The 71901-nt window shown below is 43.0% G+C and overlaps 4 protein-coding genes across 4 annotated transcripts in view; 1 reads left to right on the forward strand and 3 right to left on the reverse strand.

Moving 5' to 3' along the window:
* The window catches only part of necab2 (N-terminal EF-hand calcium binding protein 2), a 75809-nt gene extending 64911 nt beyond the window's left edge, over nt 1-10898 (forward strand). Inside the window, exons 10-13 of the mRNA XM_084016763.1 lie at nt 6862-6974; nt 8992-9069; nt 9881-9972; nt 10812-10898. Of these exons, the coding sequence (XP_083872889.1) occupies nt 6862-6974; nt 8992-9069; nt 9881-9972; nt 10812-10840 (312 nt within the window). The 3' untranslated portion in view covers nt 10841-10898. The remainder of the gene's footprint in view (nt 1-6861; nt 6975-8991; nt 9070-9880; nt 9973-10811) is intronic.
* Nucleotides 10899-15678: 4780 nt separating this feature from the next.
* slc38a8a (solute carrier family 38 member 8a) lies at nt 15679-23562 on the reverse strand. Its single transcript, XM_084017339.1, has 10 exons — nt 23322-23562; nt 21093-21291; nt 20431-20587; nt 20101-20205; nt 19194-19251; nt 17539-17653; nt 17311-17458; nt 16897-17099; nt 16764-16815; nt 15679-16123 (listed from the first exon to the last, which is right to left on the reverse strand). Exons 1-10 carry the CDS (start codon nt 23523-23525, stop codon nt 16021-16023), a joined length of 1344 nt encoding a protein of 447 aa, XP_083873465.1. The 5' UTR covers nt 23526-23562; the 3' UTR covers nt 15679-16020.
* Nucleotides 23563-26989: 3427 nt separating this feature from the next.
* mbtps1 (membrane-bound transcription factor peptidase, site 1) lies at nt 26990-42687 on the reverse strand. Its single transcript, XM_084017771.1, has 23 exons — nt 42547-42687; nt 37980-38541; nt 37214-37477; nt 35634-35840; nt 35160-35270; nt 34294-34403; nt 33967-34083; nt 33594-33661; nt 33369-33471; nt 32914-33065; nt 31873-32034; nt 31207-31351; nt 30867-31055; nt 30175-30347; nt 29983-30098; nt 29743-29899; nt 29384-29508; nt 29224-29301; nt 28968-29108; nt 28719-28850; nt 28511-28637; nt 28298-28428; nt 26990-27836 (listed from the first exon to the last, which is right to left on the reverse strand). The coding sequence occupies exons 2-23, from the start codon at nt 38209-38211 to the stop codon at nt 27604-27606; spliced, it is 3273 nt and encodes a 1090-aa protein (XP_083873897.1). The 5' UTR covers nt 38212-38541; nt 42547-42687; the 3' UTR covers nt 26990-27603.
* Nucleotides 42688-43729: 1042 nt separating this feature from the next.
* On the reverse strand, nt 43730-53376 carry pskh1 (protein serine kinase H1). The gene is made up of 4 exons (XM_084016596.1): nt 53092-53376; nt 51831-52511; nt 50060-50971; nt 43730-46949 (listed from the first exon to the last, which is right to left on the reverse strand). Exons 2-4 carry the CDS (start codon nt 51897-51899, stop codon nt 46632-46634), a joined length of 1299 nt encoding a protein of 432 aa, XP_083872722.1. The 5' UTR covers nt 51900-52511; nt 53092-53376; the 3' UTR covers nt 43730-46631.
* Between the last annotated feature and the right edge of the window lie 18525 nt (nt 53377-71901).

Consider the following 71901-nt stretch of genomic DNA (forward strand, 5'->3'; position numbering starts at 1 on the left):
TCGGACACTTCCTCCTCAATGATTCACGTACTCCGTCATAAATATAGACATAAATGCTGCCCAAGCATCGCCCTCTGCAATATCTTTGATATTGAAACATCAATCTGAGTTTAATAAGAAATCTTTTGCATCTTTTCATTCTACCTTTTCTGATATAACTTTAAAATAATGACAGGAGTCACATTAAAAACTCATAGTGGTCGATAACTGACAGACAGCTGAGAAATGCCCGATACCTGTTTTTTCCTTCTATTTTTGTGAATCATTGCAGTTTCATCTTTGGAACTGAGGGACGTTACATAAACATGATGATGTAATTTAGTTTGAGTAAATCCTGACACATTCTCACTTAAACACCCAATTCAATTACTCATCTACTCTAATTCTATCTGGTTGATTAACATGAGATCTCTGGACGATACGGAAAATCAAGAACAAGAAAGCTGCACTCAGTTGAGTTTGATTGAATGAATAGAACCTAACCCCCCTTCTAGACCAGCAGTATTCTGAAAAGTAAAGCCAAAGCGGAAGTGCCTTAAACTGTCGTTCTCCCTGCTGGCCACCAGGGGGCGACTCCTCTCTGCTTGTATAGAAGTCTATGAGAAAATGGTCCTACTTCTCTCTGCTGGCCACCAGGGGGCGACTCCTCTCTGCTTGTATAGAAGTCTATGAGAAAATGGTCCTACTTCTCTCTGCTGGCCACCAGGGGGCGACTCCTCTCTGCTTGTATAGAAGTCTATGAGAAAATGGTCCTACTTCTCTCTGCTGGCCACCAGGGGGCGACTCCTCTCTGGTTGTATAGAAGTCTATGAGAAAATGGTCCTACTTCCAGCATGAGGGTCATTGAGGGGTCTTCTTTCCGTGATGAAGTGTTACTTGAACCTCCGATGACAGCGCTAATAGAGCCAGACTGTGGTCGTGGTGTGCAGCTCCCCGATGTTATCGCACGTGCTATTAAAACTCTCCGAGAGCGTTGCTGTAATCATTGACTTGGCTGTTGGAATTAAGAGTGAATGGCTGCTCTGAACACTTTGTGGTTTCATAATGTACGGGCACGGCGGGACTGCCGGCTCGCTCATTCATTTTTATTTATTTTGCCTGATAACACAACAACAAATCTCTTCAGACACACAGCTATTTATAGAGCAATTACAGAGACGGGTTGTTTGCACAAATCGGCTGCGTACGAAACGAACCTCCGTAAAGCTGTAAAAGAATCCCGGCGCCCTCGTTTACTCGTACCTGTGTGTATTGACATCATCAGCGCTAATTCATTCTGACTTGATGGTTCATGACGGCGTCTCGCAGTGAGTTTGTGAGCTGCAAACCTCACAGAGACGAAGACGTCACTGAAATGACGATGCAACAGCATCTGAAATATTTCTAAAGATGAATCCTTTTCATCCGTCTCCGCCTCACTAACGCTCTTCATTCCCCACCATTCTCTACGTGTCGGCTCCCTTTGAGCTCCCATGATGCAACCTGTTTTTGTAGCCGTTCACCGGAGGCATCGCCGCGCTGTAATACTCTGCTATATAACTCTTCAAATGAGTTGTTTTCTGTTCAGTGATGACCTCTAAGTAGACGACATCATGAGGCATTAAAACAAAAATAAAAATGTCATGCATACGACAGCAGAATTAAAGCTGGAGTGTGGTAGATTTGTCTCCCCCCTCAGGCAGCGAGAGTAATTACCATAGGGAGAGTTCATCAGCATCCCCAAAATGATTTGATCCCAAACTTGTTTTCTTCAAAAGATACACCTGAACATGAAGACAACCTACAGTATAATACCCACCGGGTCTCTGTAGGCCTTTGGGGTCCCTCCACCAGGTCTCGCTAAGCCTTTGGGGTCCCTCCACCAGGTCTCTGTAGGCCTTGGGGGTCCCTCCGCTGGGTCTCTGTAGGCCTTTGGGGTCCCTCCACCAGGTCTCGCTAAGCCTTTGGGGTCCCTCCACCAGGTCTCTGTAGACCTTGGGGGTCCCTCCACTGGGTCTCTGTAGGCCTTGGGGATCCCTCCACCGGGTCTCTGTAGGCCTTGGGGGTCCCTCCACCAGGTCTCTGTAGGCCTTTGGGGTCCCTCCACCAGGTCTCGCTAAGCCTTTGGGGTCCCTCCACCAGGTCTCTGTAGGCCTTGGGGGTCCCTCCGCTGGGTCTCTGTAGGCCTTGGGGATCCTTGGCCTGGAAACCTTGAAGACTCTCCCTCCATGTGAGTACTTCATGTCTAAAAGGCAAACCTATAAACAACAACACAGATAAAAAAACGTTGATCAATATTCCAACTTCATGCTGATCGCAGTAATTTCCTTCGTGATTTTAAATGATGACTTACTCACGATGATGTCTGATCTGCATTCAGTGTAATTATTCCATTAAGTTCCGTCTCTGAGGATCTATAACCAGCCGACTCTCTTTCAGGCTCTATTGTCCAAAATACCTCAGTTCTATTGATTCTGCCCGACACACAGTGGAATAATGCTGTGCTGACGCCCGGAGATAATTAAAGGCAGGAGAGACTCCAACCAGAGAGAGGGAAATAGCTGACACTGTACTGTGTGTGTGTGTGTGTGTGTGTGTGTGTGTGTGTGTGTGTGTGTGTGTGTGTGTGTGTGTGTGTGTGTGTGTGTGTGTGTGTGTGTGTGTGTGTGTGTGTGTGTGTCAATAATATAATGTACCACTTTGAACCCACCTACCAGTAGGCTTCTACTTATTTTAGGTATCCAGTCAATTAGCCAGAAAAAACAACATAGATCTCCTTCTCCTTCTTCTTCTTCTTCTTCTCCTTCTCCTTCTCCTTCTTCTCCTTCTTCTTCTCCTTCTTCTTCTTCTTCTTCTTCTTCTTCTTCTTCTTCTTCTTCTTCTTCTCCTTCTTCACTGTAAACCACACTGTAGTCATCCATCTATTATTGTAGCTCAAGGACAAATGTGCAAATTCTCCCTGAATTAATGAAGCGGTTCTTTTTTTCTTTTCTTTATTTCTAACGCTTGAATAAATGGGATTCCTTGAGCACAGGAAGGAGGGAGGAGAGAGGAGGATGGTGAAAAGAGACGGGGGAGGAGGAAGAGTGAGGAGGAGGAAGAGTGAGGATGTATGAAACGATAGTGGGAGATTTTGTTCAATAACTGGGGCATTGAAGAGAAGTGGAAGGACGGCCTCGGTGGGTCGGGAGAAGGTGTGGGAAGACCTGAACGTGGTATTTCCCAGTTCCCATGGTAACATCCCCCCTCCTCCCCCTCCTCCCCCTCCAACAACACACATCTTTCTGCTGCTCCCATTTTCAAACCCAGTGGGAGAACGTTCCACCCTCCAGCATGTTAAACACTCACATATGGAAACCTTTCTATAATGAGCTACATATTTAATTTCAGATAATTATTGTCACTTTACCTAAATGTGTATGTAATTAAGGTACTCTTAAAGATCATCATGTTTAATGGAATGAAAAATGTTTCCTAAATTTGTGTTGTGGAATTACAGAATGTCTACATAAATATAAAAGAAAATGTACCTTAAAACCAAAGAAAAATGTTAAACTATTAGTATGGACATAAACCTTTATATAATGAGCTACATATGTAATTACAGGTCATTATTTTCATTTTACATACATGTATATGTAATTAAAGAAAGCAGAAACATACTATATAAATATTATAGTAAATTTACTGTACAAAAATGAGAAACAAATGTAATTTTCTATTATTAGCATAATTCTTAAAATAAAAGTTGGTTCGTTAATTTACAGATAATGGAGTTTTGTATGGAGAGAGAGGGAGCAATATTCAGAGAAAAAAAATCGCAAGTTTGCTACTTTGTTACGATGCTAACAACTGGCATCTATGCTAGCTAACTTTCCATGAATGTACGCATTTATTTTTCTAATTAATACATCATTGTCATCTTATGGGTGTTTATTGATCGGAGCAGTTGGGCTAAGATGCTAGCGGTAGCTTTCACTTGTTGTCATAGCAACGGCAAACATCTGGTCAAGCAACTTGTTTACGCCCTCTATGACTGTGAAAGCTACCGCTAGCATCTTAGCCCAACCGCCTGAGACGGATTCATTAGAAAAATAAATGTTCGTACATTCATGGGACGTTAGCTAGCATAAATACCGGTTGTTAGCATCGTAATAAAGCTGCAAATCTGCTACTTTATAAATGTCCGAATATTGCCCCCTCTCTTGGCTCAGTTTTTGAGGTTTTTTTTCCTACAAATGCCCAAATACGGCGCCGTACGGATGCATACTCGATTAGCGAGACATTTCTAAGTGACGTGACCTCACCGGCCACGCTCAACCGTCCCAAAATGCATTGCTGCTCTCCATGGCGTGTGACACAACAATTAAATATAAACGGCACTAATACCATCGCTGTGGTGGATTTAAACGTCATGATGGTGGATTCATGGGCTGCTAACACTACGACATGCAGCACTTCATTTTATTTATGTTCAATCAGAGGCACGTTACGATTTATTTGACAAACTCTTTGTCGCTGACTGTCGATTAGATTGATGCACAGCGACGAAGCAGCCAATCAGAGATTGGAGGTCAAATTGTTGACGCTCCGCTCTCATCAACTGCAACAGCCTTTTTTTTAAATAGGAAATAAAAACAGGGTTAAAGAATGCTGATGGAGCCTAAAAAAAGAAATCAATAATATGTATACGCCCTTATGTACAAGGCCCCACAAATCTTTACGACGCCATGAAAGTCGTTTGTCCAATCAAACGACTTATAGAGTCGACGATGTCCAATAAACACACACACACACACACACACACATGCATCATATTCCAGCTCGATCGGTGCATGAAGTGAAACACTGCAGACCTCCGAGAACCTTCATGTTTCACATCAGGGGAACCGACTCGTTTAAAGGACCAAACCACGGAATTCTGATTCATCTCCATAGCAGAGATTCAGTCTTCAACATGTTGTTTATCACAGTTATGCACCTCCTTACATTGTTGTTCTATTCATGTCTCACATGCTGCCTTTGAAAATGACTTTGTTTTTGTACTATTTATCTATTTTTATACTTTAGATGTTACACTGGTTTGGCAAACAAGGAATTTCATTTCACAGGAAAACACGGTTTACTGTGCATATGATAAAAAAACGCTTTGAACCTTGAAATATTGTATCTTTACTTTAGTAGGTCTCAGTTTTAAGATAAGATAAGATAATCCGTTCTTAGTCCCACAGTGGGGAAATGAGCAGGTTAAAAAAAATACAAAAATAATACTACCTCCATTCATAACGGTGTGTAAAAACGCTCTACTTTTAAGTCTCTGGGTTTATGTAACTCAGCAAATATCAAATTCCTGTATCAGATCACGTCTGAAGCTCAGAAGCAGGTTCTTAGTTGACTTGTTGTTAATATCCGGCTGCTTCCACTTCACTAATATGAAAACTCATGCATTTATCTGATGTTGGCAATCATTTTTTTTTGGTTTGTTTTTGCTCCTCGTTATTATCTCGGCCTTTAAAACCCCCTCAGGCCGTCACAGTAAACATGTTGACTATCTAGGTGGTTTGCTTGGACTGAACTTAAAAAAAGGAAGAACTGCAGCTTGTAAAAAAAAAAAAGGTCGTCTGGCTTCACGGTTGCACCTTTGATGGCCGAGGCCGGCGGAGCGGCGCGGCGAGCGTTAGAGATCCTGATTTATGGCCTCTGCAGGGCGCCGGCGTGTCAGAGGGGAGCAGATGTAATCGCACTGATTCGGTCAAGGAGGCATGATGGCTAATGGAGTGGGAGTGATTCGATTAGCAGGAGGCTGCTGGGCAATGTAGTGTTTCTAATTGAGTTGCTAGGATGATGTCCTGCCCTGCACCGTGTGTGTGTGTGTCTTAAGGTAGTCTGTTATAAGCCTGTCAAGGCCTGATCACTTTTATGCATGGGTGCTTCACACACACACACACACACACACACACATGCAACATGGATCTTTGCAGACGAGCAACCAGGTGTTCGTTCATGTGGCTTAATGTTGCATAAATGCCGTTGCCTCATGACAGCAATTTGAGTTAATGGCAGCAGATAAACGATGATTTCCACAGAGAAACACTCATTACAAGCCGATAAAACAGACATTCACAGTGACAGTGAGGAGCGGATACGTGCTTGATGTATAGAGATGTCCTGGGAGGATGATTTACACCACGGCGGCATCACCCGATATGTGGCAACACTTCCTTCAAGAGAATTCTGGGATATTTCTAAAGAGAGATTAAAACACAGCCGCAGAGAAAGCAGCAGAGATCTCCATACAGATAAATAGATTTAATCTCATCATGAGTTCTGGAGGAGACTCAGAATGAGGACTGGGAAAAGGGAGAGGGAGAAAAGGTGTGGAAGAGGATTTAGAGTTGGGCAGAAAGGGAAAATGCAAGTTTTATTATTAGAATACTGGTACTAGATTATTTTGCCAGCGTTGTCTCTTCAAACAGAAAGCAGGATTGCCAAGATATGTATGTCTAGATGACCTTATTCTAAGTGTTGATGGAGCAGCTGCAGGGTTAGTATAACCTACCTCCGATGGAGCCAGACTCCATTCAGAAAACAAGCCTTTTAAGAGATGTTTGCTTGTCGTCTTACAGACAGACCTGACTAAGCATGTTTTCTGACTTTTTACGGATCATCCTTATTCTGTAGTTACTACGGCAACATTTATCAGTTTATTGCAATTAAACCACAATAAAAGTGTTTATTTGAGTTAGTAAACCAGCCGACGTGTGTCAAAGCAAAAGTGGTTCTTTTCAGGGATTCATGAGTGTTTAAACCAGTATGTCTGTATATATGTGTGTGTTTATATAACGGTCTGGTCGTAACGAACCCGATCTCGTCTCTCTACAGTCCTTGCTGCTGATTCGCCAGGAGATGGTGGTTTCCCAGAAGAAGCTCGGCGACTTTTGTGAGGCTCTGAAGCAATACCTGAAGAACGTCTCCACCCAGAGAGACTGCTTTCAGTAAGTCTCACTCCTGCAACTGCTTTTATTTTTATTTTTTAACATGCTCCGTTTCCACTGTTTTATTAAGTGCGACCTCCATCTTTTTCCTCCTGCTGGTCTTTGGTGTTTCACGCTGGTATTTCATCATCTTTAGTCTAAAACGGTACCTCCCAGGTGGTTTGGATCAGTGAGATGCTAATATCATAGCGCACAGCCAGTGCATATGATATTGCACCTGTAATAAAGTCTGATGTACACACACGGTGCATATTTTAAACCTCCCACTCTTAAGCTTGGTGGTGCTGTGAAACCGGTCTTAATATCTAGAGAGATTTCTCCAAATCCCAGACTCAATATGCTGCATGCAAACTCCAGTCCAGAGTCATGTATAGGGATATAGTCGTCCTTGGCGAGACTTCAAGGTTCTGGCTCTGATGCAGCTCTTCTGTTTGTCTCCCAGCAGTTACTGCAGTTCTTACTTTGACGATCAGTGTATTATATACACCCAAGACTAATAGTTTCATGAATGAGTATTTCAAAAGCAGGTAGTAAAAAAACTAATTTTAATATTTGCACCCAGCTCATTCCCGTTTAGGTCAGCGCATGTTGCAGAATAGTGCCACCGGCCGCCATGTTGTAATAAGATGATGTCACTGGGGGAGGCAGGAAATCCTCAAAAATCATCTGGATGGAGAGATGATGGGAAGGAGACCAGGCCAGAACTTTGAGAGTCAGAGCAACTTGTTTATGTTTGTGGTTATGAAGTGATGAGTTGCTATAATGGAAAAGTTGCTCACACACGATCAAAGCCGTAGTGAACCGGAGCACCGGACTCTGAATGGGCGTCGCTACCTTTTTAATCTTTCTTTTTCTGTGATGCTGATCCGACCACTGTTTCAGACAAACTATGACGACTTTTCTCATTACTTTTTTTCCCGACATACTATGACTTTTTTATGACTTTTTCAACATACTTTGACTTTTTATGACTTTTTTTTAAACATTTTTTACAAACTATTCTGACTTTTTTCGACAAACTATTATTTTTTCGACAAAATATTCTGACTTTTTTCAACATACTGACTTTTTTTTAAGCTTTTTCGACAAACTATTCTATGACTTTTATATGACTTTTCAACATACTATGACTTTTTTTTTATTACTTCTTTCTTCAAACTATTCTGACTTTTTTATGACTTTTTTCAATATGTGACACTTTTTTTATGACTTTTCTACAAATTATTCTGACTTTTTTCATTACTTTTTTTTTTCGATGTGACTTTTTCAATTACATTTTCCAACATGCTACAGGTATGCTATAACTTTTTTTATGACTATTGTCCATACTGTACTTACTATGACATTTTTCTACCTATACTTTTATTACCTTTTTTATGACTTTGACATACGTACAATAACTTTACGACGGGATAATACACTTCATTTATTTATAGATCACTTATCAAAACAAGTACAAAATGCTTCACATTGAGAAAATAAAATACCATGGTGAAAGAGAAAATACCTTAACAGCAAGATTATAAACTACAATAAAATAAGCCTGCAACTCAATTCAAATCGGGATATATTACTGTATACTGTACACATACCACACTGATTTTTTTCTTCAACATACTACATTGACTTTTTATGACCTACATCACAGCCCTGTTCAAACCCCTCAGTAAGACATGAGTAACATAATACAACCAGTAGAGGCAGCAACGGGGCCCCCTAGTGTTAGGAAGGAGGAGGGTCGTCACAATATACTGTATATGAATAATATGCACGACGCTTCCTGGACATTCTATACTAGGATTTTTTGGCATACTTAGATATTACTTTTTACAACATACGTTACGATAAATTCTTTTGATTTCATCAATGATTAATGACGTTTTATTTAAATTTTAATGGCATACTATGCTTTTTTTTCCCTCTGTCTCTCCTCCCTCTGTTCAACCCGTCTCTCCTCCCTCTGTTCAACCCGTCTCTCCTCCCTCTGTTCAACCTGTCTCTCCTCCCTCTACATCAGTGTGACCGCCGTGCGTCTGCCGGACGGTTTGTCCTTCGTCGTCTACGAGTTCTGGGACGGAGAAGAGGAGTGGAAGAGGTGAGTTTTCATCACGATCGCTGGTTTGTAAAAAAAATTTAAAAAAAAGATTATATACTTGTATATTTAAAAAAAAGCATTGATGCAGTTAAAGTCACAGTCAGGTGACTTTGTATTTGCATTTGAGGGGAATTATCTTTTCTTTTTTTTCTTATTAATACTTTTTGATTTATACTTCGAGGAAATTTAAACAGCCTGTACTTTTTCCACTTTTACTTGAGTAAAAAACTTGACTCTGTCCTTTTTCCAGAGTGTATCTGTAATTCTACTTTGGTAAAAGTGCAGATACCCAAGTAGGAGTTCAGATACTAGAGTATCTGAACTTCTACTGTAGTATATGTACTAAAAACGAACCGCAGCAGCAAATGGAATTAAACATCTGCAAACGTGGAGACAGTGGGCTCATCGCTGCAGAGCGTTTCCTTCCTAAAGCATCTCAAAGGCATCGAAGGCCATTAGTGAGTGTGGACATTCGTTTGGTTTCTCTGAATTCCTGCTGGTCAGCTCCCCGACTCCTCCGACGGTTGGAACGGATTCCTCCATCTCCATTTAATTAGCACTCTTCGACGAGTCGGGCCGGGTCACAGTGATTAAGTGATGGAGGCGGCGGCAAGAGGCTGCTGATGGAGCCTCCTGCTGATCCGGAGTTTCTGCTCCGCTGCTCCCAGCATCAATATTTCAGCTGTACAGTAAAGGCTGAGGTGTGTGTGTGTGTGTGTGTGTGTGTGTGTGTGTGTGTGTGTGTGTGTGTGTGTGTGTGTGTGTGTGTGTGTGTGCGCGCGCACTCTCTCACCCTCCGGTCTGATTCCAGGCACCTCCAGTCGGCCCCCAACAAAGCCTTTCAGCATGTGAAGGTGGACACGCTGTGCCAGCCGGAGTCCATGTCCTCTGTAGCCGTGCCGGGTAGGTGCACTTCATCCATCAGGTCAAAATAAAAGGAGCCATTTCAACATCTCACTCAAGTCAGAACGGGGGTGTTGCAGCAGAGACGTGGTATGGAAGCCTTTACATGTGGGAACATATTTATTTTACTTTTGCAATCCAATTTTTATTTTTATTTAAAAAACAGACCGAAAGAAATATTTATTGTTGCGATCTTATTTTTTTTTTAACAAACAAAATAGCATATACAGACTAAAAAAATATTTATTTTCTGGATTCTATTTTTTTTTTTTTTTTTTTAAAGAAAAAATATAATATACAGACGAAAAAAATCTCTATTTTTTGCGATCTAATTTCAATTAAAAACAAACAAAATAGCATATAAGGGCCAAAAGAAATATTTTTATTTTTTGGAATCTAAATTAATGTTTTATTTAAAGCAAAAAATTGCATATACAGACCAAAAAAAATGTATTTTGAATAAATGAATAAAACAATTTGATTTTGATATAAAACATTTTTTATTTATTTTTTTGCAATCTAATTGAAATTTAAAACAAACAATATAGCATATACAGACCACAAAAAAAATGTTTTATATCAAAATCCAATTGTTTTATTCATCCTGGAAAACCAATATGGCATGGCTTCACTCGGTAACATCCAGTACGGAAGACCGATGCTGCCGAAAATGCTCAACTTTTTTAAAAAGATTCCAGAAAAACAACAGCAGTAACCAGTTAGTCGCTAATTAACTAAAAGAAAAACGGAACGTTAAAAAAAAAAAATTACGAAATGAACCCCTCCCCCCCGGGCCTCACTTTCTCTCCAAACCTGTCTCACCTCTCTCTGTCTTGCAGCCGCCTGGTGCAGCGTGAACCGGGACTGAGCATGAAGATATTCGCACAACGCCACGACTCCTGAACTCCCACCTCCTCCTGAACTCCACCCCTCACATTCCTTAACTCTTTTTGTCAGTACATGTTTACACAGTGCAAATGAATGGCGTCAACTGCAGTGAAAATTGAACAAAGTGTGTTTTACAGTGTGAGAATACTTAATAATTTTTGCCGGCTCAACATGTTGGATTATGTTTCATGTTTCAAGTAGCTTCGAGCCACTAAAGTGGAGTTTGTCATGTAGCAAGGACTCTGCCGTTGGGTTTTTCATGTAGCAGTAGTGCATTCTGGGGGATGTGGTTTTTTATTATTTTTTATGTTTGACCACAGGAAGCTAATCTCGTTCCAAACACGACATTATTCTCACATCAGCCGAGGAAACGAGGACTAACCTGGATCTGCAGACCTCGTTGATTAGATCGCAATCTCAGGAAAACCGAACGCTTCAATTGAGCTCAACAGCTAGCCATCGTCTCTCTAAGTCATATAATATAAGATATATTTATTGTCATTGTACAAGTACAACAAAATACTGTTGGAGCAAGCCTGTAGATGCCTACCATCAGTAAGAAAAAGTGTACAGATACAAGTACTCAACCCAAAATGTATTTGTGTATTGTTAGTATGTATATTTTGTTTATTTGGGTTTCATATTTATAAGGAAAATACAATCAAATAATATAATATATATATGATGGTGAAACCTATGAAGGCCTTGCAAGCAGTGAATCAGCTTTTAGAACGAATAAATACAGAATATAAAAGTCGGATTCAGACTGGACGCTTGCTTTCGGAAGTCCGCCAAAAAAATACACCAATAATCCACCATAAAGATATAAATTATGTATTTTGATTGATACTATATATATATATATATATATATATATATATATATATATATATATATATATATGCATCCCACGCTATGACGAATACAAGGACGACATATTGGACGTATTTTAAATGCATTTCATGACAAAAAGAGAATTGACCTTTGGAATCAAAGGGGCGGGGTTACAATCGTTACGTTTTAAACGACCCTTCGGATCGGCTGCTGTGAGAGTAATGTCCGTTAAAAAATAAACCCAAACCTCTGAAGCCAAAACATCTCGATCCTATTAGTGGATCAAAAAGGTGACATCACTTACGACCAGCCAATAGGAGAGGCCCCGAAGAGACGTCTTCACAAATATCTGGGTTTGTAGACGAGTCCGATCGACTGTGGAATCATAGCGCCGGAGTTACGCTCGTAACTTTAGGTTTTAGAACGCTCACTTCCGCACTCTTATTTAAACTTCTTCACGTAGCTTTTATTTCACTTTGCGTCTGCTGCTACCTTTGAGACGATAAAGGCCTCGCCGTTCTCCACGAAGCTGGCGGTGGTGGTTAGCTAGCTTATATTAGCCGTGTAAGTCTAGTAGAGATTGTACATAATGAAAAATGTGGCTCTATTATGATTCTATTTGTATTTCGTGACATCTTTTTAGTGCAAACGTTTCTCCTCAGTGAAAGTGGCAGTGAGCTTTTTCGAGGCGCTGCAGCTTCTCCGAACACTTTGTTTGAATCCGAAAATCACCCGAACGACATCCAATATGAAGCCTTAAACATCGCCACGCGGTCGACGAGCTTTTAAGGGGTTTTCAACATGAAAAAGGTGCGATGTGAACTCCCAGCAGGGAGATGCTGAACCGGCGGTCCGTCAGCGCGGACCCGTCTGCATCAGATTACACGTCGATATAAATGGCGTTAACTTTGAAACACTTCACATGGCCTAGCACACTGTAGCTAATAGCAACCACCTCAGCATCAATATCGCCATCACACGACGATCATGTTTGTTGCCACTATTAACCCAAAACCGAAGGTCTCAAAACCGACAGAAAAAAATGTCAGCTGGGTTCGCCTTTCTCCGACTACAAGAAAAAAGTACGACATCTGGAAGCTACGATGAGCCGAACTTCCCTGTTTGACATGCAATGAAAGTCTAATTTGCCGAAAATCGTCTACAACAATTTGGCTCTAATTGGCAATGTTTCTCTTCCTTCAGCCCGATTCGTGCTGGAAAAACTATAATTCGGTAAATCGGTGAAGCTTACGTCTAATTCTTGCCACATTTGGCCCGTTGCTACGTTCTTGAGCTTTGGCGAGCCAGAAATCAACCGTTGATGAATTCAGGTCAAACATACCCAGAACGCCACGACGATCCCACCACTGTCATCCAATCAGACGCTCAGAAAGCACAACGTACAAATGAGTGATTATTGTGATTAAAAGATAATATAAGAGTATTTTAAAAAAAAAAAGATACATAGTATTACCCGTTTATCTGCTTCTGGATCACTCTTTACAACTATATTTTCAAAAAACGAAAACCGGTGCCATCTTGCCATCCACCTCACTGTCGGGTCTATTTTCACGTGAATGACAGTACTGTGGGAGCAGCGCGTGGGGATCCTGCTAACGCTAACACGGAGCTAGCGCCGCGCTGGGCTGCATTGAGCGGAGCAGGACTGTGTTGAATATTATTACATATTTATATACGGTAACAGAAGTACAGTCGGCTTATTGGACAGGCATGCAAAGACGTGGCTGCGTTATCTGTGAAATGTCTCTACTAATCTCCGTGACAACGTTAAACGCACCCTGTGGACTTTTTTTTTTTTTTTTTTTAACGCTAGCAGAGCGAGTGGGTTCGGTACGGCTGGTTTCACAACGTTGTGCTGATAAAAGGTTTGTAGAAGTGGAGCGATAAGAAAAACACGGATGTGAACAACGCAAATCAAAAATATGGGAAAGGGCTAGCTAAACTGGAACTAGTGGGGTTTAAAACATAGCTAAATCAGATGTATTAAGAAGCGACATTTAAGTATTTAAAGTTGTCACTGTTTTTACGTGGCTACATGATAAATTACCCATAATCAAAATGACATGCTAGTTTACGCTCAGCTTTTTGGGCATTTACTCGTGAATATAAATTTTTAAAATATCTACGAGAAAACATTACCTCCCAATAACTTCTCATGAAATATAATACTACATTCACGCATAATGTAAATGTGTTATTCGTTACATTCTGGCTGTTTTTAAAAACGTGATTCACAAACAGTTTTTCCATCTATAAGAGAATCGTGGCCGTGTGGCATCATCGAGCCGTAACTTTTTAACGTTTGAAAACCCACATCTCTCTGAAGCCAAAACATCTCGATCGTAATAGTGCATCAAAAATGTGACGTATATCGTAGAGCCGGGGTTACGATCGTAACTTTTAGGTTCTAAAACGCTCACTTTCAGACTCATCGTGTGGATGACAACAACTTTACCTCAAACAGTCAGACGTCTTTAATCTCTCAGAACTCAATATTTGATCTCCGTCTCTGCATCACTTGACTGGTTTTAACCCGAAAACTTCAGTTAAGGTTCTTTAAAGTACGTCCTGAAGGACATTTGCTTCATATTAACACAAAATTCTCACACACTCAGAGTAAGACGTAAGACGTTAATCTGTCTTGCATCACATCTGCAGACGGTTGAATTAAACCTCGGATTCCGACAGTGATTCATTAAATCTCAGCTCTGAAGTTTACAAGAACACGTGATTTAATAAACAGGAGGTTTCGAACCCACGAGCATTAAAACTGCAGATAATGAACATTTTTAGAAAAGCTCCACAGGGCGCCTTTAATCTGTCACTTCCAAAACAAATAAGTAATATGCTGCACTCCTGTGCCAAATGTTTGCGTTGAAGAAGGATCTCTTAATAAAAACATAAAGCCATATTGCATGGGTTGGTGTTTTACATGTCCTGCTACATCGATAGCCATCGAGTGCTAAATGCGGCCCACGCGCTCCGAATAAAAACGGCCTTTCCTGTCGATACATTCCTGAATGTCTCTCAGACTGTGCGACCCGTTCTTTTTCTACCCCCCCTCCCCCCCTGTGCTTCGCCGTACAACAGAAGAGTTACGTTAGCGACGCGTAAAGAGTCGGCGGGTTCACCTCAGCGACACCGAGCCAAAGCCGCGGTGAATCTGCCGACCGAGCCGTAACTCCTCCCTTCGACGGCCGTTCTTTTTTCTAACCTTCGACTGAGTGCATGTCAACTGAATGTCCAGTAACTTCTTTGCCGTAGTATTTAGGCCAAGCTACTCCTCAATGGGTTTTGTGCATTTCTTACCTTCTTTCTTTTTCTAGTATTACTAATGAAAAAAATCTATTATATAAAATATATATATATTACGACTAGAAAAAAAAATGGCATACGAGAATGAACATTCACTTTTATGGCAAAAATGTTTAACGAAATATTAATTCTTAATGTATGTTTCAGTAAAAAAAAAAAAACAGCTTTCTCTTACGTGTAGAGACTTAAATGCAGGGATGCAAGTATTATATTTGGTCTTTAAAGGATATCTTGTTGAAATTCTAGATGATGTAGAGTGATGCAAATTCAATAAAACTATAAAACTGAAAACTGTGCCTCGTGTTTTAATTTGAAATCCTGCTGGTGTTTTATTTTCATTTCACTTAATTTCCAAAAGTATTATCAACTTAATGTATCAAAGGTAGAAGTACTTGTTGAGTTATTATAGATATATTTCTGATGCATTATGAATTTAATCATCAACTGTGATTGTTAGAGACGCATCAGAAAATACTTGGAAAACAAATAATCTTTAATAATTAAATAATGTATGACTCACTTTGATTCTGAGCATTAAACAGCTGGAGTTTCAAAAACAAATCCCCAAAAGAAAATTGTCATTCAATGAAAGTTTCATATAAAAATTATTTTATTTAATTATCTTTTCATTAACTTAATATTCAGGGTTAATGTGACTACAACTTTATGAAATATCAGAATGCTTTGTTTTAAACATACGGGGGGAAAAGGAAAGTTATAACAAGACGTATTTACACACTTGCTTTGAAATAGACAGAAACATCAAAATATCCTCCCAGTGGAGCGCCATTAAGCCCCGCCCACTCCAGACGAGTTCATTGTTCATCAGATCATCTCAGCGAGGCAGACGGACCAACGAACCCACGTGAAGGAGGCGGACCTGGACTCTGAAGGACTGGGTTTAGTCCAGAGGGTGAAGGTCATGTCCGGTTTTACAGTCCGCGGGGGTCAGAGTTCACCACGGGCTCTTAAGGGGGGCGAGGAAAGGGTTCAGATCTTTCCCAGGATCTGCATGACGGCGGTGGTGGTGCTCTGGCCGAAGATGAACGCTCCACAGAGCAGCGTCACGACCCCCCACAGGGTGAGGACGACTCTGGAGACGAGGGACGGAGAGAGACGTAAGTCTGGGTCTGTGGTCTAGATAGTAGCCCACATTAGTCCAGAGACCAGACCAGACTATGTGGAGGAACCAGAGACTGTCTGTGGTCCCCCAGAGGTCTAGATAGTAGCTCACATTAGTCCAGAGACCAGACCAGACCATGTGGAGGAACCAGAGACTGTCTGTGGTCCCCCAGAGGTCTAGATAGTAGCTCACATTAGTCCAGAGACCAGACCAGACTATGTGGAGGAACCAGAGACTGTCTGTGGTCCCCCAGAGGTCTAGATAGTAGCTCACATGAGTCCAGAGACCAGACCAGACTATGTGGAGGAACCAGAGACTGTCTGTGGTCCAAACAACAAGGTCTCTGCTGTATTTATGTCTAGATGACCTTATTTGGAGTGTTGATGGAGCAGCTACAATGTTAGCGTAGCCTAGCACCATCAACCAGACTCCATTCAGAAAACCAGCGTTTTAACAGGTTGTTTGCTCGTCGTCCTGCAGACTGACCTAACAAAGACTTATCTCGTACACGTTGAAGAGCGACCATCGCTGACATTCGATGTTTGTCTCCTCGGATCATCGCCATTTGTTTACAGAGCATTAACATGTAAATGAGTTGGTTTCCTCTCACCTGGTCTTCCAGGAGACGGGCTCAGACTGCATGGCGAACATCAAACAGAGTCCTGTCCAAAAACACATCACAGGGTTATTTCAGCGTGGCGACGCCGTTTCAGAGCGGCGTGAGCGTGGAGGCGGAGCCTTACCTGGGAAGATGAAGATGAAGAAGGCGCTGATGCCTCCGATGGCACTGATGACCTTGCTGATGTCCGGCACGAACATGGCGATGAGCAGCGTCGTGAATATCCACAGGACCGTCAGCACGTAGCGGCTCCGGCTTTCGAACGCCGCTGTCGCCACGCCGTCACGCCGCCGCCGCCAGCTCAGCAGGGGGTCCTGGATCACGGATCTGGGGCACAGGAAGGGGGGCGTTGAGAACATTGTGACCCAGATCAAAGGCTCTCTCTACAGCTGGATCAACATATAAAAAAGACTTTCTGGTGACTTTGAATCATTACATTGAAGCATAAATGAGAGAAATTAAATCATGCTGAATTGACACTATATATTTGCTTATTATAGGATGTTTTGGTTGAGGATCTGGGCTTGAAGCGGCCGACCTGCCGAGCAGCAGGATGATGGGATAGATGGTGACGATGGAGACGCCGAACAGCAGCCTGGCGATGAGCATCAGGATGTCGTCGCCGGTGTACGACATCAGGATGTCGGCCTTCACATCCTTTCCAAATGTCAGGTACCCATAAACCCCTGCAGGAGAGAGGATGTGAATCCAGGTTAACATGTCGGGAGCTCGTTATAAATGATGGCGGCGGCGGCGGCGGTCTGACCTGTGAGCGAGTAGATGATGAGACAGAAGATCATGGAGACCACGGAGATGAAGACCCAGTGGGAGAGCCGCTGGTTCTCCATGCTGCTGTAGATGGCGATGGACGCCTCGTGGCACTAAAACACACAGACGAGCTCATTAAAACAGTGACGTCACCCGCTACGATGCATGTAAAAATCAACATTCATACCTTTTATGTTTTAATACTAAAGGTTTGGTCTTAGATTTGCATTTGTGCAGTCAAATTATTGTTTTTAAAAACATTCAAATGATATAATCGTATGCCATAATTTGCCACACCGCCTTCATTAGCTCACAGAGGACCGGAGTAGATCCTGACGCATGTTCGGATTAAAAAAAAACATTTTTAATAGATTCTGAATCGTGAGAAACCCAAAGATTCCCAGAAACGTATATATCTGCATATGAAAGATATCTGAAGTAGGACGCCAAGTTAAAGTGGTGACAACAATTTGGCTTTTCATTCAAATCTGCCTTCACGCAGCTCCTCGTTAAAACCACCAATCGGTCCGTAAACGCTGAGCGTTTCCTCCAGGAGGATGAATCGTCCGACAGCCGGATCCCTGATTGGCTGGGAAACGAACTCCTGAAACCCAATAAGATTCCTGACAGATAGAAGAGACGAGTCGTCGGGTCAGACGGCCGGATCGTCTCCGATCCCTCCGCCGGCCGGCGTGATGGACCGAGATGAGCGAGTTAAAGGGAGGGGGGTCAGGATTTGGCTCCTTGTCCCCACTTGCCCTCGTCTTCTTTGAAATCCCTCTTCCTTCCTGCCCCCCCATCTCAGGATCTCATCAGCTCTCTTTTCAGCCTCATCGCGGTGCAATCACTCACCCGGAGGGCGAGCGCTTCTCTCTCACATCCGTCCCTTTTATTAGATCCCGCCAGCATCCCTCGGGGGTTACCGTGGCAACTTGGGAAGTCACACATCAGTCTTGCTTTGGATCGACAGCACGATGGCTCAGCCTGTACTCTGTTGAATCTGCAGGACCTTCCCTGCAGTTTAACACCACGTCACCTCGTAGCCAACGCGGGGAAACTAACTCACTAAAAAACATCCCGATTTATTCTTCACCACCTGCTGGGGAATCACTTTAACGCAGAGTGAGTGTTAACAGAGGAAGCTGACGCTGTTGAACTTCTCACTCCAGGACTGGAAATCAATCATTTTATTGATTTTTAAAAAATCGAAAAAGTAACTTCCCGAGTTTGTAAAAGTAACGTTTAGAAATGTTCTCACACATTTTAAATTATCTGTAGAAAGAAATAAACACGCATCCAGTCGTTTTAAAAATAAATCACTTACTAACAAATAACATGACAAGGATAATAACAATAGTGGTGCTTTTGGTTTGAAACAGGAAGTAGGTCGACGTTTCTGAACTTTAATCGTTAATCGTGAAAAGAGCATGATCCTGTTGTTTCACAGCCAATAACATACTGGTGATAATCACGCTGGCGGCTTAAATACTCAAGTTTTCACGAGTCTAAAATATGAAACCGTTTACTCCAGCTGCACTTTGCAAGTCCGTCCACTAGAGGGAGTCACGTAGAGAAAACCTGAATAAAACCCTCTATAAGCCCTGGACAGGCTTCCTCAAAGTGATCTCAGGTGTTTTAAATGCGATCACTCACCTGGAAACCAAAGCAGATGGTTGGGATGACGCTGAACATGGAGGCCCAGGAGCTGATCCTGCACTCAGACCGGAGGAGGAGAAGAAGCTGCTATTAGGGCTCATAACGCCGTGGCATTTAGACACACTTCATCGTAAGAGTTCATCTGCCAATCACAGGCCAGAGCAGCGACGTGAGCCCGCCTCTGGCCTGGATTCAAAGCACATTTATCATCATGTTTCCTGGAGCGACCTCATTCAATGCCATTGGGATTTTGTCTTTTACAAATACAAAACTTCACTTAAAAAAAGTAAAGACACAAAGGTCTGATTAACATTTTGTTTGTTTTTCTTTCTGACGACTGAGGTTTGAGATGAAACACCTCGCTTCAGTCAGCAACAGGAAATACGCTGCGCTTATATTCACACGATCAGACATTTTGACAGGTACAAAACAAAACACATTTAAAAATAATAATTTGACATTTTTGGACTCACTGTAAGAGAGTGAATACGTGAAGCCACCAAAACGCCAAGAAAAAAAAAAAACACCAAACAAAAATCACTGAAAACACTTGGATGGTGTTTTTCTGTTGTTTTTTTTTTCTAAAAAATAGTTAAAATAATCAAGTTTGATAATTCACTGCATTCCTGATGGATCCGACACATCTACTCTCTAGACAAGGGATGGAGGATTTCATCACAGGTCACAATACAAACAAAAACAACAAACAAAAACTCATTCTCAGGAATATCGTGACACGAGTGACGTGAAAATGCTTTGCAGGTCGGAAAATGGGATCCGATTTTTAAAAAACCTCCATGAATTACCAGAATATAATTATATATCGTCACTAAAATAAAAATCAATGTGTCCTATGTGTGATTCAATAAAAATGTCTAAATGCGATCCACACAAACGGACGTACCCGTTGGTGTAGAGCGGCGTGATGTGGACCATGACGGGCGCCGTGGTGTGGTACTTGATGACGATGGCGATGGTCAGGTAGGTGGCGGCCAGCGTTCCCAGAACACTGTGACAGGACGCAAGACAAAGAGGCAAAGATTCAAAGATTCAAAAAGATTCAAAAAGATTCAAAGAGACAAAGATTCAAAGAGGCAAAGATTCAAAGATTCAAAAAGATTCAAAAAGACAAAGATTCAAAAAGATTCAAAGAGACAAAAAGACAAAGATTCAAAAAAAGCTGAATCCAAATTAAAACGTGGGGATATGTTAAAATGAAAATACTTCGGCCGACCTGATGTACTTCTGGATGCTGATCTCTTTGGGGATGGACAGCGGCAGGATGAGGAGGAGGCAAAGCAGCAGAAGGCCGAAGCGCTGGTCCGTGTAGAAGTGGTACGGCATCTCCGCCGCCGGCGAAGCGCTCACCAGCTCGTACAGCGAGCCGCACACTGAACCACCAAAAATACATCATATCACAACAATCTGGTCAATAAATATGCCCTTTATTACAACATTCTGAAATATAATGGAGACACTTTACATTTAAGAAACAAGTATTTTTATTAAATCACAGATAAGAAATCTGTTTTTGTGGAAAAACAGTCCAATAATCTTAAATGAGATGATCATAAATCATAAGGTCTAGCTGCATTCATAAAGGGTAAATCAATTAAAAAAAGAATATTGGTGTCCTGTATCTTTTAAAGGGCATTTTCAAGTCACTAGAGATCATATTTACGATCATCCCGATAATGAAAATTCATAATTTTTCATTTATTTTATTTTTTAAATTGAGATCCGCAATAACACCTATAACATCTTCTAAAAGTAACAGAAGAGTGATCCTCTCTGACGTCATCTCTTTTCAGAGAGGAAGTCCGACTCAAACGTGTAATTTACCAAAATAAAAGTCATATTAATGATAAAAAGCTAAAACCACTCTCTCCCACTCACACTTCTCCAGCTGGTCGTCCAGAATGACCAGGAAGGCCACGGAGATCATGAAGAGGTTGAACACGAAGCAGATCTCACACAGCTGACCGATGGAGGGACCGCACACCTCCTTCACCACCGCCTGGTAGGTGCACTGACCGCTGATGGACGAGGAGTAGCCCAGGATGATCAGACCGCTGACCAGGAACACCAGGGACACCTGGGAGGGGGGCCAAGAGGAGTCATGAAGTCGTGACTCTGGGGAGGCAAAATGCTAACAGGCTAATACATGGAAACAGTAAATAGCACCTGCATATTTGAATAAAAATAAAAAAAGAATAAAAAATGGTAACAGGATGCATGGAAACAGTAAATATCACCTGCATATTTTAATACAAAAACAGGATTTTTTATTATTTATATTTTATTATTTATATTTTGTATATTTATTTATATTTTTTTAATATATCGATATTTGGGTCCAGTGTATGGATAATGCATCTCAGTAGGGCGTATCATCACGATATATATTTGTGTATATCGTCCCACCACTACTGGGGGGAGGGAACACAGATACAGAGGCTTCCTGAACTGGAGGCGTTTAAAGTGAGAAAACCAAAGTAAAAAGAGTGGAGAGGAAACATTGGTCAGGGTCACGGATGCAGCTGTAAGGTCAAAAATCTGAAACACGTCGTTTAACACGGACGTACAAATGACAGCAATTATGCAAATGAGGTTCACTGAAGAGCTGAAGGCAAAACACACGGGAGCGACTTAAAGAGCAACGCTCGGGCACTAATTACAAAACGTCTATGATCCAATTAAAGTTACTGCCAAGTGTCCAGTCAGATATCAGGAACGATGCAGCGTAATGGGAGAGAAAACCCTTCAGATTCAGGTCTTTGACCCCTTTGGCACCAATTACACTGTGAAGACTGTTTGTTTTGTTTTTTTGAGATTAGGAGGAGGAAAAAAAAACCCAACAAAGCTCTCAAACAGTACATAACGAGCTAAACGCCGATCTTTAATGCTGCCAATATGTTTAGAAATGTTAATCTTAAGGCATCGAGTAATGCGAGGCGTCATCCCGGATCAAGACAGGATTAATGGAGGGTTTAATAGCCGACGTCACATGACCCTGATCTCAATCATTGAATTGGTCTTCTCATTATTAGTTCATGTTAATGCACAAATACTATCACAAGTTTTGCATCAAATTCCAAATTTTGTCTCAAACAAATAAATAAATACAATTGTGATTAGCAAAGTTACTGTACTGTTTAGTGCCACCGTTCGACGGCTAAATTTATCGCACGCCAAACACCAAGAAGCCTCGCTAGAGAACAAAACGGAGCTAAAAGATTCGGTGAATATTTGACTTTCATTTTTTTCTGGTGACACATTTAGCTACATTAATGCTACGTTTTAACCATGTTCATTTTATGAGCTTGCAATATTCGTATGCCCCCTAGTGGCCAGAAATCAACGCATTCGGCTGTAAACTTAAATATTAAAAAATGAATTAAGTTTTGTTGGACAAAAAAAACTTAAATTCACATCTAACTGTGGAAGAATGGTGGCAAATCAAACAACGTATAAGACAAGAAAGGGAGAAAAAAAACTTTCTACGATATTAAAGCTGACAACGTTGACAAACAGGCCACATTTTCAAATTATTGGGAACCTTCAGTTTTCTACAGATAGCAGGTGATTTATCCCCCAAAAAAGAAAAAAAAGTTAGAAACAGTGACAGTCGGGACACAGGGAGAATGAAAGGAATGATTTGTATTTTTCTATTCAACTTTTTGGACCATGGATTGATTGATCCAGACTTACACAATAAATAAAGTCAAAAACAAGTAAAAGCTTCTTCTTTGGACAAACTTTAACATTTAATAGTAGTCTGGGAAACTTTTACACGACTAAAACAAAGTTTTTAGCAAATTTTGCACAATTATTTCTGTTTTTGTTTGTTGTTTTTTAACAAAATCCCTAAATCTTTTCTTTCAATAATTCAATGGTGTGAACAGAAACAAATATTTAATAATAAAAAATAAAGTGAATCTAAAAAGGTGCCGAGGTCAAGTGAAACTCCTGTCAGGTGGATCAGATCACAATCTCCTTAATTGAGCTCAGCAGATCAGATACAGACGTCCAACATAAACGGTTTTGATTAAAAAACACCTTGAAAACGCTGCGTAGCAATAACATAATCTTGTAATCATGTTTTTAAAGCTGTTAGAAACCCACCAGCTCGACGGTGACGGCGCTGCGGATGCCCCCGGCTCTCTCGAAGGCCCAGGGGAAGTTGAGGAGGCCGGCGCCCAGCGCGGACTTCAGCATGATGAAAATGGCCCCCATGGAGCCGAGCCGGGGCCCGGCGGCGACGTCCAGCGGCGGCTTGGCCGAGGCTGAAGCCAGCAGGCTAATGCTCTCTCTGGCTAACTCCTCCATGCTTCCAACGGCGGGAAAAAAGAACACACACGCGCGCGCTCACTCTCCCTCTCCCTCTCACATACACACGTCCGCGCGAGCTCTCTCAAACACTTAAGTGGGGCTTCACAGGGCCGCGCGCTCTGTGGGCCGGGCCGCGCTCGCGGAGCAAGGTGAGCCGGATGGAGGGAAAGGGAGGGGCGGGGTCCGGCGGGAGGGCTGCTGCTGCTGCTGCTGCCTTCAGGTGCGACTTGGAAAATGTAACTTTCACAGAAAATAACAGGCTTTTACATGATGTTTTTAACAGTAACATGAGTTTATGTCCCAATCTCTAGTTTCAAGTCTTCTTCAATCCAGCATGATGTTCATTTAGTACATTATGGTCCATTTAGAGTCCACCAGACCAGAAAGCAGGGGATGCTTTAGGGGGCGGGGCTTACCTGCTGATTGACAGGTCCATTTAGAGTCCAACTTTTTACTGTTTACTGAGATAATATATTGAGAAAGAACTAGGACCATTGCTGCTGGCCACCGGGAGTCGCCCCCTGGTGACCAGCAGAGAGAAGTAGGACCATTTTCTCATAGACTTCAATACAACCAGAGAGGAGTCGCCCCCTGGTGACCAGCAGAGAGAAGTAGGACCATTTTTTCATAGACTTCTATACAACCAGAGAGGAGTCGCCCCCTGGTGGCCAGCAGAGAGAAGTAGGACCATTTTCTCATAGACTTCTATACAACCAGAGAGGAGTCGCCCCCTGGTGGCCAGCAGGGAGAATGACAGTGTAATGCACTTCAGTCTTGGCTTCACTTTTCAGACCTGGATGTTGCCGCCTGACTAAAACAGGAATCTGTTCCCATTTAATGTTTGCACACCTTTTGATGCCAAACGTTTACCAAGAACTGGAAGGATATTTGTCCAGCTGAGAGAATGCAAGTTTTCAAGGCACTTCAGCGTTGGCTTCACTTTTCAGAACCGGAGGTTGCCGCCTGGCTGCTTCCTAACCGATTGAAAGCGTCACCTGTTGTGTGAGTGAGATGCTGGACAATTTATGCTGTTATACCATCATGGGCGTCGCCACCATATATTAAAAAACAGCAAACGAGAAATGGGTGGCGTGGATAATTTAAGTAGCTGGGAAAAAAGCCTTGTGTAAATTAACAATGCACTCTCGGATTAATATTTAGGCTATCATGAGTGTATGCCACAGTATAACAATGATAGGCCTTTTTAATTCTCATTTTCATTTCTAGGAACAAGAGACATTAGATACAGAGGAGACATCTTCTTCCCACATATCAAATGCTGCTGACGCCCCTGTATACCATCATTTCTAACCTTTGGACTTATCAAGTGATTCCAGGTCAAAAGGTCAACGCCCAAGTGAAATCACATTTGTGTCCAAGCCAGCGCCTAAACAGCGAGCCTAAAGTGTTCTGACTCGAGTCCAAGTCATGTGAACTAAAAAAAACTATTTAAACGGAGATGTAGAGGAGGAGTGATGAAAGGAGGGGGGAGGCAGGAGTATGGATGATAACAGGCTGGTGGGTGGGACGGAGGGATGGAGGGACAGACAGACAGACAGACAGACAGACAGACAGACAGACAGACAGATAGATTAGATTAAATTAGAGTGTAGCAGCAGCATTACACACAGTGACAACACAATAACTAAAGATAAAGAACACAATATGTAAAAAAAAATAAACATATTGGAAGAGCAATATAAAAAGTAGAAGATGTATAAATCGCCGTAGATTAAGGAGGGAGGAACTGATGAATTAAAGCGGGGGGGTTCGGCTCAGAGCCGCCACGCTGTCTCTTCCAACTAGCTGTCCGGTCTGACAGGAAGTCCTCGGGCATCTGGGAACCGCGGAGGGAAAGAGGGCATGTGACCTCCACTCACCACCAGCTTTCCCAAATCTCGTTAGCAACAGCTAGCTGGCTCCGGGGTCATTTCCCAGTTTCCCAAGGCTCCGAGGGAGATTAGCTCTCCGGTGGGGCCGTCATCCAAGAGGACGGGTGACAGATTCACAGGCTGATCCGGGCTTATTAAAGGAGCCAAGGCTCAAACCCCCCCAGCACACCGACGCACATCACCTCTGATGAAATCAACCTGCATCACTGAATTCAGCCGAGAACCAATGAAATAAAAATAAAAAACACAGGAGATTCAATAACAACTCCTCAGGAAAAAGACATAAAAGATGGAATTAGTCTCTATTCTCTAATTAAGGGAATGAAATGCATCCCAATAACCTGCAGAACGGAAATTAAGGTTCCATCACACTATAAGAAATGGCCAAAAGAAATACAGATTTAAAACTATAATTGCTGACCAAGCGATTCCTGCTTTCCCCACTTTTACAGCATAAACAAGTTTGTATTATTCAGCTCTTCCTAAAAGGAATGAAATAATACATTTCATTTATTTCTTCCTGTTGTCACCATTTATATATTTATATATGTTGAATAAAATGAAAAACAAATATCCCATCTTATAAATGATTACGCTTCGATTTCTTCCCAGCACAACCTGCACCCACAGAAAGTCTCTTCACGATTCACCATCCCAATGTTCAGGTGTTGACTTCACGCTCTGTATTGGAATAACAAATGGATTTGTACTTTATCTGCAGGAGGAGAACAAGAGAAAGTAATTGGAAAAAAAAAGAGGCACAATGCCGGGCTGCTTATTTATGAACAAAAGAAAAACAGTGGCCCCTAGAGGACAGAAGATATAGTACACCTGAAGGGGTCACCTCCTTTACTGGTTAAAAAAACTCCCACAATTCGAGGAACCATGACGACGTCCACTTCCTGTCTACAGTCTGTTTTAGATGCAGCTGAGGATTACGTGGAATAAATACAGAATATCAAAATAGCAGCATAATTACAAGCTGTTGCTCAACGAAGGCGTTCTGAAAACTTCCCAACAGAAACCGGAGGTCAGCGGAGGGTTAGCACCGATGGAACCGGATCAAGGAATATCAGGGAATCATAATCCGGTTTAATCCGGCAAAAGATTAATTTCTCAGATACCTGAGGCAGAACAAAACATGAGCACGTCGATTTGATGACGAAGGTTAACAAAGAAGTGATGTTATTGATCAATTTATTGATTGTGTTTGTGTGTTTGTTTGGCTTTTGTTGAAATTTGCACTAATAATGCTCCAATATCTGCCGCAAAGCATGAATATCAAAATATGTATTTATTATAAAATGACAGCCTCGAGGCTATTAAATGCAAAATAGTCATAGACAGATATTTAAAACATTAATTAGTTCATTATTAATATTTTGGGCCAAAACCTCCGCAAAGTGTCCAAAGTATACATTTATATATATATATTTATCTTTGTTAAAATAGCATTTTTTGAAGGAAGAAAAACTTTTATCTGAATGAATATAAAACTATTAATTGTGGAACTTGTTTATCTCAACATAACAATAATATATAAACATAAAAAACCCAGAAACAAGCCGATCACTTTGATTATGCTTTTTAATTGATGAAGATATATTTTGAACAAGCATGTCAATGCTACTTTTGTTGACCATGAGATCATGAAGGAGTTTATCAACAGAACACCTGGCCATAGTTCATTCATATAAAATATAAAAAATAAAAATAAAAAAACAATGACAACGGATGGAGAGACAGGAGACGGGGGACTCGGATCATCCGGCGCTGTGTGTGTTTGTATTCGCATGTATGCAGACGGCGTTCTTCTTAAAGTGCATACAGTGTGTGTGTGTGTGTGTGTGTGTGCATGACTTGTACTTATAGATTTTCATGAGGGTGTGAACAAATTCAATAAATATAAAAGTTGGTTTGAAGAGAAACAGCTTGGTCAAAGAGAAGAGAGAGAAACGTAGACGACACGTCTGCACCTTTAGGGGCCGTGACATCATCATCGCTGTCCGACGCCGCTCGTTAGTCCACGAACCCTCCGCGGACCGCCGCCGCCGAGAGGCACAAAAAAAACAACGTCCGAAGTCACGTTCACGGGTAAAAGTGTTCCTCAGACTCTGTGTGAATCCACGCTGCTCAACACAAGTCGTCCATTTTAAAAACAGCGTGAACGCTCCGGCTCAGAGTCAAACCGTGGGGTTCTTCCCGGTGGTCATCATCGTGGTCGACGCCGCCGCCGCCGCCGTCGTCTGCTGCTGGAGATACGTGGGCCGCTTGATGCGCGGTTTCCTGCGCTTGGGTTTGCTCTTGGCCTTCGTGAGCTGGACCACGAAGAAGGACAGGACCACCATCGCCCCCAGGAAGGCGAACACGGGGATGGTCTGACCCACTTCCTGGTTGTAGCGGCCGGGCATTATCCCTGAGGGGGGGCAAGGTCACAGGTCACATGACCTCATTCTTACACAAAGCAGTCCTTTCTGAGCGATTAAAAGCAGAGCCAGACCCATATTGGATTTTTGGGGCCGATGCCGACATTATGGAGTAATAAAATGATATACATGATGTGACAAACCAGGTGTGTTTGGTTCTTTTGGGTTATTATGAGAAATGTATTACTTTACTATACACTGTTACTTGTATATACACACATATTTTATGATTTCCTCTGAGCTGCTTATTATATTGTTTTTTTCTTGCCTTTTGTGTATTTTATTATCCACCTCGGTATTTTTTAGTTTCCCTCTGCTGGCCAAACGGTGTAATGACACCCTTTCTGAATCATTCTAGCAGCACTTAACAAGTTCCTGTTATATTAATAACCTTTTGTACAAGTTTATCTGTATACATGAGGAAGCTCTCCAACTGTGAAGCGTGTCTCACCTCCCGGGATGTCCCAGGCTCCGCTCTCCCCCGGGGACAGAGGTCTGACCTGGGGTCGGTACGCCCTCACGTTGGGCAGAGCCACCTTGTCCAGATCCACCGAGAGAAGCTTCTGGTGCTTCCACAGGTTACTGGGAGAGAAACGTTGACGAGTCAAACTTCATCAGAAACATCTGATAGACGTCTGATGTCCGTGTGCTTCATCAGACCTACCTGGGTGCCGTCTCATTGAGCGGCTGTGGCTTTGCCCAGGACAGGTGGGGGCAGGCTGGCAGTGGGCGGGGCTTAGGGTCTCCCAGGTGAGCCTCCAGCACTTTGGAGTAGCGGTAAAGATGGTTGCCTGGAAGAATGGAAAGAATACATTTGAAAAGTGGTACAATCCAGAAAAACACAATAAATAACCAAAACGTCTGATGCTCACCTTCCAGCCTCTGTGGCAGTGGGCGCTCGGCGCCGGTGGGCGGGGCTACCCGGCTGTGGGAGTGGCTGAGGCTGGGAGGGGTCATACTGTAGGAAGTGTACTGGAGGAGAGCGTCCAGCAGCCAGAAACAGTCTGAGAGGTCAAAACACAACAACGATATTAATATCACCACATAGTCAGTGTGTGTGTGTGAGTGTGTGTGTGTGTGTGTGTGTGTGTGTGAGAGAGAGTGTGTGTGTGTGGGCTTACCTTTCTGTCTGTGGCTGTCGTCTATACAGTTAGAATCACCGTACAGAGCGATGCGACCTCCCCCGTCGGACGGCGTTTGGTATAGTCCGAGGATGGGAACGCCCTCCACCACGGCCGTCTCCTGCTTTAACACCTCCAGCCCTGTGAACACACACACACACACACACACACACACACACACACACACACACACTCTGAGATACACAACACACCTCAAGCTAAGCCGGGTTCAACACTGAGGCGATCCGCTCGCTACCTTGGTCCTTCAGATTCTTGGCGATCACGATGCCATCGTCGGGGAAGCGTGCGATGCTGCAGCCGGAAGCGTAGTACACTGAGAGGAAACGGGAGGACGGGAATCAAACGGGACGCTGATGACAACGCTGATGGAATGGATGAAGGTGTTTGTGTCTTACTGTCGTGGTCGGCCAAAGTGAAGTCTCCCTCGTAGAGGCCGTCGCTGAACGCCATCCCCCACACGGAGATCAGGTCGTTCAGCGCCGGGACGTTGGCGCCCCCTGTGTCTGGCATCCACCACTGCCTGCAGGTTATATGGACACATCCATCTCTACAGCTATGTATAAATCTACTTATATAACACCGATACAGACTCAAGTAGCTGGATGACTCGGTGACAATAGGGTCAATAAATTCAATTAAATGATATTTTAATGATATAAGGAAAACAGAGCAGCAGGAAAGCAAAGAAATTTCACAGAAATCAAAATCAAAAAACAACTCGCTTTCCCCCGAGCGTCTATGCCATGATGAATACCTGGTGTTTTCGTCGTAGAACTTGACCTTCCTCATGACCGAGGTGTTGTACCAGTCGCTGAAGACGATGAGCGACAGCCCGTTGTCGATGTCTCTCCTCAGCTTGGTGATCTCTTCGGGGAAATACTCCTCCTCGCTGTCCACCATCAGCAGAGTGCCTGCAGAGAACTGAACCCATCAGCTTCTTCTGCTCAGCCAACAGCACTCAGTGAAGTGGCTTCTAGTGCCTCTGTGCTCTTACCGTACTGGCTGGCATCGAAGCAGGTGATGGGGGCTCCGAGCACCTCCACAAAGTACCCCATGCTCCTCAGGTGCTGGTACATGTCCCTGAAGTTCGTGTGGATGTGGTCCCCGTTCCTGGAAACACCAGTAACGTCAACAACATTGTATTTTTTTTTAAAAAGCCCACAGATGTGGAGTAAAGGTGACGCACCAGTCCAGCGGGTCGTTCTTCATGCGGAGGTTGTCTCGGGGGAAGTAGCCCGGCGGGTAACGCAGGTTGTGGTACTGGTCCCACAGCACCCTCTTGCTGCGCGGGGGGGTCGGCACGATCTTCACCTTGATGGGCAGTTTGACGGTGGAGGTCAGCTCACCACCCGACTCAGACTGGGAAGGGGGGCAAGAAGGAAAATGGAAGGGCAGTATTTCATGATACCAAGCATATTTAAAAATGACAAAACCAATTCACAAAAGGCCTTATCTAAACAAAAATTAACATTCCTGACAATTTCCACATCACTTATTATTATCTCTAACAGCTAAACCAGCCCTAACACATTAGTAAAGTATAGATAGATCAAATAAATGTGTAAAAGGCTCTCAGTATTTTAGATTCCTTTCGTCAGTAGTACGCTAGAGTTTCATAGATTCAATAACTAAAACAATAAAAGCATTATTGCTCCGTCTTGTGGCTCAAATATGTACTGCAGATATAAATGTTCAATAAATATCTGACAACCCAAATAAAATCTCCTTTGGGGCCGACCCAGTCTTTGGGACTGAGGGGTCTGGGTTACACCTACAGGTCCAGGTCGAGCAATTTCTTTTAAATTAAATAAAAATAATCTGTTTTCGTGAGATCAGGATGAAACTTTTAAGCTGCTTAGAAGAGCGGCGGTGACTCACGTCATTCTCTGCGGGCGACGCCACCGTGACCATCACGTGACCTTGGGCGACCCCTTCCCACGACGCCGCCTTCTTGGCCACGGAGATGGAGATGGCCAGGTAGCCGGCCCAGGGCCACAGCACCGGCGAATAGGAGACGGCCACGTCGATGTGGTCGCCGTTCTGAGGGAGGTAGGGCTGCCAGATGGGCTGAGCGGGAGAGGAAGACAGCGATCTTTAACCAGAACCAGGTCAGACACCAGCGGGTCTCGTCCTTCACTTGTCCTCTAACAGAACTTTCAGAAAGTGGTTGCTTTGTAGAGGAGCACTGAACGACAGAGAGATTGTGGAGTTTCTGCACCTTGTCCAGGATCCTGCCGGTGACCCCCATGCCGTTGAGGATGGTGACGTTGACGATGGTGGGCATCCCGCCGTAGTAGATGGGCTGAGAGCAGTAAGGCCACATGTAGGGACACTCGGTCAGGTCGATGTAGCTGGGAGACAGACTGGCAAGAGGACGGACTTAGTATTATTATTAGATCATGTATTACTGGGAATTTCACTGAATCAAACCGCTACACCAGCAGGTTATAAAAGACTTATGATTTATCCCAGTCTCTACTCCTGGATTGACACGAATGACACTATGTTGATTTTAAAGTTAACTTTTTCTGCATTAAAATGCATGAAAAATGTTGTATATTTGATTAAGTTTTGCCCTTACATTTCTTCAAGAAAAATCCATCATTTTAATCAACCATTTTGCACACCTTGTGGTTGCCGGCCAGACGCCGTCAGAAATGTGGCTTGAAACTGGATAAAAGCAATTTCCTCCCCCTCGATAGTTGTTTATTCAGAGCTATAGCTGCTGTCCTTCAAGAAGGAAGCTAGCTTCACAGGCGGCGGTGGATACTTTCAGTTGAACCAGCCCGATTCTGCCGCCGTGAGCTCATCCTCCCCGGAGAGAGGAGGCTGATCTGCTTCACGGTGTTGTAATGTTTTGTCATCGTTGGATCCATTCATGTACCTGGCCTGAGGTTTGTAACTGTTGAGGATCTGGTAGGCCCTGATCAGGTCCAGCTTCCCGTGACCCTGCTCGAACATGTTGACCCCGGGCAGCCGGCGGGCCGAGGCGATGAGGGCCTGCTTCATGGAGGCCGGGTTCACCAGCTCCCTGTTGAGGACGGTGCTGGAGGACAGAGGAGGATTCGTTTGTGAGTCTGCTGGTGTCGGATTCCACAGCTTTCTCATTCAGAGCAGCACAGAAAGAGGGATGGGCTGGTGTTTCTGTATGCGTCACCTAGCTCACCAGATCAGCTCGGTTACGGCCGCGCAAACAAGAGCTTCTTTATTGACAGACGGAGAATAATAGCCGACATTAATCAGCGACGCACATCCCTCCTCGGGGACGGCTCATGTTGAGGATTACAAGAGATCATTAGACCGTCTCTCTTTAAAACTCCTCACACCAAACACAAAAGGGAATTTAGGATCATTTGTCTTCATTCAGGTCACTCGCGCCAGACATGCCGAAGAGGATGGCTTACCTCCATGTAGATACTGACAATGTCGTGAAGTCCCAGATATATCAGGTAATTAAAGCTCAGTGAATTTAATGAGCTGTATTCACTGTTTCAGTAACACACACATCTGCTGGTTTACTACAGAGGTGTGAACCCACAATAATACATTTTGTTGTGACTTAATTACGATAGTAGGATAAAAAGGATGCCGAAATAACGACATAATGATGACGATTCGTCAAAGTCATGGTTTGTTAGGTCTGTCTGTAAGATGATGAGTGAATAACTTTTAAAATGCTTGTTTTCTGAATGGAGTTTGGCTGGATCGGAGGGAGGCTATGCTAGAAATGAGAACTCACCATGATTAACTTCCTCTCCCGACTTGTAACTTCATTACTTTTGCAGGTATTTAGTCACAAATCAAGGTTTTGGACAAAAAAAATAAAGAAATTTGATGATGGGACTAGAGGAAATCAAATCATCACAACATGCTACAACACTGAAGTCCGGTCACTTAACAACAGAGTCGGGGTTGTGATTCTGACCTGGCGAGGAGCGTGACGGCCCCGGCCACCACCGGAGACGCCACGCTGGTGCCGGACAGAGAGCGACAGCCCTCCTTCAAGCCCGATCCGCGGACACCAGAACCGTAGGTGACGATGTCGGGCTTCACCCTGCCGTAGCCGCCGGGCAGCTCCTGCACCGAGACGGCAGCATGAGATAGAGACAGGAAAGTAACCACAGCTTCAATCTACATCAACACGAGTGCTTCATCATAATGATAATACGGAGGATAGATCTTTATTGTGTTTTGAAGAAAATTATGTGTAATATCTGGAGTGTGAGAGTTAGAAATGGTTCTGAATCAGAATAAAAAATGACTGATAATAGAATAAATGAGAATGTCTGATGGGATATGGATGAAAAATCAGGATCACACACTTGTTGACTAGCTTCTAAAGCTGTTAAAGTTAAAGATGTCTAAACGACAGTGACTCACCCAGGTGGTCATCCCTCTGGAGGAGAACCGGGCGATGTTGTCCTCAAAGTCGATCCCTCCCACCCCGATCACGTCCATCTGGTCCGCCGGGTTGTTCAGGGTGCTGGCAGACAGACAGACAGACAGACAGACAGGCAGACAGACGGATTTGAGACTTCACAGTTGGAGAATTAGAGTGAGATGGTTGGAGATCACCATATATTAGGATTAAAGTGATTTGCTTACCCATAGAGAGGTCCGTCGTTGCCGATAGCAGAGACCATGATCACTCGGTTGGCAGTGAGCTCCCATACCTGGCAACCCCAGAAGAAAAGTGGTTGAAATGATAATAATAATCATCATCATAATAAATATTCCACAGATTTTGTTTCCTGGGGCTGTTCGATTGGAGCTCCTTTCACATTTCACACCTCACATGTAAACAAAAGAACCCGTCAACAGGTCACATGCCTTCAGGCCGCCGGCGTGTAGCAACAGAATGAGATTCTGTCTTTGTCTGACGTGAACGCACACCTGGTTTGTGAACTGGGTGTAACTTAGGAGGAAGAAAGGGCTGCTGGGTAATTATAAGGATGATTAGACAAACAACCCTCTTCACCTTGTCAACAAAGGGGTGGTCCATGAAGTCCGGCCCCCCGATGCTGAGGTTCAGAACGTCGATCTTCTTCAGGATGGCGTAGTTGAAAGCGTCCAGGAACCAGGAAGTGTACGAGACCTGTACCAAACACAATTATATCGGCTCGCTTTTGTGTGATGTGATCAAACTATTCCTTTTAAGACCCACGTTATCATCTTCTCAAGCACATGTTTTGTTTTTTAAGCTTCTCTTCTATCCGTTCATATTCTTTTAATACTAAACTTTGGGGTTTTGTTGCTGCGTACAGGAACCGGAGGACTGAAGCCAGGCTTGTTTCGCTGTTCCTACCTGGTTGTTGGTGAACACTCTGAAGATGTGCAGCTCCGAGTCGGGGGCGAAGCCCTGACACTCCCTCATACTGGCGATCACGCCCGCCACGAAGGTGCCGTGGCCCAGACCTGGAGAACAGGAAACAGGAAACCGTCATCCAACCACCTTCTTCGCCATCATTTCAAGATTTTAACTGTCACACACAGTTTATATAGTTTCCCTTCACAGTGACCTCAAATAGAAAATACTATAGTAAAGAACAAATATATCCTAAAAACTAAAGGTATAAAAATATGTAAAACAGCTCTTTGTCTGTAGAAATGTTCAAAAGGAAACAGTCTTCACATTTAATCAATGAGGTCAAACTTGTGCATGAATAATATACATATTTTACTTTCTTATTTCCCCCTCAACTCCTCGTTTAACAGATCTGACACCTGTTTATCTGATATTTTCATTCTTTCTATCATATATGTAGGTGTATGAATACATGTATAGGTTGTTGTGTATGTGTTTATACTAATTTTGCTTTGAATTTGTGTAATTCAGTTTGCTGAGTTGTTTTATTTGTCTCTTAAGAGGTGAGGTCCCATGTCTAAGCCTCCTGCCACACCTTTTATGTTTTTTTGGTTCATTCTTTTTGATTTTGATGTATTTTATATGTACAAAAATAAAAATGTACAAAATATATATTATGATGATGCTATATTGAAATATATTAACTCACATGAATAAAAAACGTGTGTGAATTTGTGTCTAAGTGCCTCTCTGCATTGACTTTATGTGCAACGCCCCGTTAAACAGCAGTAACCTATTAAACGTGGTTCTAGTAAAAACAAGCATCAATCAAACACGGAGGTCTTCCTCGTGTTCTTCCTCCTCACCGTCATCCAGCGTCTTCTCATTCGTCCAGTTGGTTCGTTCCTTTACGTTCTTAAAATGAGGATGCTTCTCGCTCAGACCGGTATCGAACACGGCCACCTTCACGCCCGAACCTGCACACACACACACACACACACACACACACACACACACAGACACACACACACACACACACAGACACACACAGACACACAGACACACACACACACACAGACACACACAGACACACACACACACACACACACAGACACACACAGACACACACACAGACACACACACACACACACACACACAGACACACACACACACACACACACACAGACACACACACACACACAGACACACACACACACACACACAGACACACACACACACACACACACACACACACACACACAGACAGATCAGATTTTGAGCCAGGTGTTGCCCCCCCCCCCCCCCATCATCAGAGAATCAAACCGGCTCCTCGGTCTCACCGGTGTGTCCCATCTGCCAGAGCACGTCCGCCTGCAGGATCTGGGCGACGTGGCGAGGGATCGCCCTCAGCAGACGCCGGCTGGAGTGGCGACCCGTGGCGTGCCAGAAACCCGTGCCCAGCGATAGGCTGGTCCGTCGGAAGGGGCGGGACGACTGCCACGACTGAGACCCGCGGGTGGTGTTGCATGGCGCCGCCGGTTCCGGCGCTGCGGAGGAAAAAGTAAATAATAATATATATGAGCTGTATATATATGATATTGTTAATTATACATGATAATGTAATTAAGGGGCAGGACAATAAGCTCCACTTCCTGCTGTCCCTCCTCCAACTTAAAAGATTTAATTTTATTGTCTTTTTCATATTTGTATGATGTGTTTCATGTCGTGTTTAATATTCGAGGACAATAAAAATCAAATCAAATCTACTTCCAATGATGCTTATCTCATCATCCATTAACGGCTGCAGCTAATAATTACATGCAACATAACTGCATAATCTCCTGCAACCTAATCACGCCCTCGTACTCTCTCTCCCCTCCCTCCGTCTCTCGCCCTCCGACCATCTTCCGGCCTCATTCGAGCCGATCTCATCACGGTGTCACATGATCAGAAGGTCGTTAGCGAACAGCAGCAGAGCCCTGCAGGGATTGTTCTGCCTTTAATCTGCTCCACAACTACAGTAACGTATTTACTTAATTCCCTGCACGGATAGTAAAGCTGCAGCTCATTTCTGACGTGCACTCATGCATTCAGAATTAATTTACACACTCCAGGTAATAAACCGACCCTTTGGTTTCCCAGGAAGGAGATTTAAATACACTTGGAACTTCTTCATCGCTCTTTGTCAAGCGACCCGGGACACAAGCGGGTTTTGTGTGCGACACACGGCCTCCATACTGATACTGGATATGTAAACACAAGCTGGGGAGGGCAACACTGAAGTCTTTCATCCAGTGCCAGGCACAGAGGATCCCCCCACCTCCCACAACACTGACTCACCTACTTCCTTCTCGGGTGAGCAAACAGAGACGTTCTCTGTGCTTCCTCCGATCCCCCGACACACACACACCCAGCAACACACACACACACACCCAGCAACACACACACCCGGCCGGCATCAACACCGACACGTCGCGTTCAGACACACAATCCTTCTTCTTCTGCCCCACAAACACAGAAATGTTTCCTCCGCCTCAAACAACGAGACATTCAGGGAACAGCAGACAAACCGCTTTCTGTGTCTTTTCAGACTTCTTGGGTTTCTACGAAGATGTATGAGGCCAGTGTAGGAGGGAAAAAGGTGGGCAAAAAATAAAAATAATAAACATTTAAAATAAAGGTAATAAAGTGGCAAATTTGGCCTCAAATAAATAAAACCAACAATAACCATCAACTGCATCATCACCCTAAGGACCAATTACAAGGCGTTGTGATGTATTAATTTGAAAAATAAATGAACGTACATACATGGGAAGTTAGCTAGCATAAATGCCGGTTGTTAGCATCGTAATAAAAACTCGCAAATTTGCCACTATATAATCCCACAAATGTGCTACTTTCTAGAAACCTTCGGACTCACAGGGAATGTATTTGAGCTTGCGGAACACTTGGCGTTGCGGCGTCACCCTCTTGATGTACGGGTGCTCCTCCAGGGTCAGCAGGCTGCTGGGCGACGCCTGGCGGATGTGGACCAGCTCGAAGTCGCTGGGGAAGTTGGAGGCGGGGTTTTCCCTGGGGACGATGTGCCACTCCAGCGAGCCGGCGCCGGCGCTCCTCAGGGCGCTGCTGATGTACAGGCTGCGAGCTTTGGCCGAGAAGTAGCCCGTAAACGCTATGATGTACTCTGGAGGGGGAGAGGAGGATGTTTTTTAAAAGAACGCACAGGAGATGTGCTTATAAAAGAAATGAGCTGCAGTAATTTATAGGAACGTAGTTGGTCTACTCATTATATTAATTAAAAAGAATTGTTGAGGTATCGGCACCCAGTCCGAGCTTGGCTCCTTTCTGGTCTGATAAACAGTCAATTAGCAAATGTGAAAAATGTATTAATTAATTAACAGTTAAGAGGGGACAATTAATCATAGCAAGAATAGTGGAGACAATTAATCAAAAAGGAATGTAGCAATGTGTGTACAATTTAAGAAAATAGTCAAATATTAAGATTCTGAGGAATAACTGATTTATTTTGACCAAGATGGTGCTTCAGTATATATATTTTTTTATTTGTTCAGGCTTTAGCCGAGGCATTTCTCTAGGTCAGAATATTGCACTTCATTTAATTTTTTACATAATTCATTAAACCACTTTCATAACTGTTGTATTGTGAATAAACGACTTCTTCTCACCGTGTTCCACCACCTTGGACGAGAACTCCAGTTTGAGCGTTAACTCGGAGCAGTTGGAGCCCGACGGCGGAGGGAGGGGCTCTGTGTTGGGGGCGTGGTCGAATCCCGGTTTGGCCCCTCCTCCCATTGGCTCCATCCCCGCCACCGGCAGGAAGCCCATCAGAACTCCCAAAACCATGGATACCCAAACAGGAAGCAGCAGCATTTTGAGTCGTGAAGTAGCGTAAACCATCAGTTTGATGTGGTCTGGGGGGGTCAAGGGTCAGGGGGTCAGGGACGGAGCATTTTTCAAGTCCAGAGCTCCAAAGCTGAGTCCATACTGCAAACGGCCTGAGCAGCTAGATTAATTTCTTTCTGCGTTTCCTCTCCATGGTGGAAGTCCAGGGTGGAGGTCAGTGGTGCAGCCAGAGTAGGAGCATGGGCGCCATGTTGAGAACTGGAAACTGGAGGGGGGGCAGCAGGAGCAGAGGGGCGGTGATGGGAGGAGGAGGAGGAGGAGCAGGGGAAGCCGCGATGGGAGGAAAGTGCTTCAGACTTCCACTGAGGTTCTTCCTGTTTTCGTCTAGAAGGAAAAAAGGAGAAAATCAAAACAGCTAGTTGTGAGTTTTGTTGACATTTTAGCAGAAGCACAAACTAACTAAATTAACTATTAATTGAATTCCTATCACTTCAGATTAATGCCGAATTGATTTTGCAACCCTGCCAAAAATAAATTTAATTAAATAAAAATCATACTCTCAGCTCTCAGAATCAATTCTCCATTAGATTCACAGCCGTGGAAGCAAAAACCTGTTTACATCTGATGGCTGAACTCCAAGATTCAGATTAGTGACGGAGGAATGTTGTTTTAAAAGGCCAGCCCCCCCACGAATCAATAGAATAGAATAATGGGAATATGATAACAGCCATTAGTCATCTGATATTTGATTTTACACAAAAACTATTACAGCAGAGTGAAAAAAGAAAACCTGGCGAGGAATATTTGGGATGACATCACACACGACGACCAGCGATGATTGGTCGAAGATTTGGAGTTTCTACGGCGACCAGGATAAACTATGTGTATCAACCAGAGACTGTTGATGGTTGGTAATAATGTTGCTGCCTAATTCATGCCTAAAGGAAGCCGCTACAATGTTAGCGTAGCCTAGCATCGATGGAGCCAGACTCCATTCAGAAAACAAGCATTTTAAAGTCGTTTGCTTGTCGTCTTGCAGACAGACCTGACAAACCATGAATTCAGACTTTTTACAAATCAGCATCATTATGTTGTGACTTCAGCACTGCTTTTATCAGTTTATTGCAATTAAATAAAAAAATATTGCAGATGTCCCCTAGTTGCAATATCATTATAGAGACATTTCTAAGCCCAGAGGAGTTTCCTCTGCTGCGATGCCAAAGGGAAGGTGTGTGTGTGTGTGTGTGTGTGCGTGTGTGTGTGTGTGTGTGTGTGTGTGTGTGTGTGTGTGTGTGTGTGTGTGTGTGTGTGTGTGTGTGTGTGTGTGAAAGTGGTATTAATCACTCCTTCCTCATTGAGAAACAACCCTGATACCGGATACTGATAACAAACCTTATCTCTCTGCATGAATGACATGGATCAGAGTTATACAGCCAACAACAACCACCACCAACCACTAAGGGATGAAATAAACAGAACATTTTCACTATTTAACCTTTTTTTTTTTAAATGTTTATAATGGATTAGAGACCTTAGAGCATATCTGCCCGAATGGAAATTCAATGTCACGATAATTGACATGAAAAGTTACGGCTCGGTCGCTGTTGTGTGTCTGTTTATCTTTTCTCTCCATGAATGCATCACGGATAAGATTGTTCTGTATTATTTATTTACCGTTTAAAAACACACCAACATTCAGTGCAGTGAATGTTCTCAATCCAAAACTCAAAAATGCATTGACTAAAGATAGAAAGTCATAATTTACACAATACAAAACATATTTTAATCTAATGAAACGTTCTGCTTCAATCCCGATTTGTTGGTGGTTAACCTTTTCAAAACAACATTATCACTTTGCTCACACACATCTGTATAACATTTCACTCAAAACACTAATCTCCTTTAACTGTTTAAATGAGAGCACGGTTATTATTATTAATATTCTTGAAGCAAAGCTCTGTTTGTGTCAGGAAAACAATTCATTTAATAAACCATGTTAGAATGATATTATTCAGTAAGTCGTATCAGTACTTGTTAAAGTACTTCAGCCTGTTTTTATCCAAGCAGGCGGAAACAGGATTCTGACCGGTGATGTAATCGTGTGGTGATGATATCTAAACCTGATGTTAACGATTCAACTATTGAGTATAATAATCAAAGTCGTCTGGTTCTCCTGTTGTTGTCTCCTCTGTGGAGAAACATGAAAACAAATGAGACAAAAATCTAAATCTAGCGTTGTCTAGGCAACCCTAAAGTTTTATGCAGCTTATTTTTTTTGTTTTCTTGCCTTGGTAACAAAAAACAACAACAACATTTGCCTTTCTCACAAATGTTTTGTTAAAGTATTCTGTATCCCGCTTTTTTTATTATTATTATTATAAATCAGGCTCCATATTTCACTTCTCTACTATGACTTTAACAATAAATACAATTCTACATTGTTTACATTTCACACCCGTTTACATTGTTGCACTCGTTCTTATTCTTTACAATGTATGCTGTAATTGTAAAGTTATTTTATCTGTATTTATTTTACTTTATTGCTGCTTTTCAAGAGTGGAGTTTTGCACTGAGACTAAGAATTTAATCCAAATCTCAATCCTCGATAAAAACTCCATATGGTCGCCTTGGACAGATTCATACACGTCTTTGTTGTATGTTTCCAAGCGTGTTCCTGCCTCGGTGGCGGAGGAGTTTTGGTTCCTGACAAAGCCGGGCAACGTTATAATTACATCTGAAGATCTGGATCTGCTTCCCTCCCTGTGGGTTCAGTCCTCCTCTTTCTCCTGATTGTGGCGGGGGTCCTCTCCTTTTATAGCTACTCATCTATATTTGCCCGGAGGTTTGATGCCCACTTTTGTGGCTCGGTGTAATGTTTACACAGATAATCCCAGCCTGTGTTTTACAGCCCGACCGTTGCTTTTTTTTTTTTTTTTACAGCACCAGTTGTTAGCTGCATTGTGGTCTCACCCGGGTGGGGATCCTGCCCCCGGGGCCAGACCTGGTGATTGAACCCTCCTTCAAAGCAGGGGCTTTTAATTACATCGTCTACACTATCTCTTGTGTAGCTCTGTATCTGCAGGTTTTATCTTAATCACTCAGGTGGAGCAAGGGGATCGAGAGAACGATGTTTATCATGGTTAATTTCCGTTATCGGGATAATCATACATTACAAAAGGATACATTCATTTTAAAAAGTATTTCAAATCGAGCTCTTTTTCCACGTGTCTACTATAATAATGAGCTAGACGGCATTTTCAAGTCACTTACAACCCCATAATGAAATGTGTGGGGGTGGGGGGTGGGTTTATCCCGATGCGCAATAAAAAAACATTGTCCGATCCCTCGTCACAAATAACTACAAAAAAAAAACAATCTAACTCCTGATCGCGGTAGTAAAAATTAGAGCCTGATTTTAAAAAATACAGGTTTATGATCATTTTATTTACTATGATTTGTTAGGAAGATCACTAAAAAGATGATGAGTCTTATCTGTGACGCAATATAAATATAAATAAAGGCTTTCCAGTTTACATAAGATAAGATATAAGTTTAGATAAGTACCACTTTTTAAAGAGTTTTGCGGCACACTTATTTTGGATGGGATAATCACGATATATATTATTTTTTATATATATATTCCGTCAAAAATGGTAAAATATTATTGGATTGTTTGTGTTATCTTTGGCACTCAAAACAGTTGTTGTGATTCCAGTATGTTTTTGTATAATTTTAGTAGTTTTAAGCACATTATCGTAATAATATCGTGATAAACATGACGTGATATTATCGTATATCGTCCCATATGGATGTGTATTTATGTGTACACTCAACCATAAAGGGTATTTGGGTTGCAGGAAAAAACACCTGGCTAACTTCCCACGCACGCACGCACTCACTCACTTCTCTCTCTCTCTCCAAAATACACGTTTAAACATCAGAAGCTGCTGAATCAGACATGATTTAAACATGTCAGGCCATATAGACGAGATTCACTGCTTTTCAGCGCGATAGAATGAAATTACATAAAATAAAAAGACGCAATCGGAAGCCACGTTAGCTAATTAGGTAGCTAAAACCCCCAAAGTGTCGACTATTCCCGGCGTAAACAAAGCAAACAGACACGCTGGAGCAGCCTGGCGCATCGCTCATCATCACCTAACGTTAAATAACGTGACGTGGACGCACGCGCGTGTAGGTCGCGAGACCTACATCGTAACCATCGGATATACGTTTTTGTAAGGTAAACTATCATGCTAATAGTTTTGTTGTTTAGTTTTTTTTAGATCCAACAGTCTCACATGCACAGCGGTAGCTAGCTAGCACAGCTAGCTTAGTCATATTTTTTCAATAGTAGCTGCTGGCGGTTTGCGCGTTGTTTGTACTCACCGAGCTGAACGACGTCACCGTTTTCCCGTATTTATATATATTTCGCTGTCCGCGTATTAGCAGGCGTGTTAGCTACTCGCTGTGTAGTTTGTTGTCCGCCGGACAAAAGCTAAACGCTGCTACAGCCGCCGCAGACCACTGACGTCTAGTTATGACGGGTTGCCAGGTTTCATCGCCGTGTCCTCCCAACGCAGCGGAGCGCAGTTAGCGCATCGGTGCGTTTCGGATCATATACATGGCAAAATAGTTGGCTAATATTCCCCCCATGTTTTCTTAAAAACGTTAACTATAACTCCGCAACCCCATCACGATTACTTCACCTCTCAAAGACTCATTTGATCGTGGCGTTTTGAAGCTTAGTATCAAACCTGGCAACCCCCCTTCCCCCCCGGTCACGCTGCTTTTTGGCCAGCAGAGGGCGCGGTTTTTTCAATCACTGTAATGTTAAAATAACAAATACCAATTCATGTTTATACACGGCCACTCTTAATTTATTTTGGATTAAAACCACGACAGTAGGTGTTTACAAAAGCGTTGCACTATTGTCTCCAGTGATTTAATTACAATAAAAGGCAAATGGACTATGTAGTTTGGGTGTTTTCATCAGCTGTGAGAAATCCATGCAACGTGTCTCCAAAAAATAATTCAGGAGACAAGCTTGCGTGTGGCGGTCAGGAAGGTCTTTGTCTATGCACCAATGAATTTCAAAGCTGCGTATTTATGTTATTTTTTTTTGCCAACTTTGGAAAAATTTGGCACACAGGCATGTTGCTATGGCGAACACACCCAACAGTTGCCTGTGTACTTATCTATTTGAGTCAGAGCAACATTCATCATTTATTTTAAGGCAAGACATGTGTCCAATACTCACTTACCCTTTATCTCCGTTTTGGTCTCCTCCATCTCCTGCGGGAAAAAACTGAGGCTACGTTTAGACACGACAATGGTAAAACTTCCAAATCCAAATAACGCTGTAGTGTGCATGCGAGGCCAGTAGGTGGCAGTGAAACTTTCTTAATCCATCTCTTCTTTGCTGCCCCTCCCTCCCAAAAACGTTGTTGCCAAAACGTAAAAATACTTTTACGTATTGCGTTAAAAATGTCGTGTTTAACCCCCGAATCTTAACTTACTTACAAATCCCCAATCACAAACAAGTGATATCATCCAATCACGATCTAGCAAATCAGGTTTGAGTGTTTTATTGGCACATACAACTCACCGTTAAAAAAAAAAAAAAGTTAATGGTAGAAGAATCAAAAGTGTTATCATTCATTTAGACACAATAACAACACAAAAACAACTGTTTTCAGGTAACAGTGATGAGTTGGCTACTTCATTTAGGACGACAGCATTGATATAAAATCACACAGATATATAAAAAAAAAAAAAAACAATGAAAAGGAAACGCTTTACAAATGTGCTGACGTTCTGCAGGAATGGATTCGGTCATTCGCTCGACATGGTTGTCCAGTTTGTCGCTATTAGAACGTGTTTTATTTCACGTAGGCGCTAACGCTCTCGGAGCAACCGATGAACTAGCCAGAACAAAATCATCGTACGGGGGTGTGTCGCAGAAAGTGGACATCTTAAGTGATACCAAAAAAATGTGTTTGATTTTTCTTTTTTTTTAAAGACACATTTTGGGTGGAGGAATGCTGAAAATGTTTGGAGTGCCCCGATGGCAGTTTACAGTCTTTATTTTTTATTATAAACAATTTAGTCCCACAAATATCCGAGACATCAGGGCAGATAACAGCAGCGGGACTAAAGTATATATATATTATATATAAGATTTGAAGTCGCATCGAGGAAAACTGAAAGATGATCCTGGAACAAGCAAAAGGACAAAAAGACAAACAGAAAGGAAAAAACTGAGGTCAGCTGACATGGCTCGGTTAGGTTTCCAGTATGTGTTAAAAAAAAACAACAAAAGTTCACAACAGCAACACGCTTTATAAGTGTGGGATAGATCACAGCAAAAATACTCTTATAAAAAAGAAAAGACCACACGAGTAACTGGTTTACTGTGGGAGGGTTCTGAAGGGACAAATACACACATAAAAAAGGCCATTTAAAAGCAAAATTAAATTTAAATGTATAGATTAAGTGCTTCGCCAGATAAAAGGAGCAAAAAAACAAAAAAGGCTAATAATTCTCAGCTACTTTTCAGAAAAGTTGTGCTATTTTTGGGAAATATTCGATTATCAAACATCACATTATTTCCACCAAGTTGAGGATGTTGTAAAGACTTTTACATTTTTCTTGAACCGTCTAAAAAGTCTGGAAAATGTACTATAACATTGAAACCATGTGACAACGTTTCAATAAACGTCTCATTTCAGATTATTGCTCCTACATTAAAAACCTCGAAGTAACGCAGTAGCTTCTTTCAATATCAACGTAGTGGATTTACTCAACGAGCAGAGCAAGCCTGTGGAGTTTACTCGGGTTTAAGTGCACTTGCAGACAAAGTGTCGCCTTTTTCTAACATTTTCTAAATAATGTCACATTTAGAAAATGTTTGCCGTGTGTTTGGTTTCCTGGTTTCCTTCATTTTGGTCATTAAGCCTGAAACTGAAAACTAACTGTTAGTCTGTTCCACGAGCGTCCACGTCTACCTGTGTCCATCTTTTATTTTACTTTATAACTTCAGGTAACTATTGTGTGTATTTATTAGTTTGTTCATAGTTAAGCTGCTCCCTGCACGTTTTGTGTTCAGGTCTCGTTGAAAGATGGTGTTCAGAGTTATTATTTAGAGTGTTCTGAATTTCAACACCTTTAGATTTTTTTTTAAAAATGCAGACAAATATCAGTTTCAAACATCAGTTATCGGCCTCCTAGATTAATAATAATAATCTGCCCTGAAACAGCCACATCAGTCAACCCCCGAAGATAGAATGACAATTAATTTGTTGTCACGGCAACGGCCGATACATTGCAGGATACATTGTTGTAAGTCGGAGAGAAATAAAACCCACCGAGTCACAAATGTTGGTTTGAGGCGAAAGAAGGCAAATCCATTAATTCACTTTTTCACTGTTATAAACGGAGTTCAATGTAGTCATTCACTAAATTAACTCGCACTATTAAAAATTAGGATCTTTTTGTGTCCAGAAACGGGAAGTCTCCGTACCAGGCAAACAATATCTTAAACTTAACAGCCAAATCCTTAATAAATGTAACTATCACTTTGTTTTATTTCATGTATCTTTAAACACAGAAGAAGAAGATGATCATATCATTTAATTATGCTATCCAGGCTAAAATTATCATTTTGGGTATTATTTTTGGTAATTTAGTCCCAGTTTACATAAATATTAAACAGTGGCGGCTCAGAATCTTCTTTTACTCCTCAAGTGTAAATGGGTCATGTATTCACACACACACACACACACACACACACACACACACACACACACACACACACACACACACACACACACACACACACACACACACACACACACACACACACACACACACACACACACACACACACACTCTTATAAAAGTGAATTATTAGAGTAATGTTCTTCAGGGTTGTGGCCTTTCTGTCCAACACACTTTAACAGCTTCACAATCTTTCGACAGCTTTAAGATCAACGGAGCAATAATGGCAAGATTAGATAAGCTTAGAATGCAAAAAAAAACAGAAAAAAACGCCTTCATGTGGTTTTGTTGCACATCCTCAGACAAGGTCTGCACACAACACAATAAATTCACAGCAATTTGTTTTTCAGTCAGGAATGAGTGAGGGGGATTCGTTTCCTCCCTCCTCCCCTTCTTCTAAAAGAATCCCTCTCTTCGTAGAAACTTCAGTACCCAGAACTCTGTTCAACAGATCCTCGCAGAAGGTCATTATCCAGTGACCGTTTTTGAGTGGAGACTAATAATCAACAATAATAAATAAATACGTAGAGACACGGGGGATGGAAAAAGGAACAAAAAGAAAGGAAGAAGAGGATGGATGTAAAGATGACATCAGGAGTTCAGAGTTACGTCATTACGTCTTTGTCCTATTATTTGGGGATTTGTAGCCCCGAACGCCGGCAGCAACATCGAATGGTGGTAGTCATGACGACGTTTCAGCCGTTGTACTGCTGCTGGTAGCGGCGGTTCAGCTCACGCAGCTCCTTCTCGCGGACCCGCCGGGCCTTGTTGGACTTGGTGGAGCGGCTGGAGCGCGTGGACTGGGCCGACTTGGTGCTGTGGCAGCGGGACGACGCCCGCTTCAGCAGGTTCTGGGAAATGCAGCGCTGCAGGTTCTTCATGGAGGAGGAGGCGGCCATGCTCACCACCCACGGGTGCTTGAGGGCCTGGCCGGCCGTGAGCCGCTCGCTGGGGTCCACCGTCAGGATCCGCTCCACGAAGTCCTTGGCCAGGTTGGACACGCTGGGCCACGGCTGGAGGGGGGGGGCAAGATTATCACTTTTATTTACACGTATATAAGTAGTATATAAGTATGTATGTATATATGTAGCACTTCTTATTGTAATTTACTCTATTTTATCATATCATTATTTTCATTTCTAGTTTTTTTTTTTTAATCTTCGTTAATCTTTTTATTTTATTTATTTATTTATTTTCTCAGATTCAATGTCAGGGAATGCTCTGTTGTTGTTTTTTTTTATTTTTATTAAAAAGTTAAAAAAAGAAGACTGGGATTAGTAAACCGAGTGCGCTGAACATTAAATACTGTGTTCACAGGTTGAAATATAAAAAAAATGTAAATATATATATATATTTTTCATCTGAATTAGACACGGAGAAAAGGTCTCTGCTGTATTTATGTCTAGGTTACGTCTTGCAGAAAGACCTAACAAAACATGACTTCAGACTTTAAACAAATCTGCACCATAATTTAGTTATTGTGGCATCTTTTTATCTGTTTATTGCAATTAAATCACAGCCAAATAGCTTATTTTGGGTTCATAGAGACACATGTGGTGGTAAACCAGCCGATGTGCAGCAGAGTAACTGGGACTTCCACAACAAGTACAAACCATGATAGATGCTGATCTACATGAACACCACCAGTTCTCTAAATAGGATGAAACAGCGATTTTCTAAGTGAGGCGGCACAACGACGATAATACGATCTTCACTTCTCAATAGTTCCTGGATATTTTAAAGATCCCCCTCCAGATATAGAAGTTGTATGAAAATAAATAGCTTTGAATTTGTGTTAAATAAGGCCATTTAATTCACACTACTCCTTCATTGAAAAACAATCAAATGTAAAATAATGTTCATTTCAGAAGTTTAAATTCTCAGTGTTTGTGCAACTAGCGGTTTAGTTTCAACATCGCACTTGTGTAAGCTGTATACTGGACCGCGACTGGCTGGCTTCCAAACCCGTTGCGGCGGCGTCACAAAAACACATGTTGAAGTTTAGAGAAGCTTCAGGACACGAAGGTGAAAAACAAACTTCCTTCTAGAGTCGAAGTCGCTCTGCACAGCGGAGCTCAAACATTCAATAGAAGTTACAACAGAGAAAAACAACTTTTTTTTCCCAGTGAAGGGAGTCTTTCAATAACTGTAAGAATGTAGTTTGTTTTGCATCAGTAGTTTTGTCGGTTGGGCACAAGGGGGCAGCAGAGGACCACTTTTAGCTCTGAACTGATTGTTTATTCAAATAAAATAGTCTTCTCTGCCTTTTGATATTGTCAGACTAAATAATGGGCGTATGGCGTAGCTTATTCGATTGCTGCTTGATGGTTTGCACATGATTAGTTTGACAACAGATGTTTCCAAATTAAAGCAACATAAAAATGTATTTTAAAGCAAACGTCCTACTGTGGACTCTCTTTCCTGGAGACACAGGCTCTATTTAGTACGACTCGTACGAGTGTGACTGGCAGTGAGTCAAGCTCTACCCCCTACTTAGACAAGATTTGGGAATATCTCTCACACACACACACACACACGCACACGCACACACACACACACACACACGCACACGCACACACACACACACACACACGCACACGCACACACAGTTTGTACACAATGTCCTGCTTGGCAACCAGCTGTGTTTTCAGTCTCCCATCGGAGACTAACCCCTCTCTTCACACAGCAGGTAAATCACACTGCTGTGTGTGTGTGTGTGTGTGTGTGTGTATATACACACACACAGATCTACCAACTCCACCGCTCATTTTACCCCCTGGACGGGACGACGGGGTTGCAGGTCTCTCTGCCACGAAAACTCCACATAGGAACCCTTAAAAGCTGCTATAATCAATATCATCCATAAAGTTGGAATAATCTGCAAATATATATATATATATAGTATTTTCAGGATTACTGCGTGTCCCAGTTGCTTGGACTTGGATTTTTTCTGTCCTTGTCTGTGCTCATGCTGACAGAGAATAAATATTGTTCCGTTTCATGAGAAATCCTCCTTATTTCATGTGACAAATAAGACCACACTATTTACTCAATAACCACTCTATCACCATAAGAATGCATAATACCAGTAAAAAGGCTTCCCACACCTAGTATACGCTGATCCAGCAGACCTCAGCTAAAACCAAGACCCCTTGAAGTGATTTCAATTATTAAAACGCCTGCATGACCTTCGCCAAGACACTTGAGACGCTCCAATCTGGACGCCTTCCAAGAAACCCGACGTGATTGAACCGCCAGCTCGTCTAGAGTTTTGCTGCATGTGGGGCAAACATTTTACCGAGGGTCCCCTTTCTCTAAAGCTCTGTGGCAACATAAACATCCCACGTGGTTGAAACAAAGGAATGGGCGACTCAGCAATTCTTCCCACTGGATACGCAGATGGAGCATAAATTATTGTGCACACTTAAGAGGGGAGGGCATGTTGATTTAGAGAGGACAAATATACGGGAGTCCGGAAAAGGTAAGATGGAGGTAGATATGTTAGGTTTAGTGTGTGGAAACGTGCCACCTTAAAAGAAAAGACCCCTCAATATGCCACAATCGTACCGTTTATACTGAACTTTTGTTTGTGGTAAAACGCTGCAAAGGTCAAGGACAACATGACGTGTTACATCGGCATTGGTGGTAGTGTGATGTATTAAATAATGTGTCGTTAATGACCTTTAGCATACCAAAACAACAACGGTATTGAAAAGATCCCTCTTCTGAGCTATTTATATCCCCCTGGTGGCAGGTCACGCACATTACACATCACCAAAACATAACCTTGTTCTCAAGTATTTTTCAAACCTCATAGAAAATGTATTTTGTTGCGTTTTTGTTTTTTTACAATAAGCCAGTATTTAAGTGTTTTAACAGTTAAATTGGCCAACAAGCAAATGTCAAATATTCTTCGAAATAAATACACAAAAAAAGAAGAAAGTTTGTTTTCCCTAACGTACCGGAAAAAAAAAAGGTACAAAATTGTGAAGGTTGGCTAATCTGGGATGCAATAAAAATGTTTTGACAAAACTTGAAGGAAAACACAAAACAGAAATAAGTATATTTAGTTGATTATCGGATATTCCGCAATGATTTTGGCCAGAAAAATGAAACTCCTCACCTCTCCAGAGAAGCTGTACTTCCCCTTGAGGATCTGCCGGTAGAGCCTCATGCGGTTGTCGTCCTCGAAGGGCATGGTGCCGCTCAGCAGGATGTACGAGATCACGCCCAGCGCCCACATGTCCACGGCGTTCGTATAGGGCTTCCTCACCAGGATCTCAGGGGCGATGTACTCCGGCGTGCCGCAGGTGGTCTTCATCAGACACTCGTCCCCCTTCTTCCTGCTGCTGGCCAAGCCGAAGTCCGTGATGATGATCTTGGAGTCGGCCCCGGGGTGGTAGTAGAGCAGGTTCTCCGGCTTCAGGTCCCGGTGGGTGATCCCCAGAGTGTGGAGGTACTTGACGCCGTCCAGCACCATCTGCAGCACCCGCGTGGCGTCCCGCTCCGTGAAGGAGCCGCGGGCGATGATCCGGTCGAAGAGCTCCCCTCCGGTGGCCAGCTCCATCACCATGTAGACGCGCTCCGCCGTCTCGAACACCTCCATCAGCTGGATTATATTGGTGTGGCGGACGCGGCGCAGGACGCACAGCTCCGACTCGCACACCTCCCTGCCCTCCCGGTACCGGGTCTCGATCATCTTGATGGCGTACGGCTGCCGCGTGCTCTTGTGCTCCACGCGAACCACCCGGCTGAAACTCCCGCGACCAATCAGAGCTTTGATGTCGTACTTGGCCGTGACACGGGGGTCGAACTTGGCTCGGTACTTCGCCACCTTCTTGCGCTGGGGGTCCGACAGATCGGACGGGTCCCGAGGGGGCGGGGGGAAAGCGACGGGGGTGGCAGCTTGGGCCTGATATAGGGAGGTGGAGCCGGCCTTGTCACCTCCCCCTCCACTGGCCACGCCCACCTTGCTCCTTGTGCCATCCCCTCGTATGAAGTGCTTATAGATATCTGTCTGAGGGGGAGGATCAACCTGAAAGACACATTAACACAGTTCATCATGCAGTACAGATATAGATATTAACTGTCATACAAGTATCGTATACTGCATGATTAGTAAAGCCGTACTATTGTTGAGGCTGATCGATATTTGGGTGGGAGTCATTATTTCTATATAAACTAATAATCTTACTACAGATCACATACATTTATTCATACTAAACAATGACATCACCAACACTCGGCAACTCACACCAAAACAATCTAAGTTGATAAATGGCAGGTAACCTTTCAGGGTGAAATATTCCTTAATAGATTAATTCCTCATTAAAGCGTGTTTGTATGTAATAAGGCTGCAAATAACAAACAATCTGTTAATAATTTGATTAATTGAGAAAAAGAAATGCCTGTCACAATTCCCCCAAGGCCAACTCGACATGTTCAAATGTATTTTTTTGTCTGTCCAGCCGATCGGGAACACAAATATATTCAGGTTAATATCAACTAAGGCATGATAATCAATTATCCAATTATGTCTGTGGATTGACTTATCAATTTCAACTATATCCAGTGTGGACGACACGCACACACAACACTTGGACTTTAACAAGATTGTTCCATTGATCGACAGAAAATCCATCATCAACAGTGTTGATATTTGAATGAATTCCTTCATTTTTTAAATAAAAAAATAAGCCAATTATTGACTTTTTTTTGGGACAAAACAATACATCTTAATGTGTAAATAGAAAATAAACCTGCAGTAGATAACCCCAGTAGGTTTAATATCATCAACACTGACACTGGTAGCGGTAGTGTACACAGCCGTTACCAATAGCAACCGTATCTGTGGCGGTAACATATCACATCCGGTCCCTCGGTGTCCCACTGACCTTTTTGACCAGGTCCAACTGGACGTCCCCCGGAGGCTCAGGGAGGACCTTACTGTTCCTGCACCCCATCACATCACCGTGGGCCGCTGCCCAGCTCGCCACGCCGGCCACCAGGAGCCCTGCCTCATCACCCCAACAGCCGGTTCAACACATCCAACATCCAGGCCGTACCAGGACTCATGAATAAGGCCGACAACACCCACTCCAAGTGCCGGGGGAGCCGGCATCAGCAGAACGGACCCTGATGCATCCACTTAAATCCAGATTTTAAAAAAGTCATGCACGTAATCTGGGCGAGCACGTCGTGCCTCTCGGCTCCATCGGCGAGTTTATACCGGTTGTTCTTTTGGTTACGGTGTTCTTTAATAGGCCGGGGCAGGCGGGTGGAGGAGAGGGGAGGGGGGGTACCTCGAGCCCCTGGAAGAGCCTACCAGGGCCCCATCTCGGATGGCGAAATATGATGAATGAAATATGACGAGCACAGCAAGCACGGATTGATCGGGGGCAAGGGGTTTAAGTGCGGTTGCCTTTAGGACAAATGCAGGAAAAATTCAGGACCATCAGATCCGATCCATCAGGGTTACTGGGGGGGTGTTGGGGGGGCTGCAACGTCGGCGGTCTTGCCCAGGCGAAAGCAGCTCCCCTGGACGATCACAGGCTGGAGGGAAGCAGCAGGAGGCTCTGAAATACACAACATACAAATAAAAATGAGCATGAAATTATGTGCAGGAGGATTTCAATAAGGCCTGGAAAGCAACATGAAGACAATGTTTTTTAAATAGAAGTTGAGTGATGAGGCCATATTGTAAAACTTCCAAAGAAATATGATTACAGCTATCCAGACATGTTTTTATGAAAACGGCCAAAAAACAACAGAGAGAAAGCTTTGCCATTGGAAGAAAAAAATAAATAGCTGCACTGACACAGATGGTCCCTTATATCCGGGTACCAAATGTTGGAGTGTTTGATTATATTGTTAGAGAGTTGTCATTACAAAAAAAAAAAATCAACTTAGTTTTGATTTATAACAACACAATCAAAAGCACTGCGAAGACATGACGTAACATTTAAAACACATATAAGCATGTTAAACTGAAGTTACAACTTTAAACAAAATGGCCAGGCCTTGCTCTAGCAATGTTTTTCTTTAGCCCCCCCAAAAAACTCGACCGTTATCTTTTCGCCAACAATGGAGGAACAACATGGCGGTCTCTTAAAAAAACAGAAACGTCACAAATAGTGTTAAAAGTTACGAGCTCACCTTATCATTACTTATCCCGGGACAGTTAGCATGCTAACTAGCAGCTAGCAGCGGGGCTTTGCCAAATCCAGCCTCCTCACCCCACTCTCACTCAGCTGGGCTCTCCATTTTCAACTTTCCCAACTTCTCCCCCGAGTCCGTCACTTCGCCCGTTAGCGACATTCCCGCGTCAACGCGTCACGTGTTTTTTTTATTTTTTTTTAGGAAAGATCAATGTGATTGTTTTGTATTAAAAAATAAAACACCACGCAAAAAAAGTTGTCCCGTCGATGACTTTTTTCTGGACGGTGTTTTTTTTCCCAGTTGGACCGACCTTCCCAGAGAAGTGACCCACAATGCAACACATAAGTTCCGGTTCTACATTTTCAAAATAAAATATTAGTTTGGGGAGTTCTTTGTAAAGTGAAATTCAGTCAAGACAAAAAAAATAAGTTACTTAAATGTCACAAATAATATAAGTTTCTGTCACTTTTACTCTTTTTCTGTTGGTAAAACTTAAATCAAATTGAGGATAGAACATACTTCAAATTAAAAGTACTGAAAGTATAACAATTTATGCACTCACTTTAGTGTTATTTTATTTATTTATTTTATTTTCAAATTATTTCATTTTATTTTACTCTATTTTTTTGTGACTATTGTACTTTTACTGCTGCTTTTAAAAAGACTTGAAACTAGAGATTGAGACCATAAACTTCTGCTTTCTGGTCTGGTGGACTCTAAATGGACCATAATGTACTAAATGAACATCATGCTGGATTGAAGAAGACTTGAAACTAGAGATTGAGACCATAAACTCATGTTTACAATGTTTACTGAGAAAATAAATCCAGTGAGAAGTAGGATCATTTTCTCATAGACTTCTATAGAATCAGACTTCTTTTTTCAACCAAGACCTTGACCAGCAGATATATTTACGGCACTTCAAATTTGGCTTCACCTCTGAGAACCGGAGGTTGCCGCCTTGGGATTGTGCTGATAACACGTGATGCATAGATTTGTTCCCCCCCACTCACTTTATGTGCTCTTCATTTGAAAGCCCAATCCTCTCACTTCCTGTATATACTTCTATCTCTGGTTCGCCTGATGGAGCTCCTCTTCCACCCAGCTTTCTTTTGTAGAGAGACAGCAAGACCTCCCTGGCTTGTTCGACCCTGTTAAGTCCTGAACCGTCACTTCCTGGATACAGAGAACCAGAAAAGTCCCTCTGACAAACTGCTGACTTCTGCTGTCTGTCTGTGTGAAAGTAAGTCTGGGTCTCAGATACTTCAAGTAAATACTAGTTTCTGGCCCTCATTTGATATGATGAAAAACATGAGCAGAGCAAAAAATATCAATGCGTGGAACTATAATAACGTGAAAATTATAGTTCATTTTGTGATTCCTTTATGTGGTGGAGTCCCACTGGGACACTGTGTGGGACCCCTGGTGGTCCACGGGCCCTTTCTTCTGGTGGGGGGGGGGGGGGATCAACTAAGCCAGATAATTCACAACAGACAAGCAGATGGATCAGTTTCTCATAATTCCCGTACACAGTAAAGCCACCGAAACACATTCTACATACGGGACTCAACCGTGTTCAAACACAAACACACACACACACACACACACACACACACACACACACACGCACACACACACACACGTGTTTTCATTTTCTAACAATTGGTTCAATTCCATGTGGTCGAAATCTGCATTTTTGGATCTATTTAAAAACATGTATTTGCACAAAAAAAACCCCATCTCAGTTGGAGTCCCTCCAGCACATAGCAGCGTTTTCAGTCAGTTACACTACATGGCCACACGGTGGTGCTCTACACATAAAAGTCACTCTTTAAAGAGGGGGTCATTTTATTGGGCTGGCTGCTCCTTTACATCCCAACACTCATGTCTCTTGTAAAAAAAAACTAAAAACACTACAAGTGGCATTCAGTTTCACCTCCGTAGTGTAATAAAGAATACGTGGCATGGACTCCGGCGGGACTCCGACCATGACCAGCCGTTTTAACACGGAGGAGCGGAGTGGAGGGGGAATTAGTAAGGAGGACTACAAATGTTCCAGAAAGAGAGAGTCGGGGGGGAGACAGTAAAATTCATCTTATGATGCCAATAAAGCTCCTAGAATTAGATTGAGGGAGTGAAAATGAGTGGGGGGGGTGGGAGAAGGGGGGTGATGGAGGAAGACAACGGATGACAGATGGTGGGTACCAGACAGAAATATAGGGAGAAAGGGGGGAGGTGGGGGGAGGAGGAGGAGGGGGATGAAGCGGCAGTGAGTAATGAAAATGGAAAGAGGGCGATGCAGACGGATAGAGGAGGAGAGGAAGACACAATGCAGTCAGGGAGGAGAAGCAAAGAAAGCGAGCCTCTGAGGACCGGTTCTGGCCCGGCCTCTCTCTCTCTCTCTCTCTCTCTCTCTCTCTCTCTCTCTCTCTGCAGTGCAGCTGAGGTCAGGGCCTCTCCGGCTCCATCATCCTCGTGATTGATCACCACCTTGTCGCGCTCTGATTAAGACGCTTTGTCTGAGCGCTGCGCTCCTGTTGACACTTGTGTGCATCCCTCAGCATCTCAACCCCCTACTCCCCCCCTCCCTCCCTCTCCCCCCCCCCCCTCCCCTAACCCCCAAAAGGTCAATATCATCCGTTAGATCCAGATTCGCTGACTGCTGTATTATTTATCCACACTGAGGAAGAGGAGCCCGCTCTATTAAAAGCTCAATTGACTCCGCCTGTGACTCCGCCTACGTTAATATCCCCATGATGCCGCCCCCCCACCCCACCCATAATTTGTGTGTTAACTTGAAAGTGTGTGTTTGTGCTGCAGAGGATGAGTAAGCTATAGTGAGGGTTTACAGTGTGTAACTTTATTCCTGTGTGTGTGTTTACAGACACTCGAGTGCAGCACTTGGCACAAGAGCAGAAACTCGAGAAAATGACCTGATCCTGTGTCAGATATCGTTGGAGGATATTGCTCCCCTCCCTCCCTCCTATAGTCTCCCCGAGAGAGTCGGTACAACCGTCAGTACAACCGTCAGTACAACCTGGTCATAGTAACGTCATTATTGATTACAGCAGGCGTCCCTCAAGGAATATTGTATGGCTACTACGCCGACAAAAATACCCCCAAACTGCCTCACAGTTATCGACCAACTCGGCTTCCACGAGAACATTGCGGCAAAATGTTTTTTCTGCTCTCATCAGAAGGTGCAGCATCTGCATGGCAGGTGTCACGGAGGCGGTGGGGATTCATCCCCCCCCAGTTGAACTGTGCATTCCTGGAACACCTGCGGTACTAACTTTTTATAGTCCATCAGCTATACCGCCGCGTTATTGGAGTCCTGGAATCACCGCGGAAACACGCTCAGTCTCCTCAAAATATCCCTAAACTTTGAGTTGAAGGGCGTTTGCAGCTGGGCGGATAGTTTTCACTTGTAAAGATTGTCAAACCAGCAGCATCAACACCAAAAAAAGAAAGATAATACACTGATAGATTGGGGTTCACAGTGAGGGTGAAATAGAGCCGATGAAAGCTGGGAAGTGAATCAAAACAATAGAGTTGCAGCCAATAAATCAAACGAAAAGGGATGAAAGATGTTAAAATGCTCCGAAGTGCGGAGAGTTATAATAATTATCTCCACGAGTTGCCCCCTTTCACACCACAGTCATTGCAAGTACAGCAGGAGAACGCACATAAACTGATAAAGCACTGGGTGTTGATATTTGGTGGGAATATAAGGTCATACTTTCTTCTTTTTTTTTCATTCCACAAAATCCATCACACTGCCGAATGTCCAGAAGCTCCTCTTAAAAAGGATCCAGTGTTTCTACACCAGAATCTTAAACAGCACTTTCGACTTTCATGTTAGGAAATAAAATACCTCAACATCTCTGAGATATCACTCTCAGTAGACGCATATATATATATATATATATATATATATATATATATATATATATATATATACACACACAACAGCAGACAGTAATACTAATAATACAATTATAATACATAATACAATAATATAATGAAATGAGTAGCGCTGGTGATGAAAACATGAAAAAGGATGGAGATGGAAGCTGACAGCTAACAGGACGGCAGATAGACGGGCTGATAGAGAGACAGGCAGACGATGACGAATGCAATGATGACGAATGCAATGATGACGAATGCAATGATGAATGAAATCACAGCAGGTGTGTGGTGGTGAAAAACGATTACCTCCAGTTACACCTAGAGGCCCGGAGAAACCACTTTGGTGGGAGTGAATAAGAAAGTACTCTGTTGATGAAGTACTTAAGTAGTCCTGGGGCGGTGCAGTGCAGGGAGATGTTAATTCATTAGCTTTCAGCTGAGGCGACGGGACCGGAGAGCCGAGCGCAGAGGGATCCAGGGCAAGACCAGACAAATGGAGCAGACCGCGTTTCAGAGAGACCACGTATCTACTCTCAAGGTATTTTTACTCTTCAGTGTGCAAGTCGCAGCAGGTCAAAAGCAATTCGACTCACTCGCTTCGGCTCAGCCGGTCGAATCTTGAAAGCGACTCGGATTTTGCAACGAGCAAAATGAAGGGTCATGAGGTCAGACCCCCAACTGAAGGGGTTTGAACCCTCAACCGTCGATGCTTCTCACTCCTCCCCGTTTGATGGAAACATCCGTCATCGTGGAGCGCCGAAGCAACAGAGTTCAATCTGACTTTCAACACATAGGGTTTTGTTTTAAACTACAGCTGTCAACAGGAAACAATTCTGGAGCCTTTGAAGTTAGAATTTGGATCATTATGGATCATTATGGACCCCCCCTCCCCAAATCTGCAAATAATATAGATGGGAAGTGGACGTTCTTCAGGAGTACTGGGAAACAGAATTATTTTAAATGTATTAATGATGTATCTGCTGTGGCTCTCTATTAAGTTTCAAGGGAAACTTTTTTCTCCCGGATTAAAGTCGCAGTTTTAAACCGTTAGAAACAGTCGTTAACTTTGTAATCTCAAACTTCTACATGTGTAGTATTATTCTGAAATTTACAATCACCGGCAAACAGTAGAAACACCAAGATCTTCAGTGTAATTTACCACTAAATCCATCAGCTGACAGTGTTGATCTAATTCTGATCACATTTAAGAAACTTTAAGAAAGAAGCCTTTGCTGGATGATGATGCATTTTTCATTTTAGATAATCGGTTATGAAAGAGTTACGTGTGCCAAAGAGGTTGAATAACTCTCATCCAGAGCATCAATCCATCAGAAAATAAGAACATCGTGGACGAGGAGAGGCTCTGAAAGAAAACATGACGTGCGAGAGGTCAACGTTAGATTAGAGGATGATTATCTCACGGTCCTGAAGTTTGATTGGAATCGATGCCACCAGAGTGAGAAGACGACGGCGCCGGTTCATGATCTCATTAGTTAGAGGAGATTAAACCTGGAAGAAGCAGTGCAGCACAGTCTGTACCGATACTGGGTGAGACTACGAGAAAAAGAGAAAAGATCATGGTGTGGAAAAAAAAAAGGTTAACCTCCGAGCACCAGAGTCCCTTTAGAAAACCTGTCATTTTACTGCAGCAAGGTATGATGGTCTTCCCCGCCTGTCCTAGGTTCTGGTTCTCCCGTGCCTCCCTTCCCGACCATCGGAGGCCCAATCCTGGTCAATCCAGCTCCTGGCTGGTGGAGGAGGTCTCGAGGTCAAAGATGGCAGCAAAGCAGGATCTGGATCTGTCTGGAGTCAAGTAACAATGATGTTTCCGCACAATGAAACACTGCATTATGAGTTACGTTTTGAGAGATTACGTCGGCTGGTTTACTACAGCTGGATGAACCCAAAATAAACTATTTTGTTGTAATTTAATTGCAATAAACAAATAATAATGATGCCATGACCCACTAACACCCTCCCTCGACCCCCCCCCCCCCCCCCCCCCCCCCCGCAAAAAAAAAAAAAAAAAAAAAACTCGGATCGTAGCACTGTTACTCTTGAAGCACTACTTTACTCAGATGAGGACCTAACACTTGTTCTATTTTTAGCTCTTACTGCATCGGCAATGATACGTCGTGGTTTCTTTGTTTCCTTCTTTTGACAAATGTACTTATTGTAAGTCGCTTTGGACAAAAGCGTCTGCTAAATGACCTAAATGTAAATGTAAATGTAATGCCGAAGTAACTGCGTAATGACAACGATTTGTTAAAAAAATTTCCAAGACGACTTACAAACAACTTTTAAAATGCTTGTTTTCTGAATGGAGTCTGGCTGATGGGTGCTAGGCTAACACAGTAGCTGTTCATCAACACTCCAAATAAGGTAATCTCATGTAAACAGGTCTCACTCCTTTTTTCTCCTCCTGGCCGATAAAAAAGAGTCGCTGGACAAAAACACATCGGCTAAGATACCGTTAACGTTGCGATTGAATGTAGCTAAGTTAGCTAGCCAGCTAGCGAGCCAAGACAACAGTAATTTACTCAAAACTAAATTATACTACGACAAACTGTGACTTCCTTGACTTGCAAAAAGATATTTGAAATTGACCAACATTACAGACCGACATGATCAAAACCTCTTTTTGTCCCTCACCAAATCATTCCCTATGTGTTTCAAGTCTTTTACACGAAGCTAAGCTAAGCTACAGCTATCCACCTGTTAGCTGTCGCTTTGCATGAAATAATAACAAACATAAGAGTAAAAATGGCCGTGTCCTCTTTGAACAAATTACCAATGCTCCCTTTTTCTTCCTGTTGAGGATCAGACTCTTGCTGAATTCCCACATGACCCACATTCAGCCGCTGAAACGCATTAAACAACTTGCATCTTGTGCAGGATGCAGCGTTGTCAAGCCCTTCAGAGCACAATACATCAACGTAAGTGAGTTATTCCACCATAAGAAAGCAAACCTCAATCATGGGTCTGAATGCCGTGCAGGTACATGTTATATTAAAACCAGGGATTGGGATGTATCGGCAGATTTAGGCCAGTGTATTCCCAGCAGGCCGTCAGCAGCAGTTTAACATTTGACCTAGTATCCTGGTGCAATACCCAGAGGACTGTTTATTTTAGGGGGGAGGGGGGGCTGTCCCCGGCCGTGGGAAGAATTATGGATGAGGCATGAAGAGGACTTCCACACACGGGGAGCAGGAAGGCTGGAAAGCCGGTGTAAACCCTCCGTTTGGGCGCCACGACTTAGACTCCGTATTCTCATCTACACAACGGAGGATTTGTGGTCAGGGACTTCGAGAGGGACCTCCGAGGCGGACCACCATTCAGAGTGAGTGTAAAGGGGGTTGTAATTTGGCGAGGCATTCGTCACGGGAGCTCCTGGAATAAAACACTGACATACTTGCACTCTACTTTAACGCCACTCTTTAAAAAAAAAAAAAACTATCCCCCGCGGCGAGCGGTAAAAAGAGCCGCGTCCTGTCAGCTCTAAAGAAGAGCCCGATAGCTCACATCCCTCCTCGTCTAAAGAAGTAGGTATTAATATCAGCTCAGGAGTTCATTACAGACAGAACGACCACGATATAATCATCTCCATCGCAGTTTGCACGACGTCTGAAACCCCGGGGGGCCGTGGAGCAGCACCTTCCGAACGCATTACAGATACATTATGTGTGATTGCATGGGCCTTTTTTAAATGCGTTGATAATGAAGCGCTCCATGTAAACACGAGGACCTCAGGTCACTCAGAGACGCCTTTAGTTGGTCAATAAAGTGCTTTAATTGCATCATGAATGTCTGTTACGTTATCAAGAGTCTCGTATTACACATTCCACTCCTCCAAATCTACATATTTCATACAGAATAACAGGAAGTGAATCGAGTCTGGCGGTGCTTCCAGGTGGTATGAAAAATTCATAAATGTACGCCTTCTGCAATAATGAAATATGTATAGAAGATATGTTAGCGATGTTCATGTCAGAGTCTATATACGCTCTTTAATTGATCCCAGACTGCAAAACTCAAACCATATGGCCGTCGTTCGCACACATCTTATCTCTTCATGTAGTTTGCACATAGAGGAGATGATGACAGGTTTGTAGCACTCTTAGATGAAAACGGGTGAATACAGGATTATATGTACACAATGAAGTCTGTATGACCCCTAGGGGTCATCGACGCTTATTTAATACTTGACTTATTTTTCAATTAGTTGAACATAAAATATATTTCACGTAACCTTTTTTTTTTGCAACCTGCAGCTACGAGTCTGTGCATCACGTGGACCGATTGTTCCTGAAAACCTAAAACAACAGAGAAGAGAATGTTTTCCACGCAGGCCCTGAACGCCTCACCTCTCTCTGAGAGTCGGTTCTCCCCACAGCTGGGACTGTTTGGATAGCTGCTCGCATTAAAGGTGTAACCTGAAGACCCGTGTTCCCGAACAGAACCGGGAGGGAGGGGAGACACTCGAGGGGAGGGAGACACTCGAGGGGAGGGGGGGGGAGACACTCGAGGGGAGGGAGGGGGGAGTTTTTCCAGGGGAAACAAGGGAAAACATGTTGTGGCTTTCACTTCCCCTCCATCCATCAGCTAACTCTCTTTTTCCTCACACTCGTCCTCTTGTATTCACCATCCCTCCATCTTTTTTTTGTATGTGTATTTATGTTTTTTTCACTTTCCCTCAACTCCTTCCTGCCTTTGCATGCCCCCCCCCCCCCCCCCTTTATGGATAATTCATCAGTGTTTCTCAGAGCTGCTGTCTGCCTGCATGCCTACTGTGATTTCCACTGGGACTCTTTCAGGGACCATTCCCACCTCAGTCGGGAATTAGAGCCACGGCTACAGAGAGGAATTAATCACAGCCACCTTATCCCAACACACACACACACACACACAACCACTACTTTTTGTCCATACTCTCTTGCCGGTTTCAAACCTCATTCACTTTAAACTTGCACATTATAAACGTGACTTTGTGGTGTGTGTTTGTTTTAAACGCTCCTGAAACACAAACAGGCTATTCCATCAATGCCCCCCCCCCCCCCCCCCCACCCAAAGGCTGAGCAGCGTACCTGAACGGTAGCAGCACACACAATAACCGCTTTATAGCCTTAAAATAAATCAATGAACGCCATGTTCTCCAACATGTACACCATTAACACGCACAGCAGCCAGATATGTTTCTTATCAGGAGGAGGAAGAGGAGGAGGAGGAGGAAGAGGAGGTGGTTTGACAGAGTGTGTGCGTGTGTGTGTGTGTGTGTATCAGGAGAAAGCAGCGTATTGATCGGGGATCGAGTGGCTCCCAGTGTGAACACCGGAGGAGGCACTGGGAGCACAGTGTATGTCACCACTTAAAGTGTGTGTGTGTGTGTGTGTGTGTGTGTGTGTGTGTGTGTGTGTGTGTGTGTGTGTGTGTGTGTGTGTGTGTGTGTGTGAGCTATAGGAGGTCTGCTGAGATATGGCCTGTTAGAAAAGTTGCCACTATAGCAAACAGCAGCAGCTCGACGCAGTGAGAAGTTCATCATAGAAGAGAAATAATCCGCCACGTTTTAATGGAATTAGCTGGTGATTTACTTTAATCAAGGACGTCTCATCAAAACAATGGTCTTTGAATCCTTTGTGGTGGGGGGGGGGGGGGGGCACACCATCCAGACTTAGTCCATAGACTGTAGTGGTCATGGGTATTGTGTCGTTCATTCTTCCAGTGGCTTGTTCACCATTAAACCTTAAACCAACTACCGGTATGTCCTGTCTGAGACCCCTCCTGGCTCCCTGATAAGGAAGCCTTCCTCCGACAAAAGAGAAAATCCCAGACGACTGTGATTGTTGTTCACCTCGGTGCTTTGTGATGGGAGCAGGTTTCTCAATTCAGTACTTTCAAACCGACCCTTTGTGCTTTTAAGTGCAGAGTCTGATCGTTCTATGGTACGTGGGAAGGTAATTATTTTAAAAGTGAGTTTACTGTTACTCACGAAGGCCAAAGAAGGATGGAACATATAAAAGAAAAAAAGTTATTTTCTTCTACTGATCCATTTAAATGAGTAGAGAAGTCCCCTCTCTGGTTGTATAGAAGTCTATGAGAAAATGGTCCTACTTCTCTCTGCTGGCCACCAGGGGGCGACTCCTCTCTGGTTGTATAGAAGTCTATGAGGAAATGGTCCTACTTCTCTCTGCTGGCCACCAGGGGGCGACTCCTCTCTGGTTGTATAGAAGTCTATGAGAAAATGGTCCTACTTCTCTCTGCTGGCCACCAGGGGGCGACTCCTCTCTGGTTGTATAGAAGTCTATGAGAAAATGGTCCTACTTCTCTCTGCTGGCCACCAGGGGACGACTCCTCTCTGGTTGTATAGAAGTCTATGAGAAAATGGTCCTACTTCTCTCTGCTGGCCACCAGGGGGCGACTCCTCTCTGGTTGTATAGAAGTCTATGAGAAAATGGTCCTACTTCTCTCTTGATGTATTATCTCAGTAAACATTGTAAACATGAGTTTATGGTCTCAATCTCTAGTTTCAAGTCTTCTTCAATCCAGCATGATGTTCATTTAGTACATTATGGTCCATTTAGAGTCCACCAGACCAGAAAGCAGGGGATGCTTTAGGGGGCGGGGCTTACCTGCTGATTGAAAGGTCACTGCTACAACTTCAACAGCATCATCCCCCCCGTGATAAAACGGATAGAGCTTAATTGATTGGAGTCAATTAGAGAAAAGGTCAGACCACAGCTGGGATCACTGCAGCCAACACACACACACATGTAAAACAAACACACACACAACCACATCCCATAGACAGATGCACTCTTTTCAAGCTGAGAAAACCAATGTTAACACACACACACACACACCTCCAGCTGCTTCTCTGATTGGCTGATCAGCCCGGCAGACCGTTTACTACTCCATCAGGTTCTCTCCACCCGATATGTGTGTGTGGTTCTGTAAATCTCTAAAAAATCTCTCCACATTACATTACAGCTGCTGATGTGGTTGCTCAAGTCACACACGCACACACACATGCACACACAAAGAGACCTTCCTTTCCTTATAACAAACCATCTTTCTTTAAACATCCCTTGACACCCACACATTCTCCTCCTAACCTCCCTCTCCTCTTTTTTTGCTTTCTTCTACCCCCCTCCCCCCCCCTCCTCCCCCTGCCTTCACAGGTTTAACCATTCATTAGTATAACCTTCACTCTCTCTGTTCTCCCCCCTGTTTTCTCCCTCCCATCCAACTTCACACTCCGTCCTTTATCCTTCGTCTCCCTGCAGTATGACTCCGTTTTTTTCCTCTTTTTGTCACTAATTCTTCCTCCACTCTCTGTACTTTTCTTTTTGTTTGACTTGAACGTGAACGTTGGTGTTCAGAATGAGAAAATGTGACTTTTTTATTCTGAAGGGTGGCCCTTTTAAGTTCCTGATGCGTTAACCTGAAAGCAGCCGCAGCTTTCGTTTAAAGGCAGTGACTGCTTAACTTTTGAAAGAATAAATGACAAGATTTCTGAAAAAATTAAAAGTTGAATTTGTTATATGGACAATAAAACACAACCTTTCTCTTTTAAATACCACAGTATGACCAGGAACACATGGTGGCTTATTTTAGCCTATGTTAGATTCAGCTTCTGCCGTAGTTTGCACTTTTAGCACCGTTAGCCGCAAGCCGCCGGCTCAGCCGTCAACACAAAAGCATGGCGCCCAACCTCTGGTTCTCCCTCCAGTTAAAACAGTTGAGCTTCTGCTGTAGTAACACTTTTGGCACCGTTAGCTGCAAGCTGCCGGATCAGCTTGCAGCTAAACAGCGGAACAGGAGGCATGGGACAATTTAATGTCACTATTATCCTCACTTGCAATACACATCAAAATATGCTCAAAACTCTTAAACATGGAATCACTTAACTTTCAATTTTGTTGACAAACAAATATATTTATATATATTTATATATACCATCGTCCTGCTAATGAAATAACCTATGGAAATGCTCCCAATCTGGTATTTTAAGCACCGTTTAAGCAAAAACAGAGAAAAATCTCCATTATGATATTCTTCGGTGGACAGTGAATGCCATAACACACATGGTGTTGAGACTCCAACAGCACAGGGGAGACGTTTCTCCAAGCTTTTAACACGTTCGGCCAGCAATGTCCAAGTAATTAGATACGACGTGATGAATTAAATATCATGTCACTATCAGATATTAAATTCTAGACACACATGTATGACTGCAGGCGTGATCTATAGGAACTTAATGAGCTTCTTATGAGAACTCGACAGTGAAAAATTAGTCAAATCAAGCTGTTTCTCAGATCTGATCTTCTGTGTCGTGTTGCCGGCGCCATGGCAACAAACAATGAATACGGCTTACATACAACGTACAACATATAAAGTTGATTATTTAGGGTAAACGTCAGCAGAAAATACATTTGGATCTCACTCATCTGGATGGATTAGCATCTAAAAACAAGTCTCGATAAAATAGTAGATATGAGGGCGCGTTGACAGACTGGTGTTGGTGTGAAGGGACTCACCTGAGGTGCATTCAGGTGTCGAGAGTTAAATATGCTTTTTTCCTATCTGACTTCACAACATGAAAATCCCTTTGTGTCTCTAAGCATTGATACCATTGTGTGTCTCAAACAAACAGGCCGAACACCACCTTCTTCTTCTTCTTCTGGGTTTATTGGCAGTTGGTAAACAATTTGCATATTACCACCACCAGCTGGTCGAGTGTCGTTACTTCTGTTTAAAAACACTGTTAAAAGTACAGATTCAACTTCTTTACTCAAGTCAAAGTGAAAAAGTACAGGCTTTAAGAGTAGAAAGTAAAAAGTTTCCGTAAGAAGGACTTTTCTACTGAATCTCGGGTCATATTAATAAGAAAAAGAAATAATCGAGAATTCCCCTCAAATGCATTAAAACTAAAGTGTTTGGAAAATGTGAGGAGTAAAAAGTACAGATATTAGATAGACCTAAAAATTCTACTCAAGTACAGTAACAATATTGTATTTAGTTACTTCCCACCTCTGATATTTTCTAATAGCATCAGTTACTCTAAGAAACTATGAAGTCAGATTTAATTGTTTTTACCTCTCCTGTTCCTTCCTGCCACATTAGTGCAGCTATTTTTATTTTTTGCAATTTTATCTGCCATTTCTTTTCCTTCACCACCAATACAAACACGTCTGACATCAGACCCACCATTAGAATCCTGTCTAATGTTTCCCTCAGAACGGCTACTGATGGACTCTCAGCCGTCTTGCATCCTTGCTGACATCACTGCCAGCATCTCTCCGGTGATCACTGATGCTCCCTCACTGATCATTCTGCCGACTGCTGGAACAATAAACGCTGCTATTCTGTGCAATAAAAACATTTAATGCATCTTTTTTCATATGTGCAATAATGTGAACTCATCAACTCAGCATGTTTACGGATTTAGATTTCGTTTTTTACTGCTTACTTAATTACTATGTTAACTAGTTTGTATTTGTTCTGTTTTGTTTCTTGTTGTTGCACTGTCCTTTTTGCTGTCAATCAGCAGGTAAGCCCCGCCCCCTAAAGCATCCCCTGCTTTCTGGTCTGGTGGACTCTAAATGGACCATAATGTACTAAATGAACATCATGCTGGATTGAAGAAGACTTGAAACTAGAGATTGAGACCATAAACTCATGTTTACTGAGATAATACCATAAGACCATTTTCTCATAGACTTCTATACAACCAGAGAGGAGTCGCCCCCTTGTGACCAGCAGAGAATGCAGGTTTAAGGCACCCCAGCATGGGCTTCACTCTTCAGAACCAGAGGTCCAGTAGTACAAACTTTATAGGTTTCTCAAAGCCAACAAATAATTTTGAATTGAATTGAATTTCAAGGATGCTACGTCATTCTCCTTCAAATTTCTCCCTTCATTCAGAAGGTCCTTGGTAATTTGAAGGAGGTTTGTGTGAGGCTGCATGTATCCTTCACACTCCCAAAAAACCCACAATCCTAATACATTTAATTTTAGAGTGCTTTTCATTAAAAGTGGCTTAACAGTTAAAATAAAGGTTACATACAGATAAATACAGATTGTAGCCATTATGAACTCCATCTCATGGAAGTTTAAACCCTGGTAAATGGGTTTCTGATGTGTTTTCAAGAGAGAAGTAGGACCATTTTCTCATAGACTTCTATACAACCAGAGAGGAGTCGCCCCCTGGTGGCCAGCAGAGAGAAGTAGGATCATTTTCTCATAGACTTCTATACAACCAGAGAGGAGTCGCCCCCTGGTGGCCAGCAGAGAGAAGCAGGACCATTTTCTCATAGACTTCTATACAACCAGAGAGGAGTCGCCCCCTGGTGGCCAGCAGAGAGAAGTAGGACTATTTTCTCATAGACTTCTATACAACCAGAGAGGAGTCGCCCCCTGGTGGCCAGCAGAGAGAAGTAGGACCATTTTCTCATAGACTTCTATACAACCAGAGAGGAGTCGCCCCCTGGTGGCCAGCAGGGAGAAGAAGGACCATTTTCTCATAGACTTCTATACAACCAGAGAGGAGTCGCCCCCTGGTGGCCAGCAGAGAGAAGTAGGACCATTTTCTCATAGACTTCTATACAACCAGAGAGGAGTCGCCCCCTGGTGGCCAGCAGAGAGAAGTAGGACCATTTTCTCATAGACTTCTATAGAACCAGAGAGGAGTCGCCCCCTGGTGGCCAGCAGAGAGAAGTAGGACCATTTTCTCATAGACTTCAATACAACCAGAGAGCAGTCGCCCCCTGGTGGCCAGCAGAGAGAAGTAGGACCTTTTCTCATAGACTTCAATACAACCAGAGAGGAGTCGCCCCCTGGTGGCCAGCAGGGAGAATGACAGTGTAATGCACTCCAGCCTGAGGTTCACTTTTCAGAACTGGAAGTTACCAGCGGTGATGAACACACTGGAATGGAAACATTTGCACCTCAAGGTCAAAATGAATAAGTAACAAACTTTGACACTGATTTTTTTATTTTTTCTACCCGCAGTTATACTGAGAACAAATTCCTGAGAAAAAGCTTTTTCTCTGTAATTAAGGTCCGCTGGAGCTGCGAGGTCTGCAGTCACTGGGAACACAGAGGAAACTGCAGGGATGGGAAATAACCTTGGAAGCAGATTTGCAGAGTCCGAACCCATATTGCAAAACCTTCACACAGTCTGCGAGTGTTTGTGCCAGCGTCCCGGACACATCGGAGTGTGTGTTTACATGTGCTTGTGCACTTACTGCATGAACCCCGGAGGGGTCTGGGACTTCATCTCCCGCTGTATAAACTGATTCTGCTGTCTGTTTACGGAGGCATCCGCCAGCAATAAAATATTCATAACCTTCCAAATACCTGGGAGCAACTGTTGCGTAACATACAGGGCATTCACCTGAGACCCTGACTCACTGTGACAATAAAGCAGCGTGGAGATGAACAACACACACACACACACACACACACACACACACGCACAGTTTGAGCAACTTGTATATTTCAAAGATGTTGCTAGCAATGGGAGTCCAGGTAGGCAATGACAACTTAAGTCCAGATCCCTGTAGCGAAGAAGACATATCAGTGAAGGAAGTGACCATATTTGGACTGTAGAGGAGTGACGGGTGGATCTGAGCGGCACCCTGAGCACCAACCCAGGCCAACACTTCCTTTTCTGTGCTTTGCTCATTGTTTCCAGGCTGATTAGCAACTTGAGATGGCCGACGATAGATGATGTGTACGATGGTTGTTTCTCAAGCAGCGAGTCGACAGACTCATTTCAAACCAATAAAAATCATTGTCAGACGATAGCCTATATACTTTTGCTCTCCATGCAGATTGTTTTGGTTAAAACTGGAAAATTGCTGCCTTCAGATATCATTCTGCATATGAATGCAGAATCTGTTGCATTAGCATTTGGCTCAAAGCCCCAGTGTGCAGCGCTGCTAGCTTGGCTGGAGACTCTTAGTCATGTTTATACCAGAACGATAAGCACTATGATTACGTGTTAGATTTAGTTGTCCCATCAGTATTTCATTGAGTCAGCAGAATGGACCAGAACCACTCATTCTGTCTTATCAACCGAAATTAATGAATCTAGCGTTTGTGGTTTTAAGAATGATGAAACATTTAAGGGCAATTTTTTAACAAATAATTAGTTAAAAGTTTAATTACATCAACATTATATAATATATTTTAACCTGTGGATTACATTACATTATAATCCACATGTTCGTCTCATTGTATGCAAACAGCAGCATACGGTGAGGAGGCGGTGTGTACAGTATAGGATGACACCTCTTACCACATTCACACAGGAGATATTTTTGGAGGGTAAAACGATCCCCGCTGTGGATTTGCATGAACACAAGGAGTCGAGGAAGAATCCTGAATCAAATTTCACGTAATGAGCATAAAAAAAAGAAAGAAAATAGTTTTCCTGGAATGCGAGGCTCTAACCTACGAAGAAAAACCAGTGAACCTGGAAGAGAAAGACGCATGTTGTTTGTCATCTTTAGGGTGTCAGAGCACGAAGCCCAGAGTGAAGATTCAATCAATCTGAGGCCATGTGTTCAGCTCTGGTTCTCATATCTAGCAGCTGTTGCTGAAAAGCAGCAGAACATTTTTCCCTTTTCTGTCGTGGTAAGGCTACTCATTATTGTCAGACACATGCTGTGAGTTCTCTTCATTCGCCTTTTTTTCTGAACATATTCAACCAGAACTCCTTCTTATTATATCACTTGTAAAAAATCTGTCCATCCGAAAACATTATCTGCACGAGGCATGGTTTTCAGTGACAAATATACCTTATTCATGAGGGTAAAATATTTAGACTTTGTGATTTTCAGCAGCAGGATTTCAAGGTGCAGTCGGGGGGAGGAGGGAGAGTGTTAGGTTTCTGGACTGAATCGTGTTTCTGCTCTATGCAGATGATGTGATGCTGTTGGCTCATCAGAACGTCACCTTCAGAACGCACTGGGGAGGTTTGCAGCCAAATTAAACTACTTTGGCCCATTACATTGCAATATCTTGCAAGTCTCTTGTGTTATTGTTTTCTGTAGAAGTGAAAAATCTAAATTTAAGCGTGAAATCCCTGCTGATTCCCACGCAGCGGAGAGAGCAGCACTCTGTCCAGAAAAAGCTGCACTCAGCAGGCCTTTTTTCCGCCTTCATTACTTTGCTCTCCTCTTTAGTACAAAGCATCATAGGCGAGAAAGTTGTGCTGCTTACTGATGTCATCTTAAAGGAGTTCTGGGTATTGAAGTTCAAAATGTTGAAACACGTATATCTCTTGCAGGTATTTGGAGCTGTAAAACATGCAGAGTTGCCCGGCGATGGCGATGCTTTAAATCTAAAGGTTTCAGAGAAAGAAAAAAAACAAACAAACAGAGAAAAACTTTTTAGAGACAGATTTACAGGCTTTGAAGTTATTTTCTGTTTGTGCTATTTCAATAGATTGGTTAGCAGAGAACCATGAATACTTGTTTTCACAAGGAAGAAAATTTAACATGAACTCTTGTGGAATGAATTTCGGTGCAAATGGCTGAGTGAACAAAGCTCCAAAACCCCAAATATTACAGATATTAATATTTCAGATCAAAAGACCTGCTCACGAACAGTTCCAGCTGCTTTGTGTGGCACACAACCTTTACCAGGGTTTAAACTTCCATGAGAGGGAGTTCATAATGGCTACAATCTGTATTTATCTGTATGTAACCTTTATTTGAACTGTTAGCCAATTTTAATGAAAAGCACTCTAAAATTAAATGTATTAGGATTGTGGGTTTTTTTGCGAGTGTGAAGGATACACGCAGCCTCACACAAACCTCCTTCAAATTACCAAGGACCTTCTGAATGAAGGGAGAAATTTGAAGGAGAATGACGTAGCATCCATCCATCCATCCATCCATTTTCTACCGCTTATCCTGTATTTAGGGTCACGGGGGGGCTGGAGCCGATCCCAGCTGTCATTGGGCGAAGGCAGGGTACACCCTGGACAGGACGCCAGTCTATCACAGGGCTAGACGTAGCATCCTTGAAATTCAATTCAATTCAAAATTATTTGTTGGCTTTGAGAAACCTATAAAGTTTGTACTACTGGACCTCTGGTTCTGAAGAGTGAAGCCCATGCTGGGGTGCCTTAAACCTGCATTCTCTGCTGGCCACCAGGGGGCGACTCCTCTCTGGTTGTATAGAAGTCTATGAGAAAATGGTCTTATGGTATTATATCAGTAAACATGAGTTTATGGTCTCAATCTCTAGTTTCAAGTCTTCTTCAATCCAGCATGATGTTCATTTAGTACATTATGGTCAGCGGATGCTTTAGGGGGAGGGGCCTACCTGCTGATTGACAGGTCGCTAGCCGTTTCTTCTTACTCAGCTGTAAAGTTGACCTTGAATAATGAAGCTAACTTTGTTAGCAGCTTCATATCAGAATCCACGTGGAACCAGATCCAGTAAGGTTTGCTGCTCAGGGTGTCACTCAGATCCACCCGTTGCTCCAAATATGGTCACTTCCCTTCACTGGTTGCAAAAATTCCAAGATGGTGACGATCGAAATCGAGGTTTCAAAACTGTAGTCCACTAACCAACGGGTGGCGTCACGACGACCATGTCCACTTGTTATTTGCAAACTATGTGTTAATATATGCTTTCTATGAGAAAGTACTTCAAATATATATTGACAAAATGCCCCCTGGTGTGTAAAAAGCCTTCAGTAACCGAGTACACCATAACAAACATCAGCATAAGAGCAATATCAACACACTCAATAAGTCAATAAGTTGGTCCGTCAGCACCAGTTTAATAGTTTTCTATAAAGGTAGCAAAACCTTCTACGTATGGATGGGAAACAGAGGGAAACCCTGTAAGAGTTGCAGAGAGATTTGGAGTAAAGAAAAAGAT

This window comes from Eutrigla gurnardus (genome assembly GCF_963514095.1).
Source record: "Eutrigla gurnardus genome assembly, chromosome: 9".
NCBI classification, from domain to species: Eukaryota; Metazoa; Chordata; class Actinopteri; order Perciformes; family Triglidae; genus Eutrigla; species Eutrigla gurnardus.

Coding starts and splice junctions, on each gene's coding strand:
- slc38a8a (XM_084017339.1), bottom strand. CDS start 23,525: ATGGAGGAGTTAGCCAGAGAGAGCATTAGCCTGCTGGCTTCAGCCTCG. Junction 21,292..23,321: donor GCGCCGTCACCGTCGAGCTG/GTGGGTTTCTAA, acceptor CCCCCCTCCCAG/GTGTCCCTGGTGTTCCTGGT. Junction 17,459..17,538: donor CATCATCTACTCGCTCACAG/GTCAGACCGCCG, acceptor TCTCTCCTGCAG/GGGTTTATGGGTACCTGACA.
- pskh1 (XM_084016596.1), bottom strand. CDS start 51,899: ATGGGGTGCAGGAACAGTAAGGTCCTCCCTGAGCCTCCGGGGGACGTC. Junction 50,972..51,830: donor AGTTGGACCTGGTCAAAAAG/GTCAGTGGGACA, acceptor TGTGTCTTTCAG/GTTGATCCTCCCCCTCAGAC. Junction 46,950..50,059: donor AGTACAGCTTCTCTGGAGAG/GTGAGGAGTTTC, acceptor CCCCCCCTCCAG/CCGTGGCCCAGCGTGTCCAA.
- mbtps1 (XM_084017771.1), bottom strand. CDS start 38,211: ATGGTTTACGCTACTTCACGACTCAAAATGCTGCTGCTTCCTGTTTGG. Junction 31,056..31,206: donor CCGGCAGGATCCTGGACAAG/GTGCAGAAACTC, acceptor TCTCCCGCTCAG/CCCATCTGGCAGCCCTACCT. Junction 29,900..29,982: donor CTTCGATGCCAGCCAGTACG/GTAAGAGCACAG, acceptor AGTTCTCTGCAG/GCACTCTGCTGATGGTGGAC.